Source organism: Homo sapiens, chromosome 5 (genome assembly GCF_000001405.40).
Source record: "Homo sapiens chromosome 5, GRCh38.p14 Primary Assembly".
Taxonomy (NCBI): domain Eukaryota; kingdom Metazoa; phylum Chordata; class Mammalia; order Primates; family Hominidae; genus Homo; species Homo sapiens.
Window position 1 is genome coordinate 23,411,069 of NC_000005.10, and position 72,089 is coordinate 23,483,157.

General features: G+C 36.1%; 1 long non-coding RNA gene across 1 annotated transcript, besides 1 other annotated feature; it reads right to left on the minus strand.

The window, feature by feature from the left end:
* Window positions 1-27,982: 27,982 nt before the first annotated feature.
* Window positions 27,983-46,198, minus strand: LOC124901171 (uncharacterized). Its single transcript, XR_007059122.1, has 2 exons — window positions 46,113-46,198; window positions 27,983-29,001 (listed from the first exon to the last, which is right to left on the minus strand). It is a non-coding gene; the product is annotated as an uncharacterized LOC124901171 (long non-coding RNA).
* Window positions 54,705-55,904: an enhancer, noted in NCBI's record as "CDK7 strongly-dependent group 2 enhancer chr5:23465882-23467081 (GRCh37/hg19 assembly coordinates)". NCBI's record gives its function as "activates an origin of replication core promoter dependent on BRD2, BRD4, P300/CBP, MED14 and CDK7 cofactors, with strong dependence on CDK7, by STARR-seq in HCT116 cells {active_cell/tissue: HCT116}" and the evidence as "EXISTENCE:reporter gene assay evidence [ECO:0000049][PMID:35650434]".

Below are 72,089 nucleotides of genomic sequence, written 5' to 3' on the forward strand. Positions count from 1 at the left end.
ACAAATTAGGCTAAAAACAGGGGGTAAAGAAATAATCAAATCATGTATCGCCTGAGAGCACAGGGGGAGGGACAATGATCGGGATATAAACCCAGGCATTCGAGCCCAATCGGGGTACCCCTTTGGGCCCCCTCCTATTTTATGGGAGCTCTGTTTTCACTCTATTAAATGTTGCAGCTGTACGCTCTTCCCCTCCGTGTTTGTTCTGGCTGGAGCTGAGCTTTTGCTCACCGTCCACCACTGCTGATCGCCGTCGTCGCAGACCCATCACTGACTTCCACCCCTCCGGATCCAGCAGGGTGTCCCCTGAGCTTCTGATCCAGGGAGGCGCCCATTGCTGCTCCGGATAGGGCTAGGGGATCGCCATTGTTCCTGCGCAGCTAAGTGCCCAGGTTAGTCCTAATTGAGCCGAACACTAGACGCTGGGTTCCACAGTTCTCTTCAGTGACCCACGGCTTCTAATAGAGCTATAACACTCACCGCACGGCCCAAGGTTCCATTCCTTGGAATCCCTGAGGCCAAGAACCCCAGGTCAGAGAGCAAGAGGCTTGCCACCATCTTGGGAGCTCTGGGAGCAGAGACCCGCAGGTAACAATACAACCTACCAAAAAGCCCTGCCACCATAGGTCAGTTTCATTTTCTTTTTTTGCATAGTAAATAATTCAATATTTAGAAACGAAATTTCTAAGCACAGTTACTTTAGTTAAATATTCTAATGATCTCCTAGCATTTATGTCTTTGCAAGCAACTCACATTTGATAGTTAGTAACCTCTGGATTAAGATATAAACATCTTAACAGCAAGCTACTGACAGCAACAATTTCAGAAGAATTGATGGCTCCCTCCTTTGACCAAAAAGAAGCAGGAATAAGGTTTTGTAGCTAAGTCCACAAGGCACTGACCCTGGCAATTTTTTCCCAGGCTCAGGGAGGTAAAAATGCTATGTGTTTCATTTTTAAAACAATTCTTCTTGAATTGGAGTGTTGGCTTCATGGTAAATGATGTGGCAAGATCAAAATCACTTCTAAGTGCACAAACAGGAAAGTGACTTTTTAATTTGAATAGTCATCTGTATCCAGAAACATTGCTTAATCAAACACTAACATTCCTCTCCTATAGTATCATATATATGTATACAGAGAAAGAGGGAGGGGAAGAGACAGAAAGAGAGTAAAAGCGCCTAAGGAGACATAAGGGTTGCTCGCTTGCTCTCTCTCTCTCTCCACACACACACACACACACACACACACACATTCATACACACTCATTTTGCAGCCTTTGATGATTAGTAAGGGGAAGAGAAAGAAAAACTACCAGTGAAGAAAGGACTTTTCTTTCCCCAGTTACAGATCTGTCTATCAGAAAAAGAGAACAGATCTGTTCACATTGATAACCTCCCTGTCACTCCTTCTATCTTTTCATGTCAATGTGGATTCTTATGGGCCGATTAGTGTCCCTCAGAAACATATGTTGAAGTCCTCACCATCTCAGATTGTTACCTTATTAGGAAATCGGGATTTTTGCAGTTAATAAAGTTAAGAAGAGGTAATTAGAGATTGGTTCTAATCTAATATGACCGTGTGAAGAAGGTTCACTAATAATTGGTCCCAAAGGAGAACTCACAGCTTGGGGGATGGCAAAGATTATCATTAAGGCAACCACTGAGAATAGGAGTCCAAACACCTCCACCACATTCTGGCTGCACTTTTATCAATTGCCTGAGTCTGGTGAGACAGAACACACTCACACACAACAAGTTAAACGAAGCACATTTATTTCTTACAGAGACAGCAGGGGACAAAGGAAGCCTAGAATCCACTGTAAGTCATTCCTTTAGGCTCAAGAAAGAAGCCCCCCAAGGAAGCAGAGGGATTCTCCATTGCACCATAGCTGAGGAACCCTGAAAGTAGCCCACCCCAGATTACATACCTCAGGGTCCACGGAAGTCACTGGGCATTGCTCGGAAGAACATCTTCCTTCCAGAGGAGAGAGAATCAAAACGTAGCCTCCCCCAGGCAGTTCCTCCTTATCTCAGGATATTGTACTCCCAGTGCATTCTACAATTATTCTGAGAATTACAGGCAGGAATTAAACAGGGGAGAAACTGGTCAGCCAAGGCCATCCAGGGACCATCCAGCGACAGGCATCCTTCTAAGAAGATAAAGACTCCTTGTAATGACAGAGGCACATAGGAGAGATGCCATGTGACAACAGAGGCTTAGATTGAAATGTTGCAGCTGCAAGCCAAAAGATGCAGAGGTTACTGGCAAACCACTCTAAACTAGGCAGTGGCAAGGAAGGAATTGTCCTCTACAAATTTCAGAAGGAATAAGGCCCTGCCAATATCTTGACTGATTTTGGACTATTGATATCTATAACTGTGAAACAATATATTTCTCTTCTTATACCTACTCCTCTCCTCCACATTTGTACTGTTTAGCTATGGTAGCCCTAGGAAACTAATACACTCATTGATGGAGACTTGTTTAATATTGGATAGGATTACAGATCCCAAAACATTAGGAACAGCATTTGCTGTCCCCTGCAGTTTCATCCCACCATGTATTTAGCTAAAGAGACAGAAACCGGGCCGGGCGCGGTGGCTCACGCCTGTAATCCCAGCACTTTGGGAGGCCGAGGCGGGCGGATCACGAGGTCAGGAGATCGAGACCATCCCGGCTAAAACAGTGAAACCCCGTCTCTACTAAAAATACAAAAAATTAGCCGGGCGTAGTGGCGGGCGCCTGTAGTCCCAGCTACTTGGGAGGCTGAGGCAGGAGAATGGCGTGAACCCGGGAGGCGGAGCTTGCAGTGAGCCGAGATCCCGCCACTGCACTCCAGCCTGGGCGACAGAGCGAGACTCCGTCTCAAAAAAAAAAAAAAAAAAAAAAAGAGACAGAAACCGCTTCTTGAAACTGAGACTATGAGCTCTTTTAAGTTGGAGTTCTTTTTTCCTAATTAATTTTTAAGAGAGACGTCAAGCTTTGAGAGCAGTGTGTGTGTGTCTATAAGGATCTTTGCCTGCCGGTGGGTTTGCTAGTGACTTCCTATCATTGATAAAATACTACTTACTTTCATACATGGAGTGTAAATGAAAAAGATTAATTAAATGTAAACCAATCCACAGTGATCCAAATTACTAAGTGATTGAATTACCAGGTAGTGGATTAATATATGGTGACATATAGTATTAGTTATTTCCAAGCAATTTTGTGGTTTTATACATTATAGCAAACTTAAAATTTTGTAAGTGTTTCTCTTCTAGTCTGCACTCATTCATTTAGTGTTTTTTGTTGTTGTTGTTGCTTGTGTTACACTCTAACATTCTGTTGTAGAGTGCCACTGTTACTCATTTTTCAGTCATTATCAGTTAGTATGGGGTTCAGCAATATTAGATTTCCAAATTTTTTAGTAAAAGCATCAATCAAGGAATGAATGAATACATAGAAAATAAGCACATTGCGTTTGTGTGTATTAGGCTTGGTTATCATCATCACATAAAAAAATGTAGTAAGTCAGGTGCGGTGGCTCACGCTTGTAATCCCAGCACTTTGGGAGGCTGAGGCGGGCAGATCACAAGGTCAGGAGTTCAAGACCAGCCTAGCCAATATGGTGAAACCCTGTCTGTACTAAAAATACAAAAATTCGCCAGGCGTGGTGGTGGGTGCCTGTAGTGCCAGCTACTCGGGAGGCTGAGGCAGGAGAATCGATTGAACCTGGGAGGTGGAGCTTGCAGTGAGCCAAGATCACGCCACTGCACTACAGCCTGGGCAACAGAGTAAGACTGTCTCAAAAAAAAAAAAAAAAAAAAAAAGTAGTAGTGTTTGCTTGTTGACAAGATACTGACCAAAGGTTGGGCTTGTATAGATAGAGCTGGGTTTTGGTTGACATTTAAAAGCATGTATCAAACATTGGCAGAAAATTAATTTACTTCTAATTTCCATAATTATTTTATTAATTATCCTCCATGTACTAATCATAGCTATTTTATCTATATTTGACACCCTTGTCTAAGACTTTATTGATCAAAGTAGCTGTGAATTCCAGCTGTAGACTTTACATAGAAATGCCTGGTAGGTGCACAGAATCTAGCTTTGTCATGATGTATCAACATGATGGACCCAGAAGACAAAATAAATGCTGCTTACATACAAATCCAAGAGTCCTTTTTCCTCTACCCCAGGGGCAGGTAGCTATAACCACTACCCCCACCATCACACAGCCCCGGATTTTCATGTTCCATCTTTGGAAGGAAGTAAAGAGGGGAGAGAATATTTGCTGAACACATTTATTTAAAAGAAAATAAACTACCAGAAACAGGTTGCCTAAACCAGACAAAGCTTGTCAATTTTAAGGCTTCTTTACTCCATGCTATCCAGCAAGGTTAGGATTCATGAGAAAAAAAAAATAGTGAAAAAAAAAAAGTAAACCTGATTTTCCATTGCACAATTGTATAACAAGCTGTCAAGTTTTCCACCTGGGGTTCAAACTGAAGCTTCTTTACAGGGTTAACTGCACACATCATCTTCTCTCCCTTAACTATCATCCACTCTTCAGTACTCCACACTGACTGTACCACTCAAACTTTTCTTTATTACTGCCACCAGTGACTTGCATTTGCCAAATCTAGTAGACACTTACTAGTCTTCCTTTATCCCGATTTCACTGTAGCATTTGTCCAAGATTATTCTTTTTGAAAATACTTTTCTCTTGACTTCTCTGACGCTATGTTTTCATATTTTGTTTCTTTTACTTCTCAGGCCATTCCTTCTCATTCTCTTTGTTTCTAATTCTTCCACTTCATCTTGCTTAAGTATCACCACCTCAGACCTTGACTTCTTTCTTTCCTCACCCTCTCTCTAGGTGATTTCATTCATTCCCAGGCCTTCATGGGTCTCTCCAAGCCATGACTCTCTGTTTTTAGGCTATGTTTCTTTCCTGCTCTCCAGATACATAATTCAAACTGATTACTTAATCTTTCCATTCAGCTAGTTCACAGAAAGTAGCATGTCAGTATTTAAACACAACATAATATGCCCAAATATAACATATCCAAACTGAAAATCTTAATCTAGCCCTATTCACAATTCAATTATTCCTATTAGGTTTTCTACATTAATAGATTGTCCTTCCTTCAGTCACTCAAGCTGAAGACATTGAAACATTGTTCAACAGCTGCTTCTGCTTAAACCACTAGATCCAATCCATCATGAAGTCTTGTAAATTATAGCTCAAAGCCGTCTATTTCCCTTCAGCCCTGTGACAATCAAATGAATCCAAGCCAACATCTGCCACAGGGGTTACTGTAAGAATTCCCAAATTGGTATTTTCACATCTACTGTTTACTCTGGAGAAGAATAAAACACAAACTTTCCCATACAGCAGCCAGATTGACATATTTAAAAAAAATCTAAATTGGTTTATTGCTCTCTTTTATGATTAGAGTAAAATCTAAACTCTGTAAATTCTTTATTACTACTCACAAGATGCCTAAGGTCTAGTACAATTCAATTTCTTATATTTCTTATCTATGATCTTGCCACACTGTCCTTTTTTTATTCCTTTATCTAATTTTGACCCCCCCGCAAAGCACTCTTTTCACCTGAAATAATAAACCCTGCTTATCAATCACGTTTACCTATTTTAAATATTAAAAAACACAAAATATACATACAAATAAAAGTGAATAATTGACCACCACTCAACCTAAAAGAGAGCCATTGAAGCCTTTGAAAATGCTTCCCAATTTACACCACTGGCTATACTGTTTCCTGCAGAAAACAACTATCATGTTAGTAATCCTCTTGCATATCATTATATCCTTATCACAAATTTACAAGCCTCTAAAAAATGTCTTGCTTTCATTTGTCATTTTTATCAGGTTTTGTCTGCACTGATGAAGTCATACTTGCATACTCTCCTGTGGATTTTCTAAAAATTTCATAACAGGTTTATGCAATTTTCTTATATAGTATTGGAGTTAATTTGTTTTCCTGATGTATAAACTTGGTTAAACAAATAGCAAAATGTATTTATTCATTCTATTGTTGATCTGTAAAGGAGTTATTCCTAGCATTTTATTTGTAAATATTAATACTAAGACAATTTCTGTTCATGGACTGGTGGGCGTGCACACACATGGATTTCTCTTTGGCAAATACCTAGAAGAGAAATCCTGAGATCATAGAGTATATATATATTTAAAGCACGGAGAATTTACAATATTTGATCATTTATTATCCTAAAATATTTGAAGTAATTTTAAGTGTTTTTATTTATTTTATTTATTTATTTTTTACAGATGGAGTCTCACTCTGTCGCCCAGGCTGGAGTGCAGTGGTGCGATCTCAGCTCACTGCAACCTCCGCCTCCTGGGTTCAAGGGATCCTCCTGCCTCAGCCTCCTGAGTAGCTGGGACTACAAGCGCCTGCCACCATGCCAGGCTAATTTTTGTATTTTTAGTAGAGACGGGGTTTACTCATATTGGCCAGTCTGGTCTTGAACTCCTGACCTTGTGATCTGCCTGCCTCAGCCTCCCAAAGTTCTAGAATTACAGGCGTGATCCACCGCACCCAGATGATTTTAAGTCATTTTATACAGTTCAACTTTATACCTAGTTAACTTGAATGAACAAGTTAAAATCAATTTTAACATAAATATAATAACATATTCTAATTATTTTCTCCTATTCTTTGGCTTGTCTAGTCATGACACATTTTTAGGAAATGTTAATGTCCTCAAATATATCATTATTTACATTTTCATGTGTGTTTTAAAATACTTCTTTAGCACTAGGTCATAAAGTATTATTTTACAATTTAAAATTTTTAATGTTGACATCCCCATTTCGCTCTTTAATTTGTGTATGTGAGATGGAATGAATTTTTGAAATCCATTTTTATTTTTTGATACAAGATAACACATTTTTCCAACATTATTTATGGAATATTCTCTCTTTTTCACTGATCTCTCATATAGCAAGATATTATGTATATCAACTGCTGCTTCAAAATCTTTATTGTATCCACACAAAACTACTTCGATGAGTGATGTTTATAAGATGTCAAAATGTCTGCTAGATACAGTCTCCCAACCATATTTTTCTTTTTCATGCATACAATGTTTAATCTATATGAATAAATATAAAAAATATAATTCATTTGTATAAAATATATCTTAGATGTGGTATATATACATAATTACATAATATATATCATATATAATGTTATAAATGTATATAGAATATGATATATTATATATTATATTCTGCCATATATACACATATAATATATATTCTATACATACAAATTATATATTTTATATTTATTTATGTTATATATTATATAATTCTTTATATATAATGTTATATATAATTGCAATTGCTTCATATCTTAAGTTTTTGCTGTGAATATTATGTTAATCCTTGCTATTTTTTCTAAGTGATAGGACCATACCTTGAAAGTTGTTATAATTTTCTTATTGTCCTTGATAGTCTTGAATTTCACTAAAATGTTTTCCAGTGACAATTTTTCATATTTTTCTTATTTGGCATCTTATGTGCTTTTGTTTCAAGATAATTTATCTCTGTTATTTATTTAAATATTTCCATTTTATTTTTTTTAGATCTTTGAATTTTTTACCCCGTTATTAATTTTTCTACATCTATTCTACTTAATTTTAATTTGTTTTTAATTTATTGAAACCTTTTCTACAAAGAACTTACATTTGTTTTTCTAACCCATAATTTAGTATTCAGATACATTTGCTTCACTATTTTTGCCATCTTGTAAACAAATTTCAACTATACATAATTTTATATATAAACAAGCCCATTTGTAAAATGACTTATATATTTTGCTTTAAATTGATGATATATTTTCATTATTTTATCATCGATGCCTATAATGGAACACTTCTACATCTAGTGGTATCTGTAATCAAATTTTTCCTTTTGATCATTGTTGTTCCTGTTGTTTTGTTTAATATTTTGTTTGTTTTAAATTAGTTTGCCTCCTCAGATGTCTTGTTATTTGAGTATGCAACTACAAAGTGATACCAAAACCCTAGACATCAGAAGAAAACTCTGACTCATTTTCATTTGCTAAAAGGCTAGCAAATATTCCTTGAGACAGAACATTCTCTCCAGCTCCTCAGGTTAAATGGCTTGGTGGGTGAGCTCTGAACTACTCCTGGGGGTTGAAAAGAGAAAGTGCATGGGAGTGAATGCCCCAGGGTAGTTAATCACCGAACTGTTTACTCAACACTTGAACAGAGCAAGACTGCTGAGTTACTGGTCTGGAATAAAAGCTTTTGCTAGTGTTGCTGATTTATGCAATTTGGTGTGAGCATGTGTTTTTCCAGGGAGATGTATTCTTTTATTCTAATTTGTCAAAAAATTCTTCCTGGATACCTCTGCTCCAGATTAAATCAACATCTTTCAGAACCAACAAATTCCCAATGCTGTGTTGCCACAATTTTTGCTATTGTTGTTTAACAATAAATTCAAATTTGTAAATTCCCAATGCTGTGTTGGCCATTTAGGGCCAAGCCATGTGGCAAAACCTATGGGAAGAAGATGACCTCCTCTGACCAAATGTTATGTTTAATAGTTGATTTCATTTGAGAGGAACTGTAACCTTGTAAATTTACCATCTTGCAGAAATTTAAAAATCTCAGCTTTGTGTTACTGTTATGATGATCGTGTCAGTCTTGTACTTTAAGTTAGTATATTTCCATTTCTTGTGAAAAATAGAAATTATAATAAGGTCTGTAGAATGACCACTTTTTTTCTTTCATATGCCCCTCATTTTAGCTAGTGCTTAAGTGCTAGATAGTGGGCTATTTAATTAATTAATTATTGATTGAGGAAAAACAACCCTTGGGGTATTATCTATTCATATTTATATAAAATAAATGCTGCATTTAAATATTTTATTATGCATTTTCTCCAGTTACTGACTGGAGAACAATCTGTTCTTAAAAGCGAGACAATCTCTGATGAATGCTAGAGATCTGGTGTAGCAGGATGAACCACAGACAAAACCTCTCAGACACTGAGTTGTAGAAGGAAGGGCTTTATTCAGCTGGGAGCATCGGCAAGCTACTGCCTTAAAATCCGAGCTCCCCGAGTGCACAATTTCTGTCCCTTTTAAGGGCTCACAACACTAAAGATTTCACATGAAAGGGTCGTGATTGATTTGAGCAAGCAAAGGGTACATGACAGGGGCTCATGCACTGGTGGTCAGAGAGAAACAGAACAGGGCAGGGAGTTTCACAATGTTCTTCTATACAGTGTCTGGAATCTCTGAATAACATCAGTTTCTAGGTTAGGAGTTGATTTTTAACTACTGGGTGTAGGCCAGGCAGTCCCAGGCCTGGTTTTGGGCCTCGTGCGGGGCTGCCTGTCTTTGATTTCACTTCCTTGTTTTTTTCTTAAAACAGGTACTGAGTATAAAACAATATAAAACAATATGAGAGGGTCTCTCTCTTCCCTCATTGGCATACATTGTTATTAGCTTTTTGTATTTTTTAATAATGATTTTACAAATAGTTAAATGTAAACTATTGTATATGTTTATAGTCACTACTGGACAGTGAGCCTATTAAAGTCAGTGTTCTTCTCTATTAAACAAATGTGGAAATTAATATCTAATGTTTACTCAAACTTTTTCATGTTCCACCTACATTTATACTTGAGATGATACCAACTCTAGCTGCCTTCAAAGAAAGCATGTTCTGCCAGGGTAGAGAACTATGAAAACAAAGCCCATAAATAACAAATGTTGAGAACTGAAGATCACTTCAATGGAAACAAATTTAACTGCAGATAACAGAAAGGTCTGCCTAGGTAGAACATTTTTAGGAAGATTTAACTGAACCTAAATATTTAGCTAGTCAAACAGCACTATAGGGAGAAAAATCTACTTACATATTAAGAAGCACATTAGGCATAAATTGAAAATTAAATTAGAATCAAAAGCTAAACTGGAAAGATCCAAAATTATACATGATAGTTTCCAAAACTCTATTCTGTTTCAGCCTACAGCATGGTGTTATGTGATTACTTTTTTTTTTTTTAGTATTATTAGAACCAAATACTACATTAAGTAAATGATATAAAAGCAAATCTAGATTTAAAAAATAAATCACAAAAGGTCCTAATTAAAAATGTATTTCCTAGAGAACCACATTTTGGAAGAGGATTCTTTAGTGAAATAGAGTAGCATGCCAGATTTATTTCTATGCTTCAAAAATATAACCACCAAAAATCAAACTACTTATACTCAGTTTTAGGGCCTTAAGAAAAATAATTATTATAACTGCAAAATTACATATGGAGTTACTGTCAGGTCTCTGAGCCCAAGCTAAGCCATCATATCCCCTGTGACCTGCCCATATACATCCAGATGGCCTGAAGCAACTGAAGCATCACAAAAGAAGTGAAAACGGCCAGTTCCTGCCTTAACTGATGATGTTACCTTGTGAAATTCCTTCTCCTGGCTCAGAAGCTCCCCCACTGAGCACCTTGTGACTCCTGCCCCTGCCGGCCACAAAACAACCCGTTTGATTGTAATTTTCCACTGCCTACCCAAATCCTATAAAACGGCCCCACCCTTATCTCCCTTCGCTGACTCTCTTTTTGGACTCAGCCCACCTGCACCCAGGTGATTGAAAAGCTTTATTGCTCACACAAAGCCTGTTTGGTGGTCTCTTCACATGGACGCGTATGACAGTTACAAAATAAAATACATATTTAAATAGAAATGTATGTCTAATAGCTAACAGTTCTCTGTTCTCTCTGATATCTGGCTTTTTTTTTTTTTTTGCCTTTTAAATAACTGGTTGGGGCAGGAGAGAGGTACAGATCAGAAAAGCACACTCTGACATCAGTCTCTGCCATCACTCCAGCTTTTCTCTCAATGAGAACTATCACAGACATTAGAAGACAAGCGTTATATTGCTTTGCTTGAAGGCTGAACAGAAGGTGAAGGACTGAAAACACTGCTCTTGCTTCTGGGAAGAAAATGTCCCACAAAACTCCTGCTTTTATGAAGCATAGCCTCTATTAAAGAGATACAAATAATTAAATCAGAAAATAAATATATAATAAGTCTGGAAGCCAAAGGGTTTAGGAAGAAGGATAATCAAGGGCAAGGGGAAAGAAAGTGATGAGGGAATGAAGTGCGATTTAAGATGGGGTGGTTAGAGAGAGCCTCTCTGCTACTGTTATGTTGGACAAAGGCAAAAAAATAAAATGACGGAACAATGCATAATGGCAGAAACAATTCCAGGCAGTGGGAGCAGCAAGAGAATACTCCAAAGCAGGGATGCTGTTGGTGCATTGAGGAATATTATTAAAGCCGGTATAACTGGAGCAAAAGAATGGAGCAAGAGAGCTATATGAGAAGAGTACAGTCAGGAGGAGTGTGTGCTTGTGGGTACAAGTAGAAGGTATCACATAGGGCCATGAGCCCTAAAAAACATCCAAAGGATCACCTGTGAGACAGGAAACAGAGGAGTGTGTTTGTATTATTTATAGTTTATAAAATAATAATTAGCATGACTGTCAGAAAGAGAATTGGCTATTGCTGGGATGAGGCAGCAGATAATAAATCCTGTTCCACCTCTGAGATGGAGAAGCTGGCATCTATCAAGACTCACTCCTCTCTCCATCAGCAGCTGCAAGTAAGTAGGTGGTTGGCATAAGGGCAAGGTGACCACACCCTGATCGAGTGGCTGTGGGCAGTCATATGGACTGTGTGGAATGATGCTGGTGAAATACCTGAAAGTCACAGTTGTATGCAGATTTGGTGCAAGTCATCCAGGAGATGGGTATGCAACAGGCTGTATTTGACCTGAATACCCGGAGCCAGCTGATGGACGTTTCACCTCCCATATGAAGGATCTCATGTTGGGCTCTGTGCGCCCGAGCACTTTTGTCTCTCCAGTTACTGTCCTCTCCCGTATGTAGGGCACCACATATGTAAAGTGACCACTGATATGGTGGCTCTCAGGGAAGCAGAAGGCTGTTGGCAGGACCAAGGGGTCTATGCCTTAAAGAAGGGGAAGATGCCTTGCCTGCAGGGCCACCCCACCATGGGTAAAAAGGGAGCCCCAACGAGTGACATGCTCACAGATGTGGATAGATTTGGTTTTGGCTGGGGTTGACTAAGAAAATCAATAAGCAGCCCAATGAAGTACTCTTCACTTTATGGAGACAGCTGTCTGTGGACCAGAAATTTCAGAAAATGCCCAGGGGGGAGAAAGACATTGCTGTGTGACCTGGTCCTGCCTGGATGCTTCAACTCAAAGACTACTTGCTGCAGCCAGGAGGAAATGTAGAGCCTTTTCTACTTGATTAGGGAAGTGGCTGAGGTGCCCGGGTTTGGGGGACACCAGATGACCGGAGGCAACATGTGGACTTAGCAATCCACTAGTCCCTGCACCCAAATAATTTTCTGGGCAAAGCTGCATACATAGACAGTTATGAAAGCTGGTCAATGAAAGTGAAACCTGTATTTTTGAACCTTGGCATAGGCTGTTTGGCTTCATGCTTCCATACTGTGTATGTCTCTTCCATACCTGAATACATTCTGGGAGTTGGATATTTTACATGGCTTGGCAGCTGTGCCATCTGTCACGGATTTGATGGACCATTTGACTACAGAATTGGGATGGTGCCGCTATGTGGTAGATTTGGCCAATGCATTCTTCTCAATCGACATTGCTCTAGAGAGCCAGGAATGGTTTGCCTTCATGGGAGGGCAACAATGGATTTTCACAGTGTTGCTGCGGGGCTGTGTGCATAGTTTCACCACGTGTTGTGGTCTTGCTAATGATATTATGCTAACTTCTGATTCTCTTGCCGATTTAGAAGTGGCAGTGCTCCTTTTGCCTAGAATTAAGATGATGCAGCTGAGACATCCTTCCTGACAGCCAAGCAGGCTATTCAGCAGGGCCAAGCCTTACAGGTAGTTGACCAGGGGCACCTGTTTGAGCTGGATGTGCACACGACCACAGATGGTTTTGGTTGGGGCCTGTGGCAGTGCATGAAGCACTCGAGAATGCCAGTTGGCTTTTTGTCCCAACTGTGGGAGTGAGAAGAGCTCTGGTATTCACCAATAGAGAAGCAGTTAGTAACTTCATATGCTGCCCTTTAGGCTCATAAGAGCATGGCAAGATGGGCTACAGTCATTATGAGGATGACTTACCCAATAGTGGGGTGGATACATCCATAGGTAATGAACCCCTGGATTCGGACAGCACAGACATCCACTTTAGCAAAGTGGGGCGATTACTGAGAACAGTGGAGTATGCTGAGTTCAAGTCCTTTAGCACCAGAGTTGCAAGAAGTTTGGGACCTGTAGTCCTAATGCAAGAGAAGGCCATTGGGCCTGAGGCATCCTTAGAGCCTGAGCCATCGCCATTTAAGAAAGGGTGTCCCTCCATTCCTGATGGGGCATGGTACACAGATGGGTCCAGCCAAGGTCCTACTGCTGCCTGAACCACTGTTGCAGTCCAACCTAGTACTGACACCATATGGTTTGAAACCAGGTGTGGACAAAGTAGCCAATTGGCTAAATTTAGAGCAGTATGGATGGTGATCACCAAGGAGGTTAACTTGGAAGTTACAGAATTGACTAGTTAGTCACTGGCCCATATAGGGCCAACCCATGTGGCAAAACCTATGGGAAGAAGGATGACCTCCTCCAACCAGCTATGGGAATGCACTGTAACCTGTTGCTTCCTGCCCCAATGTCCCTAAGGGCAGGGGAACAAAAAACCTGGCTTAATGTATAAAGTAACATTGGGGTAATGTAACCATGGGGTGGTTGCCCACATGTGTTGGACCTGTGTGTCAGGGGCCTGTGTGCCAAGCCTCTGTATCAGACCTGTGTGCCAAGACCTATAAGTCAAGCCTGTGTATCAGGCTGGTGTTCCCAGAGCTTATGTGTCAGGCTTATGTGTTAAGTCTGTGTGTCAGGCCTGTGTGTATGTATCAGGCCTGTGTGCCCAGAGCCTATTTGTTAGGCTTACGTTTCCAGCCTTTGTTGGACCTGTGTGCCCAAAAGCTATGTATAAGGCCTATATGTCAGACCTGTGTGTCCAAGGCCTATGTCTCCCTCAGCCTAGGAAGTGGAGTGTAAGGAAAATGGATGTACTGCCGTCCAGAATAGGCCAAGGCAGACATCTGGTCCAGCATGACTCAGGAAGTTTGGAGCACAGGTACACAATGCCACATATTAGGTAACCACACCACACGAGGTGCATTAAGTAACCACTCACGTGCACTCGTGCTTGGCTCAGAGTCACTATTGTCTGTAAAAGGTGTAATTACCCTGCTAATGCTGTACATACAGTTTGCATGTGTCCATGGATTGCTTGTGCCCATGGCTTGTTTGCACCCACAGCTTGCTGCCATTCATGGCTCCCTTGCACCCACAGAGAGAGTAAAAGCCATGTTGAAACTGTTTACGATTCCTAGAGTGTTTTTCCAGCTATCTGCCACTTGCCCAGAGACCCCCCTTGGACCTCAGTGACAACCTGACATAAGGAATTGGCTCATATAATTATGGAGGCTGACAGATCCCAAGATCTGCAGTCAGCAAGGTGGAGACCCAACTGAGCCAATGGCATAAGTTTCAGTCCGAAAGCCATTAGAACTGAGACCTAGAGGGAAGATTCAATGCTTCAGTTCACACCTGAGAGCAGGAAAAACATAATGTCTCAGCTGAAAGGCAGTCAGGCAGGAGGAGTTCCTTCTTACTCCCGGAAGGATCAGTTTTTTTGTTTTATTCAGACATTCAACTGAATTGATGAAGCCCATCGGTCCATTAAGGAGGCCAATATACTTCCCTCACTCTATAGATTCAAATGTTAACTTCACTCCGAAACACCCTTAAAGACACATCCAGAAAATTGAGTGTAGGACCAAATGGCACCTTGTAGCCCAGTCAAGTTGACAAACACAATTAACCATCATAATGAGTGTATCATAAAATGACTTATTTTCCTCCAAAAATTAATTTTTTGATTTGCAGCCAAGAGGTCAGTAGAAGAGATGTGATAACAATTAACAACAGGCAAGATCAATCTTGTAGTGATAAATTAGCTAACTATAAAAAATATGCTGATAACATGCATTTAGCATTACTCATTTCATTATAGAAAAAATAGTCATAAAGGTCCACATCTTTTCCTAGGGAACAAAAATATTAAGGAGTTTTTGGTAGCAAGGCTTTAAGATAGCCCCATGTGATTCTTACCTCCTGGTACTCATGACCTTGTGCAGTATCCCGCATTACATCTGGGACTGTCTGTGTGACCAGTGGAACACAACAGAAGTGATTGCATATCACTTCTGAGACCAGGTCATATAAGCTATTAGGTCTTCTCTCATTCAACAACTGTGAGTGAAAACAGAGGAGCTTTTAATAAATGGTTTGTAGTAACAGGGTGACATTTGAGGAGGCTGCTTAAGGGGAAACTGTGACTTAAAATACCAAGAAACAAATAGATTAAAGTTCCCCTTGGAAATCCAGACACCTGAAGAGATTTGAGAGAAAGTCCTAATTGTAGCTAGAATCAGATCGGTGAGTTTCATCTCTACCCAATCAATACAGTTCACAGCTATAACTAAATATTTCTTCTCTTACAGTGCTCTAGTTCCTACTTGGTATAAATATTTGTCTGTGAAGTGCAATGATTTAAATGTGTCCCCTAAATGTTATGTGTTGGAAATTTAATCCCCAAGGCAACAGTTTTGAGAGGTAACACGTTTGGGAGTTGATTAGCCCATGAGGCCACTGCCCACATGAAAAGATTAATCGTGTTATTGTGGGAGTTGAGTTCCTAATGAATGAATTTGGGCGCCTTCCTCTTTTGTTCTCATCTCACCTGCAAAAATTCTTGTGTTTCTGCCTTCCACCATGGAATGATATAGTAAGAAGCCCCTAGCCAGATATGGGCACCTCGATCTTGGACTTCTCAGCCTCCAGAACCGCACAAAATAACTTTCTGTTCTTTATAAATTAACCAATCTCAGCTATTCGGTTGTAGCAGCAAAAAACAGATTAAGACAAGGAGAAAGTTCTTTCTTCTCTTGCTGCTGATGCAATTCCAGCACTGCTCAGCTTAAGAGGCAAGAATGAGCCTGTCCTTCCTACCTGTTTTGTTTTCCAAAGTTGGGAATGTCCATCAACTGACTCCTTACCTTTACATTTTTGCCCTTTTTGGCAATTGTGATGGATATGAGTGTGGAGGACTAGCATGTGCAAGATTTTTCTTCTTGCCTGGATGCCTTAATGTATTTACCTTAAAATTTTGGAAGAAAATAAAGATTGAAACCAGATTAAAAGCACATGTTTATAAATAATTTAGGCATACATACACAAATACTGTGAACAATGAATGGGTTTTCAAACAACTTAATTTTGCAAAGGAGATGGTAAGAAGTTGAAAAGCCTTTATGTATATACAAGCCGCATTTCCTCTTTCCCAAGCTCTTGTTATCTGTTTCTGTGCGTTTTCACTGACTGTTAAAGGCAACATGTTTTTCCCTCTCTGTCTGGGTATTCTGTATCTGTGTGCCATCTGCCCTGTCTGACATTATTTCTGGATAAATATACTCTTTGTTTTAGTGAGTTCCCTACCTTATTTCAGTGGTAGAGTCCAGTTCTGCTTGGGCTCCATGATTTAAAAAGCCTGCCTTATGCAGTGTTATGATACTTCTTCTCTAACATCAATCTGCATTCTGCCATCCACAGCCCAGGGAAACTGCAGTAGAGTAATTAGCAGTATCCGAATTACAATTTTACCAAGAAGGCACAAAGGGGCAAGAGCCGAGGGCAACAAGAGGATGATTAAGTTTTATCAGTAGTTTTTAAACTTTCCTTTTCTACTGTTCATAAATACATTTAGATTATCAAGGACATTTACTTAAAAGAAATACAAATCAGTTCTTATCTTACCAATTAAAACAATTTTTTAAAAATTTTGATCTTTGAAGATGTCATTTTTTCTTTAGTAAGCAGTAAAGCTTTGTACCCAGAAATGTTCCTCATCAATGCAATTTGATAACATCCAGTGAATTAAGACACCAAAGTACTTAGCATGATTAAACTGCTGATAAATGTGTATTCTTGAATTCATCAAGAAGCATTGTCATATGATATTATAGATTTTTTTTTTCTCAACTTCATGTGGACTGTTTTGGTTACTTTTTTGTTTTAATTCTGTTAAAAGGCAGCTAACTAAATATTGAACTTAAAATGAGAATCATTTTTTTCCAAACAAATTTAAGTAAATAACTTGTATTAATTTACTTTGCTTATGAGAGAACTACTCAAGACAAAAGTAGATAGTAGTCTTGAATTTATAAGTAATTCAACTTTCTTTTATCCAGAATGCACTCTCTTTGGAAGGTGTTGCATTTAGTTGACTTGCTTTTGTTACATACGTGTCATACATTTGCTATTTTTGTTATTTTTGCTCCAATATATATTAAAATTTTTTTTAATTTAAATCCATTTATAGGATTTACAATGAAACTCTAGAGTATTTTAACCTTTTTGTCCTGCTGGAGAAAAAAATAGTACATTATGTGTTTTCTTATATACCCACAAACCAGTGGGTTCAGAAATATTCAATTATACCTGTGAAGAGAAAATAGAAAAAAAAAAGGGAAATATGTGTAGTAAAAATTTGGATGAGCAGACTTTTAAAAACAGCATATTAAATTGGAGAAGAACAACTAAAATGACTGAGTCCCAGACTATTTAGTTTAGCTATTTGCATGCAAAAGTAATAGAGCATTAACAAACTATTGTGCAATCTGGTGTAATTGCTCTACCCATGCAACCCTCATATACCGTGGATATACTTGTGTACAAAATAGCTATGATACCAGCATAACAGAGAAATAAAACTTTAAAGCTTGGTTTTATGTGGTAGGGAAGAGGAATCAAAGATATTATAGAACTCAGGTAGGGTTTTTACTGTCTTGTCTTCTTTTGGGAGCTACCAGCTGCTACACTCACACAAATAGATTAGTTGAAAAATATATTAAAATGTACAAATTATATCTCTACGGTGAAATTAATGACTACTTCATTCACCATAAAAGATAATTTTACAAAGGAAATACTGCATCATTAAAGTTAGCATTTATGAAACCCAAATGTGCACAATAAAATGACAGCAGCTTGCTCAAAACAGTGTTATATCCTGCTAAAGTGTTTATCTTTTAAAAGAAAGAGCAACGATACAATTCCACTCTTCTAAGGAGGACACAAAGGGTCCTGCTAAATTCACTTATCTTGTTTTAGGGTACAAGGATTTTAGTGATCTTTAAAATCTTAAAACAGAGCACATTTTTATTTTATTGTTGTATTGTGTGATACCAAAATTATTCATTAAAGGATTGTTAATGATATGGTAGATATACTAAAATAGTTTAATTGTTAGACAAATTGGGATAATTACATACAGATGATTTAATTAATGAGATATTAAAATACACTGATACATTTACAAAATTGTGAAGTCTCACTGAGTTCAGAACTAGACTTGAATCACTATTCTATTTCAAAACTAATTAAATCAGCTGTAGTGAACCATCTCCAAGTCAATGCTTTCAACATTGAAGGCATTTCTGTCACAAAGTATAGCAGTTTTAAAGCCACTTTGCCAAGAATATTGGAATGGTAAATGAGGATAATCTTTCGCTTCCTATCAGTGCTCTAAATACAAGGAAAATTGCGGCGTCATACCTACTTATGATTATAATAAACTTCTGCATAGGGCCAAGTGATTCTTCCATTGGTTTCAGAGAGCCAGCACCGATTCTTACATGTCCTCTTGCCAGTGCATTAGTCATATAAATAACAAGGATAAATAGTGCTTTTTATATACTTATGTTTTCCTTTCTATTGTGGGGGATGATGAAATTTAAATTTATCAAGGATTTTGACTCTTAAGAAAAGGAGATAGTACCCAACTATCAGTAGATTGAGTAATGTGAAACATATTTGATTACCAATTCAAAGAAGAAACATGAAGATTGCAATACAAAAAAGTGATTACACTTTGATGTGCTGTTTGTCTGTAAATGTTCTAGGTTATGCTTAATATCATAACCTAACTTTTGCTGTGCAGAATAACTTCTTTCTATTATTAATACGATGAAGAAGCTATGCATGCATTGAATGCACTTTTCTTGGAAATATGTACCAAATGATACAGGTATTATGGGTGCAGAAGCAGGAATTAAGGAAACCTGATAATTTAATGAGGAAGGTGACTGTAGTCAGATGAGAACTCACTATATCTGAAAAGTTTCATTGCTGATGAACTATGGCAAAATGGCTTCTTGGTATATACCGAGACACGTAGTGGTAGGCTTTATTTCCATTACACTTCATTTCATTTCTTTCTTTCTTTTTTTTTTTTTTTTGAGACAGAGTCTTGCTCTGTTGCCCAGCTTGGAGTGCAGTGGTGCGATCTTGGCTCACTGCAACCTGTGCCTCCTGGGTTCAAGAAATTCTCCTGCCTTAGCTTCCCAAGTAGCTAGGATTACAGGTGTGTGCCACCATGTCCAGCTAATTTTTTAACTGTAGTAGAGACTAAAATGAGGTTTCACCATCTTACCAAGGCTGATATCAAACTCCTGGCCTAAAGCATCCACCCACCTCTGCCTCCCAAAGTGCTGGGATTACAGGGTGAGTCACTGTGCTCAGCCTGCTTCATCTCTTTAAAAAACAGATTTTATAGAGCTTACAAAACTACATGCAGTCGCCATGAAATAAAATAGTTACAAAATTAGTAAAGAAAAAATTAAAAATGAGTAAAAAGAAAGCAGAGGTTCATGTGCATGGAGCAATATACATTTTAAATGTATACTCTGTTAATGAAAGCATGTGTCAAAATCAGATCTGATCATTCTGGTGAGTATCCAAAGAAAAAATAAAAAATAAGGCTTTTACAAATTTAGCACAGTATGTTTTTTCATGTGAAGTGCTGAATGAAAACAGTAAAATGCTTCTCTTAATGTGCAAGACTAGTTTCAAATAGCAATGCGATACAAATTGAAGGTACAATACTGTTAAGCCAATGACCAAAAAAAAAGTTTAATATCATACTTCAGTGTCTAATGGCTGGCATAATTCAACTTTAAGATGAAATATCTACAAAAGGATTATAATTAATATTTTGGAAGTAATTATTATTGCCACCCCTTTCAACTCTTGCTCCTTAGAAACCTTTCATAGTCATTGACATTAGATAGTTCTGTTATATCCTTGGAAAATACATTTGTTATTGAAAAATTTGGGTTAAGAATTAAGAACATTTATCTATAGAAACTTAAGTATGAAAGGTATTGTTAAGTGGCAGATAAAATTGATGTAATGTAACTTAACTGACTAGTTTTCTAAGTTCCTCTATGACTTTAGAACTATCTTGGCTGGGCTGGGCACGGTGGCTCAAGCCTGTAATCCTAGCACTTTGGAAGGCCGAGGCAGGAGGATCACTTGAGGTCGGGAGTTCAAAACCAGCCTGGTGTGGTGGCACGCGCCTGTAATCCCAGCTACTTAGGAGGCTGAGGCAGGAGAATTGCTTGAACCCGGGAGGTGGAAGTTGCAGTGAGTGGAGATCTCACCAACGCACTCCAGCCTGGGAGACAGAATGAGACTCTGTCTCACATCAACAACAAAAAAATTATCGTGGCTGGCAGACTAGGAGGTGTAGCACTATTAATGCAACTTCTCCAAAATGACTACTAGTGCAGCGAGGACTTCATATTGATTTACCCCATCAAATAATTATACATCTTAAATGATAGAAGCTTTAAGGCATTAATAAAATGCTATGAGGTTTTATGGGTTTTATCACATTTTATTACAGCATAACTGTATATTGTAACAGATGTCTTCAGCATTTAAAATTTTTATATTTTGTATTAATCTTCATATTTATAATATTTTACTAAGTGAAATGTTTGTAATAATGAGTCTTTTAAAATTTCATATCAATTACCTTTATACCTTAGTAAGTTGTTTTGAAATTTCATATCAATTATCATTATACATTAGAAAGTTATACATTTATTGCATACTACTCTGTTTTTTATGAAATATGTCATTATTTTATATTTTCACCTTACAGAAAAGTTGCAAGATTAGTACAAGAATCTCCAAGATACTCTTACCTAAATTTACTAGCTGCTTATATTTTTGTCTCACTTGTTTTATCATCCCCTCTCTCTCTCTGTGTTTTGTTCTATTTATCTATTTATTTATACATATACGTATATTATTTTTCTTCTTAAATCATTTGAGAGTAAGTTGGAGATAGTGTTACCCTTAACCCCTAAATACTTCAGTGTGCTCAGCCTAAGAGTAAGCTTATTATCTTAAATAGCTACAGTATAGTTAACAAAATCAGAAACTAAAAAATTATCTGTACTCAATATTCAAATTTCAACAATTTGTCAATAAACAGTCATTTGTAGATATTTTTCTCCAGCCGGAATCCAAATATATTGTTTCCAAGTTTCTCTAGTCTCTTTAAGTTTTGTATAACTACATATACAAATATATATGAACTTATTACATGTACATTCTTTAAAGGTTTTGCATTTTCATGTAAGTCAGACTATTTTCTATATATGAAAACTTTATAAGAATATTGTTTTTGCCAAACACTCTGAGATAAAAATATGTGAACTTTTCATTTATGTAATAAAATCTGGCAAATATTATAGAGGAAACAGTAATGACTAAATCATTATTCTTATCTTTGACACAGTTCAGATTCTACTAATAATATTTGCATACATCAAGTGTTAAACACTAGGCTAAGTGGTCTTTGATATATTGTCTCACCCTTTGAATAACGTAAATAAGCAACCTGGTATACAGTGAGGATACAAATTAGTAACTTGAAGTGTGTATAGTTGATAGCTATTGAAACTGAAATTTGAATTCAGGTTTTTAGAATTCCAATTAAGCAAATGTGTGTAATATATAATATATAATATAAAATAACAAGGGTCAGAAATAAATCCAGATGAAGTTCCAGGAGTGAGAGATCACACCAATTTTTAATATGAGAAATGAATGAGAATTTAGGCTTTGAATGTAGTTGTGCATAAGTATACATAAATACACATGCTCATCAGAAGCAATAGTTCAGAATGTGATTCATTCCATCCCTCAATCATGTGCTGACTTTAATGGTTATATATCTGTGTCTCATTAAGAAAATGTTCATTTTTCTTGAAAGAATAATTTCTAATATCTACTTCCAGAAAAATCATGTGTGTGTTGGTGGGGATGCTACTCACAAATTTGGGATAGATTTATTCCTTAAGTAAGAGGGGTATATTTCTTTTCTTTTGCTGCAAAACAAATTTCCACAGATTTAATAACTTCAAACAACACCCATTCATTAGCTCACAGTCCTGCAGGTCACAAGTCTGGGTGACCTCAACTGAATTCTATGTTGGGGTTATCACAAAGCTGAAATTATGGTGTTGATCAGGCTAAACTTTTATCTAGAGACATTGGAAAAGAATCCACTTCCAGATTCTTTCAGATCAATGGCAGAATCCAGTTCTATGCAGTTGGAGATCTAAAGGTTCCACTTTCCTTGTTGGCTCTCTGCCAGCAGTGACCACCTGTACTTCTCACGTCACCTTCTCTGTCTTCAAAGTCCACAACCATGTGTTTTGTCTTTCTCACACTTTAATCTTTCTGAATTCCTCTTCTGCTACCAGCTGGCAACTCTGCTTTTCAAATGCGCGTGTGATTACATTGGACCATGGTCATTACCCGATCATAAGTGTCAACTGATTAGTACACTTAATTACATTCTCTAAGTCCCTGTGGCCTTGTATGTTAACATATTCAATAGCGTGATTTTCGTTATATTGGCATTCCCAATAATAATGATAAAAAATGTGGTGGGGGCCATTTTTTGAATTTTGCTTACCTCATAGAAGATAGTAAAATACGTCCGAGACATATCTGAATTTAGCCCTATTTTGTCACATCAGCACTACCACTTTCAGAGTGACCCTGAATATTTGGGATGAGTATCCTTGTAATCTGCACATTTAAGGTCTTTTTTTCAGTAAGAATTCTACTTGACATCACTGTAATTTTTGATGTTATTGATAAACTATATAAATTTCTTCTCTCTTGGTTTTCACAAAACCATTATTTTTTTGCTAGCTTAATTATACCTTTGGCCACTTATGAGTCTATTTTTCTTTGTTGTTGCTTCTGATGTATTTTGTTTTGTTTTGTTTTTTCTTTACCAGCTGTGAAATATCCACCAAGCTTTGGATTACAATGTTTTCTCATAATATATTTTATTCCTATTGAATATTTACTCTCATGGATTCCATTATCTATTTGCAAATATATTTCCAATACTGATTCCCACTTTGCTATGTAGTCTTCCACTTGTATTTGTTGATCACAAATAAATAGCACGTAAAAGCCAGGCGCGGTGGCTCATGCCTGTAATCCCAGCACTTTGGGAGGCCGAGGCGGGCGGATCACGAGGTCAGAAGATCCTGACTAACAGGGTGAAACCCTGTCTCTACTAAAAATACAAAAAATTAGCCAGGCGTGGTGGCGGGTGCCTGTAGTTCCAGCTACTTGGGAGGCTGAGGCAGGAGAGTGGCGTGAACCCAGGAGGCGGAGCTTGCAGTGAGCCGAGATCACGCCACTGCATTCCAGCCTGGGCGACAGAGCAAGACTCTGTCTCAAAAAAAAAAAAAAAAAAAAAAAAAAGCACATAAAATGTGATATTCTTCTAATGCAACAGAAAATAGACTTTCAGCACTGAGAGAAAATAGAAAAATTTTGCTCATACTCATTACATTAAGTATTCTTGGCAAATTAAAAAAATACATCAAACAGTATATTGTTAAATTGCAAAATATCTATACTAAATAATCAAAGGGTTATATCAATATTTTTATAATTCATGTCACAGTGGTACTTAAACTTTTATATTGTATTTTAAGTTATTTTGAAGCTGGCACAATAGATTCTCTGGGTTTATAAGACTACTGGACCTGGACCTGGAGAACATTGGTCAATGACACGTCTCAGATGAAACGCTCTCCAAGAAGCTTCTTTTAGCCCAAGAGAGCAACCTTGCCCAAAGTCATGCCAGTTTTTAGGCAACTGCCCATATCCAATGACTGGAGAATGAAAAGATATAAACTCCCAGCATATTTGCCTTAAGACAGAACAATTATGATGGGTAATTCATACTCCACAGCTGCCTGTGATGAGCTGTGGTCTTGGCTTCAAATGCAGTCGTGTGCCATGTAACCAAGTTTCAGTAAATGACTGACTGCATGTAGGATGGTGGTCCCCTAAGATTATAATGGAGCTGAAAAATTCCTATCACCTAGTAGCATCATAGTCCTTGTAACATCACAGTGCAATGAATTACTCTTATGTTTGTGGTGATGTTGCTGTACAAAAAACCTACTGAACTGCCAGGCATATAAAAGTATATAGTACTTACAATTATGTACAATACTTAATAGTTGATATGATAAGAACTAACTATACTATTGGTTTATGTATTTAATATACTATACATTTCATTGTTATTTTAGGGTATAAATAAGTTAACTATAAAACAGCCTCAGGCAGGTCCTTCAGGAAGTATTTCAGAAGATATTTTTATCATAGGAGATAATCATTACATGCTTGTTATTGTGACTGAAGACCTTTTAGTGGGGCAAGATATGGAGGTAAAAGGCAGTAATATTGAAGAGCCTGACCCAGTGTAGGGCAAGGTTAATGTGTGTGTGTTTCTTAGTTTCTAACAAAAAAATTAAAAGGAAAAAATAAACTAAAAATTTTTAAAAATAGAAAAATGCTTGTAGAATAAGGATATAAAGAAAATATTTTGTACAGCTATACAATGTGTTTATGTTTTAAGCTACATGTTACTAAAAAGAGTCAAAAAGTTAAAAACTTTAAAAGCTTATGATGTAAAAACATAGCAGTAAGATAATGTTAATTTATTATTGAAGAAATATTTCTTGATATACCCTGAGTGTACACTGTTAATGACATCTACCATAGAATTTCAGGCCTTCATATCTACCTGCCACTCTCTTATGCACTAAACTAGAGCAACTGGCAGTCCTGCAAGCTACATTCACAGTAAGTGCCCTGTACAGGTGTATGTTTTTCTATCTGTTATACTATGATTTTTACTGTACCTTTTCTATGTTGAGATACACAAATACTCACCACTGTGCTACAATTACCTACAGTCTTCAGTACAGTAACATACCATACAGGTTTGTAGCCTAGAAGCAATATGCTATACCGTATATGCCAGGTGTGTTGTAAGCTATATTGTCTAGGTTGTATAAGTACAATCTATTATGTTCACACAATGACAAAATTGCCTAACGATACATTTCTCAGGTTTCCCTATTGTTAAATATTGCTTGAGTGTACATCGCTGCTTTGCTTTGAGTAACCACTCCTGCTGACCAATATTACTTTTTACACTAACTCATAGGTGTTCAGAGCTTCCTTTTATTATTTTTGTTATGCAGTACATGTTTTAATAATTATTGAATAATATACTAGAGCATTTATCTGACCATCTCATGACACCTGCCAGAAAACAAGCTAAAAAGCAACACAGAAAAATTCCTTCGATGCAATTCCTTGTAATTCAGTTGTTTTAATTACCACAATCCTCATAAATAAAGCTTCTAACTCACTTTGTAAAAGATTGTATAATTTATGGTTTTATTTTTAAAATGCTTTGACATCAAACATCTCTAAATCATGCAGTCATTTAATGTAGTGGTAACCTATATCAAGTACTATGTCTCTAAAATTTAAGTTTGTATTTTTCTCAAAAGAATGGAGTCTCTAATGCAAGCTATTTGACAGAACCACCATCTGCCTGCCCTGAGCTTTAACATCTAGAGGAAGGTATCATCCACTGGGGAAATTTCCACATGCATTTCAGTTGAAAAGCTAAGACTTCCTCACCTTTTCTTGCCCTTTGTGCTTGGAGAAATGGAGTACCACTCAACACTGCTGGCCAAAGATACAGCTGGCCAGTTTTGACCTCCTGGATTCTGGCCAACAGCTGTTCAATCTGTGCTCTGCACTCAAGGGACTTGAAGTTGAAGCATCATCCCCTGTATTGCCAATTCCACCCTAATTATCTCAATGCTCCATAACCAAAGACTTCTTTTTTTTCCCCCACCAGAATAAATTGGTTAGCATTTTCTCTATCAAATCCATACTATTTATTAGTATAGCTACATGAATGACCTAGACTCTAATACTTACGAATTCAGTAAGTGTATTATCAGTAGGTTGTATTTTTTTGACTGAAGCACAACCTGAAAACTTTTTAGTAAATAAAAACAATAATAGTAAGTCATAGTTAGCAAATGATTTTTGAAACTTTAAAAAAATTGATTATTAAGTGGGATTAAAGGGACGAGATATCGACTTTCAATTTTATCGTTTACAATAATTTTTTATTTACAATTTTTATTAGAATAATCTCAAAAACTCTGGGAGAATTATTTTATATAAGAAAACTTGAGCTTTTTGGCAGGGAATGGACCACATAAAGGGATTAGTTAATTGGAGAATCCTAGTGCATTTACTCAGCTGTCCAGTTGCTATTTATGAGTTGAAGAAAGAAAAGTGTATTTGAAAACACCTTTGCAAAAATTATGACACTGAAAAAATCAAACATAGGAAAATTACGACAGTGAATGAAATCTGACCTAACTGACCCCATCTTGCTTTTAACCTACAAGCTGCTCTTGTTCATTCTTGGGTGTAGGTTGAGCTTACCATAGTAGGAATTTACCTTATAGTTTAACTTTGAAACTAAGATGATAGCCCCTTCCTGAAATGAACCCTCTCTTTGCTGGGGACCCGACCACCTTTGTAAGGCTAACAAGTTAGCCACAAGATTAAAAATGATGGATCAGGAGTCATGCAGCCAGAGGCCACAAGATTCCTAACCTCCTCAACTGCTCCTGTGGATACCATCACTATTGTAAAACCTAAGATTGTTGTTAGAGACATTCATCAGGCCCTGCATTCTGATGGACCAGCTGGCACCACCCAGATCGGTAAACTGGTTCAATTAGTTCTGTGATCCCACCCAGGAACCGAAAGCAGAAAGAAAAACCCACTTTGACCCCCAGTGAATGTATCCCCTACGCTAACAATTAACATTCCCCATTCCCTAGCCCTCTGCCCATCAAATTATCCTTGAAAAACCCTAACCTCTGAGCCTTTGAGGAGACTGATGTGAGTGATAGCTCTAGTTCTCCTGCATGGCTGTCCTTGCATCTATTAAATTCTTTATTTTCTGCAATACTACAGTCTCAGTCAATTGATTTTTGTGCAGTGTGCAGGAAGAACCCCTTGGGTGATTACATATTTGTACAATTATATTTTTAAATACATACAGCAACTCATATTTCCCACAGTGTTTCTGTTTCTTAAATTATTTTTACCATGTTTGCCCTTTAAATTTTCTCTCAAAAACGTATGTGTAACTTTTCCACGAGACATAAAACATTAATATATAACCTTTTTGATTACTTTCCAGTAGTGCCAATAAAAATGCACACGTCTTGCTTACTCTTGCCCACTGTCCCCATGTGATCAGCATTAGTGAGCCACATTATGAAGTAGGATAATGATTACAGAATCACAAGTGTATTGAACCTCTTATTTTGAATAAATAGACCCTATAATTTATCTAAAATTTAGACCTATAATGTCTAAATTTATAATATTTTAACCCGAATACACTATTGCCCTATCAGATATGCTAGCAGAGGAAATAGTCCATTGTTATTTTCTGTTTATTGATTAGAATAGAGTGATGATTTGGTTATGTGCTGTGTTCAGATATAGCAAAGTTTCTCAGTAAACAGATCTGGAGATGAAAATTTGCACATAATAATTTTATTAAGGAGAGTTCTCAGGATTAATACCTATTGAGAAATAAAAAAAATTAAGATTGAGAAAAAGAACTTGAACTGTGAAACAGTCTCAAGGAGGCCTTGGCCAATCTCTTGGGCAGCTCTGCTAAAATGGTTCTTTAGAATTCTGCTTTGATATAGGGGCACAAGCATTTATACTATCATATCAATAGCCATTTGATAAGGAGTGTCCTAGAGAAAGAAGGTTTCTTCTGGTAAGGCAGCTCCCTTTGCCCAAGGACAATTCATAAGTCTCAAGGCTCAGGAGAAAGACATCAGGCAGCAATACTCTCAGGGGGCGGACAAATGAAAGCCTCAGAACTGAAGGGTGTATCTTGGAGGCACAAAAGAGCATCCATTATAGTCCAACCTTTTGCTTTCTTCAGCTCCACATACTTTATGTAATACATTTTAGAAACTCTTCATTCAAGATTTGCACTGGTCATATTTCTTGGGGTAAATTGCAACAGGAAGTTTAGTGGAAAAAACTTCAACATCACCACTGTAGCTGGTCTTGAAGACATAATTTGCTTCTCTCTCTCTCTTTTTTTTTCTTTTTTAAAAACCAGTTCTAGATTCCCGTCAATTTTAACAAGGATCTTCACTGGCTTAGGGTCTTATTCGTAAGTTGACCAAGAAGTTATTCACTCCCAAGGGGGTTTGAACTCCAGGTCTTCATGCTTCCCTCAGTCTACTGTACATGAGCATTAAACAATAAAATTGGGTAAGAAAATGCCAAGAGATATCTCAGGGAGGACATGAGTATCAAGCATGTTGTTTTCTGACCTCACTGCATAACATTTCTATCTCTTTATGATGATCAAGATAATTACTACTACTAAGATTGTGACACCTTCTCTTGATTATTGGTATTTTGACAACAAGTCCTGAAGTATACCTACAACAGCCAAGGATTGAAGTTTAAAGGGACTCTTGCTGTGTACTCTGGTGAAAGTCTTCTTCCACAGGAACCCAGATCTCTGAGGAAAAAAAAAAAGAAATAAGTAAAAACCTCTTAAATGGGTAGCTGGAAATAAAAATAAGTTCAGTTACTTACTGAGAACCACTCTCAGCTATCAAATCCATATATCTCAACTTTTTTATCCTAGCACCATATGAGAGCTATTGATTTAGGGGATATATTGCGTTTTGAAATACAGTGTTCTACCTTACCAGAGTATTATCCTTAAACAGGCACATCAGTTGTGCTTTTCATGGACTGTTACATTTATATTTCTCTCTCTGATTAACAGCTTCTGGGTGGGGTGCATATGTGTGTATGTGTGTGTGCGTATGTGTGTATAACAGAAGTAGTTGATGCCACAGTAAACTACACTGATACACTGTTTTGCTCTAAAGTAGGTTCTGAGGCTGTGCTAGTCCTATATCAACTTGTAATTCCTTGAATGATAATGCTTATTGAGACCCTGAAGGCAGGAACTGAACCTGGGATAGGTTTTGATGTTTTCACCTCTGGTGTCAAAGGACTCCACTGTAATTAACTTGCTACTATAGAGTACATGTGGTCTCTTCATGTATGAGGGCATATCATGGGTTCTGAATTGGACTTTTATGTTTGAATATTGGACATTCTGAAGCCATAGTAGCTAGGTCAGCCTTAGTGAGTTGGAATCTATGTCACTAGGTTCATTCATGACCACCCTTGCCACTATAACAACCTTATTATTATGCACTTATCCTTTCAGGACTAAAGGGGCCATTGAGACTTTCTTACATCAAATGGCTGAGTCATTGTTTCTGTCTGGTTGTTTAGTGCATTGTCAATGGCACATGCCTCTTGTTGGGTATTATCATATACTACAAAGATCATATATCATGTCCACTCCTGTAGGTTAATTGACATGTGGTTCCCCAGACATTCTTGTTCTTAGTCTCATTTTTTTTTTGCAGACTTTCCAAAAACCTGCTAAGCTATTTGCCACACCCCATGATTCTGCATACATTCTGTCACTAGTCTGCTTCTCTTTCCATATAACGTGAATGACCAAAGATTTGCTCATTAGGAGAATTTCTCCTCTCCCAACTTTCAGGACAAACTATGAGTGGACCTCTGATGAAACTGCAGCAAGGTTTTATTAGGTTCTAACCAATATCGAGTCTAATCCACCCAAAGTCTGACAAAGTTAGAAGTTACCAAAACTAATTCAAGAAAAAATAGAAAACCTGAATAAAACTTACATCCGTAAAAAAGTTTGAAATTAAAAATCTTTCCCAAAGCATAATCAACCTCTCAAGAAAAGAACAACAGCAACAACAACAACAACAACAAAACATAAGGCCAGCCCAGATGGCTTCTCTGGTAAATTTCATCAAATATTTAAAGAAGAAAAAATACCATATCTACTCAAACGCTTCTAGAGAACAGAAGAGAAGGGGACAGTGTTAATCACATTTCCAAGAGGTTAGTGTATTCCAAAACCAAACAAAAAATCACAAGAAAAGTAATTCATAGTGCAATAACCTTATAAACATAAATGCGTAAAATCTTAAGATATTAGCCAATTATATTCAGCATAATATAAGAATGATATACTATACTGGCCGGGCGTGTAGCTCATGCCTGTAATCCCAGCACTTTCGGGGGCCGAGGTGGGCGGATCACCAGGTCAGGAGATTGAGACCATCCTAGCTAACATGGTGAAATCTCGTCTCTACTAAAAATACAAAAAAATTAGCTGGGCATGGTGGCATGTGCCTGTAGTCCCAGCTACTCAGGCGGCTGAGGCAGGAGAATCACTTGAACCCAGGAGGGGGAGGTTGCAGTGAGCTGAGATCGTGCCGCTGCACTCCAGCCTGGTGACAGAGCAAGACTCTGTCAAAAAAAAAAAAAAGAAAGAAACAAATAAAGAATTATATACTATACCAAATGGGGTTAATTCAAGAACTGAACAGGTAATTTAATGTCTATAAATTTATTAGTATGGTGTATTAAGAGAGTGAAGCACAAAAATACACATAATCATCTTAAAAGACACAAAAAAATGATAATTGAAGAAAATCTAACACTGCTTCATAGTAAAAACTCTCAAAGTTAAGAAATAGAAGTGAACTTTCTCAACTAGATAAAGGACACATACCACAAACAAACAAAAAAATGACAATTAATATCATGTTTAGTTGTGAAAGGCTGAAAACCCCTTTTCCTATTATAGAGAAAAAGTAAAAAATGTCTACTCCTACCATTCTATTAAATGTCATGCTAAGAGTCTAGCCAGTGTTATATGGCAAAAATAAAATGATAAAAATGAAATTAAATAACAAGCATGCATAGTAATAAGGAGAAGTAAGATAGTTATTTTTTGCAAATGACATAATCCTATAGATAGAAAATCCTAAGGAATACATACACTCAGAAAGAAAACAAAGAAATACAGTTTGCAAAAATCACAGGATACAAAATTAATGTACAATAATGCATTTTGGAATTCTAGCAATAAGAGACATAAAAATAAAATCTCAGAAAAAAGCTTTATTCACATTTACATTAGAAGCTACAATAAAAATATATTTAAAACAACAATTAAAAACTACAAAATATTGCTGAAAGTACAGAAGACCTAAGCAAATGATGAGGTATCTCATGTTCATGGAATGACTCAGAATTGTTAAGATGAGAACTCTTCTCAAATTGTTCTGTAGATTACATGAACTTCCTATCAAAATCTCAGCATGTTATTTTATAATAGAAAATGACAAGGTGATTTTAAAAATTATGTGGAAATGTAAAAGATTGAGCCTAGCCAAAACCACTTTGAAAAAAAAATTGGAGGACTTATACCACCTTAAGTCTGAATACACTGTACAATTTGAATAATAAAGGTAGCGTGTTATTACCAAAATTATAATCAAATAGGTCCATGAGTATAACTGAGAGTCCAGAAATAAAGGCTTACCTTTTCAGTCAATTGATTTTCTACGAAGATGCCAAGTTAATTTAAGGGCAAAAAAAAAAAAAAATAGACATTACAAAAAATTTGTGCTGGGAAAATTAGATGTCTATAAACAAATAAGCAAAAAATACAAACAATACAGAAACCAAAGCAAAACTTACATTAAAAAAAACTCAAAATTAATCATAGAGCTAGATGTCAATGATAAAACTATAAAAAATACATAAGAGAACATAGGTGAAAAAATCCTATGGCTTTTGGTTAAGTAGAATTTTCATATATGTCAACAAAAACAAGATCCATGAAAGGAAAATGTTGATAAATCATACACATGGATATGGTTTGGCTCTGTCGCCACTGAAATCTTATCTGGAATTGTAATCCCCAGGTGTTAAGGGAGGGACCTGGTGAGAGGTGACTGAATCATGGGGGAGGTTCACCCATGCTGTTCTCGTGATAGGGAGTTCTCGTGATAGGGAGTTCTCAGGAGATCTGATGGTTTAAAAGTGGCAGTTTTTCCTGCTCTCTCTCTTTCTCCTGCTGCCTTGTGAAGACAGTAGTTGCTTCCCCTTTGCCTTCCGCCATGACTGGAAGTTTCCTGAGGTCTCCCAGCCATGCAGAACTGTGAGTTCATTTAATCTCTTTCCTTTATAAATTACCCTGTCTCAGTAGCATCTTTTTCTTTTTTCTTTTCTTTTTTCTTTTTTTTTTTTTGAAACCGAGTCTTGCCTTGTCGCCCAGGCTAGAGTGCAGTGGCGCGATCTTGGCTCACTGAAACTTCCTCCTCCCAGGTTCAAACGATTCTCCTGCCTCAGCCTCGTGAGTAACTGGGACTACAGGCGCCCGCCACCACGCCCAGATGTTTTTGTATTTTTAGTAGAGAGGGGGTTTCACAATGTTGGTCAGGCTGGTCTTCAACCCCTGACCTCAAGCAATCCACTCCCCTCGGCCTCCCAAAGTGCTGGGATAACAGGCATGAGCCACTGCGCTCAGCCTCAGTAGTATCTTTATAGCAGTGTGAAAATGGACTAAAACACATATCAAAAGTAAAAATTTAAGATAATAAAAATGCAAGCCATGTCCTGGGAAATTATCTTTACAAAGTATATATCTGACAAAAGATTTGTATCCAGAATACATAAAAGACTCAAAGATCAACAATAAGAAAATCAACAACCAAATGAAAAACTGGCCAAAGATTTCAACAAGCACTTCACCAGAGTAGATCTACGGATGACTATTAAATATGCATGTGCAAAGTTCCTCAACGTCATTAGTCATTTGAAAAATGTAGACCCAGAGTTCGATACCAGCATTTATACATATACACACACGCACTAAGATAGCTACAAGTTTTTAAAAAGACAAATATGTGAAGAAAGCGTATCCTGTACAATTCGATTCTTATAAACTATACTTAGGCCAGGCGTGGTGGCTCAGGCCTGTAACCCCAGGACTTTGGGAGGCCGAGGTGGGCGGATCACGGTGTCAGTTCAAGACTAGCCTGGCCAACATAGTGAAACCCCTTCTCTATTAAAAATACAAAAAATTAGCTGGGTGTGGTGGCATGGGTTTGTAATCCCAGCTACTCGGGAGGCTGAGGCAGGAGAATCACTTGAACCTAGGAGGCGGAGGTTGCAGTGAGCCGAGATTGTGCCACTGCACTCCAGCCTGGGCGACAGTGCAAGACTCCGTCACAAAAATAAATAAATAAAATAAACTATGTGTTTTAGACAATGAAACATAGTTATAGTGGTTGAAAGCAGATCATTAGTTTTCTGGAGGAATCTGGAACGGAGTAAGAAGGAAGTAATAAAAGGGTAGGAGGAAAAGTTTGTAGGTGGTTGCTATGTTTATTATTTTGATGGGAATAATTGTTTCACCTGTATATACATGTGTAAAAAAATGTCAAGTTGTGGCCAGGCGGGTGGCTCACGCCTGTAATTCCAGCTACTCAGGAGGCTGAGGCAGGAGAATCGCTTGAACTCAGGAGGCGGAGGTTGCAGTGAACTGAGATGGCGTCACTACACTCCAGCCTGGGCAACAGAGTGAGACTCCTTCTCAAAAAAAAAAAAAAAATCAAGCTGTAATTTTAAATATATGTGTTACATTGTATGTCAAATATAACTACTACAGCTTTCAATAAAAATAAGATATTTTATATATTGCATTTTCATTTCACTGAATCAATGTTGCTATTTATTGCAGCATGTACAATAATTTTTTAATAAAAAAGGAAAATATATGCTATTAAATTTGTCATCTATCTTCACTGAAGAATTAGAAGAATGTTTAAACTGTGAAATCTATGGAAGAGCACATGAAATTTAAAATCTGATCAATAAGTTTGTTCAAATGATTGTTTCATTGTCACTATTGAAAATTAAAAAATTGCTTTCATTTTCCTCAAGCTCTTGGGACTAGATATAGAATTACTTCTAGAATATATATTAGTGAGCAATTTCTTCTGATTTTTATTCTTTTAGGCAAAAATATGTTCACTGATATTAAATTTATTATTCTGTATCATGAATATCAGATGAAGCATGAAAATGAACATGAATAGACAAGCCAAGTTTCTTTTGAATGTTGAATAAGAGTGTGTTAATAATAATGTAACTACCTTTCCACTTGCATTATTTGCTGATACATATATCAGGTTGCAAATGGTTATAAACAGAGAATTTGGTAGGAAAGGCATTTAAAGAATTGGTACAGAAATGTGTCATGTGATTTTCATTGAAAATAGAACAAATATGATGCAATCTAGGGGTGATTAGTTGTTCTTACATTCCAATTGTGTGCTTCAAAAGTAATTGTAGCACAGAGCAGTGTGTTACAAATACTGGCTATGAAAAGGAAATTATTAGCTACATTTATTATTACTCTCCAGCCAAATAAAAACAAGATGTCACACAAGAGATCTGAGAATCCTGCTGTCACTGAAGACGTTCAAATGGAACAACAAAATACAACTATTACATGCTTGCAGATAATTCTCAACCAAACTTAAAGACAACCAATGTTAACTTGCAAGGAAAGTAGATTTGTTTTTAACTTGAAAAACCATCTCAATAATATACCAAATAAACATTCTTTGAGTGTACAAGGGTTTTCTACATGATACTTGATATAAAGGTCTTTCTTATGCAGATAATATGTTGAAATTAATGTTTTTTGTACATTAATTTCAATGGAAAATAATATTCAGTTAGAAATTTAGTAGAATTTTGTGATTTATCTTGCAAGTTTAGTGCATTTCTTTATGGTGACATTTTCAGATTCAAGATTATAAGAACATATTTTTTTCTCAAGTAAATTTGCTTAGCAACATATGTTTGAGACATAATAAGAAATTTATGTGTGTGCGTATGTGTAGGTGTGCTCTTGTTATCTATTGCTCCGTAACAAACAATCTATATCTTGTATCTTAAAACAATAACTGTTTATTTTGCTTAGCAATCTGTCATCTGTGCAAGGCTTAATGGGGATAGCTCATCTCTCCTCCACATGTTGTGACCATAGCCGGCAAGTTTGTGATAGCTTTTGGTTTCTCTCCATGTGGACTTCTCATGGGAAGCTTGGCCTTCTTACAGCATCATGGCTGGATTCCAAGAACGAATTCCTTAGACTTAGAAAGTTGAAACTGCTGGGTTGTTTGTTTGTTTTGCTTTTTTAATGTCTGGACAGGAAATTGGCACAGCACAGTGTCGCTTCTCCCGTATTCTATTGGCCAAGCGGCCATAGAGGCCTAGACTGACGGGGAAGATATAAACCCCTCTCTCAATGTGAAGAGTGGAGAAGAACCTTAGGGCCATATTTAGAAACTTCTGCAATGTGATTGTAACCATCTCAAGCCTGTTTCTGATAATATCGTAAAAGCACCTTCATCAAGTATTGTACACTGCTTTTGATTGCTTCAAGGGTAGAACCCTAACACCTTACCCACTACAAGTCCTGAAGCTGAGGGTGTAAGGATTTAATTTGATTATGTTGGGGCACAGAAAATGATACCTCAAAATACAATGCTTTGGCATTTTGAGTGTTAGAATTAAAGAAAATTAAAAGGTCTCAGAAATATGCCTCAGAACCAAAGTCTCTCTAAGACCTTCCCCTTCCCATCTCTGATCCTTTCTTTCCTGAAGCACATGGAGGAATTCTTTCTGAAAAAATAAATTTCTTATCTGACTAAAAAAAGCCTGTCTCTAAAAGAAATGCAATTGTCTTAAGACCCTTTTCCTAGTAATCTCATCAAATAATCAGGAAAGAATTACCACAGCGAAGAGAAGAAGCTAGGAGTCCTCACCATGACCAGACAGACTTTTCATCTCTTCCTCGAAGGGCTGCTCCAAGGGTTTACTTGAGGGCCTTTATTTTCACAATAAGATGACCTTTGTTCAAAGCAAAGTTCTGCCACTCACCTTCCTGCCACCTCCCCCAGACCTCAGGGAAATTTTGTGCCAGGTCATTATTCTTTGAGCTCATTCTTTTTTCCCTAAAATACATTTACTTCTATACCTCTCCTGTTCCCTTGTCCTAAGAAGAAGAACCGATAAACATCTGGACCTCATTGGGTTATTGGGTAATTATACTCATGTAATTCCTCCATGTTATGTTTGGTAAATATATTTTGCATATTTTTTCTCCTATTAATCTGCCTATTGCCACTTCATTTTTGGTGAGTCTTCATAGAACAAAGGGGAAGCTGTCTGTCTTTGACCCTACTGTTATCAGAAATAAATGTAATCTTATAAGTTGATGCCTCTGTATGGGCAAAGCTAGCCAAATTTTGTTTTTTCCTCCATCATACTCAGATGAATGTGAATTTCTATTTATTATTATGTATTTTCAATATAATGGATCAGAAGAACAATCTAGAAGTTGATAGACTTAAGGATATTAACTTTGCCCCATTTAATATTAAGCTATAAAAAGTGTTAAATTGAATTTAGCCTAAAGTTGCTTCCTTATATATTTTAAGATTGACATAAAGATTTCTTTGTAAAAGCAAACTATAGCCAATCTGAATGTACAAACAACCTGTACCCTACTCTTGTAGCAATTACCAAGTTTCAGGCAATTAAAGGAAGCCAACTGTTTAAACCAAGTTCAAATAAGGCAAACGCCAAGTTGTAACCAATCGAGCTGTTTCTGTATCTCATTTCCATTTATTTACATCATTTTTCTTTTTTTATCCATAAATCCTCTTTGACTCAGCATCAGTGGTACTGGAAAGGGGTCCTGATCCAGACCCCAAAAGAGGGTTATTGGATCTCATGCAAGAAAAAATTTGGAGGAGAATCCATAAAGTGAAAGCAAGTTTATTAAGAAATTAAAGGAATAAAAGATTGGCTGCTCCATAGGCAGAGCAGTAGCTTGGGCTGCTGGACTAAGGATATTTATACTTAGTTCTTGATTATATGTTAAACAAGGGGTAAATTACTCATGAGTTTTCTGGGAAAGGGGTAGGCAATTCCTGGAACTGTGGGTTCCTCCCCTTTTTAAACCATACTGTGTAGCTTCCTGACCTTGTCATGGCGTTTGTAAACTGTCATGGTGCTGGTGGGAGTGTCTTTTCGCATGCTGATGCATTATAATTAGCATATAATGGGCAGTAAGGATGACCAGAAGTGACTTTCCTTGCCATCATGGTTTTGGTGGGATTTACCTGGCTTCTTTAGTGCAATCTGTCTTATCAGCAAGGTCTTTATGATGTGTATTTTGTGCTGACCTCCTATCTCATCCTGTAACTTAGAATGCCTATCCTCCTGGAAGTGCAGCCCAGTAGGTCTCAGCCTTATTTCACCCAGGCCTTATTCAAGATGGTGTCATTCTGGTTCAAATGCTTATGACACCAGTGCCAGAGTAGCTTTGACTCTCTTCTGGTTGAAGGGCTACCCAATTTGCAAATCATTCTTTATGCAATTAAATTGTTAAATTAAATTTGTCTAAAGTGTTTCTTCTAACAAAAGTAACAGCTAGCTTTTTGATACTAAACTTGTAATGATAATTCATTGTTTTTGCTAAAATTTTAGGTTTGCATTTACATTCTATGCAAAGAAGCTGCTAATTTTAGACATCTTTGCTTTATCTTTTTCCAAAAAGTTTGTTAAACATTATTGTGCAGATGTCACTATATTAGAAATGTACACAACTATTTGGTGCCTTATTGATACCATGAGAGCCTTCTTTTGTTTATTTACTTACACTGAACAACCTAACCACTCATATAGAGACTAATATGAAGGAAGAAGTCATATATAGATTCCTTCATGATAGCAAAGCCCAGACAGTAAATTGAGCTCTACCCCAGATTAAATATAAATTTCTTCCCTTCATTAAAGTTCTCATAGAGATATCTTAATCAAAGTAAAATTTTTCTCCATTTTTGGAATGTCCTAAATAAAAATAATGCAAAGTACAGCATCTTTATTCTTTTTATTAAACCTTCTTAATCTCTACAGATTGAACTCAGCCATTACTCTACGAGGAAGAGAAAGAGTGACTCAAGTTTCCTTCTTAAACTACTACAGATTTGACAGTCAAATCTCCTTCAGGGATTCAGAAACTGAATAAAGTTAGTTGGAATTGCTGCATATGTTGCCAATTAAACCTTTTCATGTCCCAGTCCTCTAAAGTTACAAAGAATAAATAGGACAGCTAAGAGTATCATCTTATTTGAGACAATTTTTTAAAATATTTAGTAATATAGCATGTACCAACTCTCCTTGCTGCCAGTCATATATATTTTCCATGTATGTATGCCAGTCATAATTAATGTCCAAGTATGTGTGTACTGTGTGTGTGAGAGTGTATATGTCCGTGTGTATACATAATTTCCATATGGATATATAGATATATAGGTTTCCATATCATTTCCAAGTCGTAAGACTATGTCATTCGGTTTGGTGTGTACCAGTTGTGCACTCAAAAATGGTTGGGAGGAGATGCAACTAACCACTTTAAATTTGTTAGAGAATTCTGAAAGGATCAGGAGAGAGCTAGGAGACAGTAACCTTGGTACTGCATGTCAGTAATGGGCAGTGATTCATAAGAAGTTAATAGTAGCTCTCTAGGGCAAAGACTTTGAAGTTGGGTGAAACAAAAATAGGAAGTGCAGTCACTGAAAATGGCAGAGCAGGTAGTTCCAAGAACTTGTCCCATCGCAGAAACAACATGCACACACACACAAAAAGCAAAAATCAAAAACTGTCAATCAACTTTGTTGAAACTGAAAAATAGTCAAAGGTTCAAAGGTTTAGAGCAAGCAAGTGCTGAATCAAGAATCAGTGGATTTAGAAAATAAGTTTTGCAGCAGTTTAGCTTTCCTTTGTCCCTGCCCCCAACCCCAGCTTGGCAGTAGCCTTAAATACAGCGATCTGTGTTTCCAGTCCGTGGTTCCAGAGGGAGCAGAGCAGACCTTGTTCTCAAAGAATTGCATATTTGTTTTGACCAGTTTTGGGGCTACCGGAAAGACAGAAGCAAGAAGCTCGTCTTTGTTTCACCTAATTTGGAAGTCTCTCAGAGCAGAAAACTAGCTACTAGGCAGAGGGCATCACTCAAAAATAGTGAAAGGGAAATGAACAATTTGCTGCTGCCTGGGGCAAATGGTTACTACGGAGCCAAATGAGATATGCTGAAAACGTGGGATGAGGATGAGAGACTCTTAGAATTAGGGAGTTATAAAGCACTCTTCTGTACTAAAAATTTAGTAAACCACAGAAAGCCTAGGAAAGCATACATGCTTAGAAAAGACCTAGGCTTTCATTTGTGGCAGATCTTTAGGCTCAATGCAAGCAGGAAGCAAAGGCTAAGACAGATATGTAGAGGCCCTGGCTGAAAGCTGAAAACGTATCCCAACACTGTTTTTTAAATCATCATTATTATTATTGTCTCCGATGTTCAAAGAAATCTCTGAGCAAACACTATTTGTCCACAAGCTAAAGAAACAGATTTTAGAGACCGTATGTGAGGAATACGGTCATTTTAACAGTTATAAAAATAACTAAACAAGCAAACAACTACATCCCAGGCCAAGGGTAAAAACAACAACAAAACACTGAACAAGGGGATCATTTTGATTTCCAGAGTTAGCACATTACACTGTTTAGAAAGTCCTCTTTCTTAACAAGAACAACAAAATGCAAAGTGTTTGAAGAAACAAGATAAAATGATCCTTTCACAGGATAAATTAATAGAAAACGTCCCTGCAGAAGCAGACTTTGGGCTTACTAGATAAAGACTTCAAATCAACTGTTTCCTTAAAAAAGTTAAACAAAAAAAATGCCTGCTCTTCAAAAGTTACACATAGACTTACCACATGACCCATCACTTCTATGTATCACTCCTATGAATCACTCCTATGTATCAACCCAAAAGAATCAAAAACAGGTATTCAAAGAAGTACTTGTACAAAGATATTTATGGCAGCATTATTTACAATAGCAAAATAGTGGAAGTAACTCATGTCCATCATTAGAAGAATAATAATTTGGCATATACATACAATGAAATTCAACTACAAAAAGGAATGAAGTTCTGATACTTGATACAGCATGGGTGAACAATGAAAATATGCTAACAAAATAAGTAAAAAAGGTCACTTGTATGTGAACCCCCAAAATTTAAGACAGGTCTCAGTTAATTTACACACTTTATTTTGCCAAGGCTGAAGACGTGCGCCCATGACATAGCCTCAGGAGGTCCTGATGACATGTGCCCAAGGTGGTCAGAACACAGTTTGATTTTATACATTTTAGGGAGACATGAGACATCAATTAAGATGGGACAACTTGAAGCAAAGGCTGGAAGACTTGAAGTAGGGAGGAGGCTTCCAGGTGTAGATAAGAGAAAAATGGTTGCCTTCTTTTGAGTTTCTGATTATCCACTGCAAAGGAGGCAATCAGATATGCATTGATCTCAGTGAGCAGAGGGGTGACTTTGAATAGAACGGGAGGCAGGTTTGCCCTAAGCAGTTCCCAGCTTTACTTTTCCTTTTAACTTAGTGATTTTGGGGCCCCAAGATTTATTTTCCTTTCACAATTCCTTTGACATGAGGTATCCAGAGTAATTAATCTTTAGACAGATTGGTAGTCCTCAGAGCTTGAGTGAAGAGGAAGAAAGTGGGAATGAGTGCTTAATAAGTAGATTTTCTTTTTAGGTGATAAAAACGTTTTTGGAGTATTAAAAGTGCTAGTTGCACACCATTCTGAAAATAATAAGTGCCACTAAATTGTGTTCTTTCATAGGTTTTGTTATATTAATTTCACTTTAGTGACAGAAATATTTAAGAAAAAAGTGATTGGGAGATTTCTGCTACCAAAGAAGAGTACTGTAGGAAGATGAAGGCCAATATTTGTTTCAAGAACCAGAAAACTATTTCACATAAATGACAAGAATTGTGGGTTTTTTTGTGGTATCCAAGATCTGTAGAAATGATCATGACTTGTTGAACTAAAATTAAAAAGAAAAAGAAACTTTCTGGATTGAGCTAATTGTTATTGGCTAGTTTTTCCAACCTGGGGACGCTGGTCACACCTGGGCAGGAGCTAAAGGTCTAGCTTAGTTGAGGCAGAGGTCCGTTGCCAGGGGACAGATGCCAGCAAAGCTCTAAGTGTTAGAGGAGGGCTGGAGAAAAAAACTAAAATCTCAAGGGCTTTCAAGCATACTACCAAGATTATCAGTGGTAGTTTCCTGAGTTCTGGAGCACAGAGAAGACTTAAGAGTGGCCAATCTTTCAAACTGGCAGAATAAAATCTCCAGTAGTCATTAGATGCCCAGAAAACAAAGACATGCTAAGAGTGGTGCTTCCAACGTATTCACTGTTGTATCCCTTGTAAAATATTTGCTGGAATTTGCAGCAGTGTGTGGTGACAAGTGGAGAAATGGCCTGGGAATATCACAGGGTATCACTGAATCTTCCTTCATGGCTGAGGTGAGGGTGCCTTCATACTCACAGTCAAAAGTCTAGGTGGGTACCACTCTAGAAAGAACAGCAAACCAGAAAATTCTTACTAAGCCTGCAATCCATTCCAATCCAGCTCCATATTTGATGGGATTGGAATGATAACTAGATTGTATTGCCTAACAGTTAAGGTCCTAGACATTGTAGTGTGAACAATAGGGGGAGAAAAACATAAGAATTGGAAAAGAAGGGTAAAAACTGTTATTAATCACAGAGTATGTGATGGTACACTATGTAAAATTCAAAATAATTTAAAGACAAATGTTAGAATCCGAAAGTGAATTTTCTAGGGTTGCTGGCGTAATGACCATATGACAAAATGCACATTTCTAAGTAAAGAATGGCTGAAATATTAAAACAAAAATTAGAAAATATTCTTAAGTGGATTATAGTGAAAATAATGTACTGAAATAAATGGCATAAAGCTAAAGAAGTGCTTATGGAAAAATTCATGGCCATAAAAGCTATATATTTTCAAAAAACATAGGCTAAAATTAAATTACTTAAGATTTCACCATAAGAAACTAAGCAAAAAACAGCAAAACATGTTTATAGAAAGTAGAAGAAAATAAATAATAAAGATAAGAACAGACCAATTAAATTGAATACAAATTGAAAAGATATATTTATAGCAGCATCAAAAATATAACATGCTGAGAAATAAATCCAAGAAAACATATTTAGGGCTCTATCTTGAGAACTATAAAACTCAACAAATATAAGAATACTTAAAGAAATTGAGTATATATCACACAAATAGATGGAAAGACTTGATATTTTAAAGATGGAAATGATCTATAAATTAGAGTACAGTATATGCAATCATTATCAAAATGCCAGAAATATACAGTTTGTATGTCTGTGTGTAAATTGATGAGCTGATTCCTAAATTTGTATGGTGTTTTAGAAGGCAAACATTTTCATGGCAGCCTCAAAGTAGAACAAAGCAGAAAGACTCACAATAACAAATATCAAACTGAGTAATGGAAAAGAATTGAAAGTCTATAAATAGATCAATATACATGTGTTTACCTGATTTATCAAAAAGACAACACTCTGTTACAGTGGGGAAAAGCCAATCTTTTTGGTACATTGTGTTAGGTATATTGGCTATGAATGTGGACAAACACATTTCTGATTGTCTAGCAGTTCTACTCCTGAGTGAATGCTGAATAGAAATGGAAGCATATTTATACATACACACAGCACATGCACACCCACACATACACACAACATTGTCTAAATGTATTTATCGCAGCTTCATTCATGATAAACAAAGAAAAGAAAGCTACTCAAATGCTTATTTATAGCATGTAGATAGAGCTACATTTATAGAATCTGACACTAAGCATTAATGAAAATAATGTAAAACCACATGGAGAATGAATCTTATAAAAACAATATTGAGAGGAAAAACACCCAGACAGAAGACTACTGACCCTCTGATTTCATTCACAGAAAGGACAAAGGCAGGCAAAATCAATCTGGGCTGTTAGAGGTCAGGAAAATCGTTACCCCTGGAAGGTAGAATGTGGGAAAGGGCACAAGGTGAACCAACTGTTGTGGGTTATGTTCTATTTCTTGATCTCAATGCTAGTTTCCCAGGTGTGCTCAGTGTGTTAAAATTCACTGGTCTGTTCATTGAGGATATATGCACTTTTTTGTATGTATATTATACTTCCGTAAAAGGTTATACAAATAAAAATGATTGGTCAATTTTCCTGCAAGTAGATTTCTCGATACTTTCAAATTTTCCTTCTGTATGTGCAGAAACCCAATTGGAGAAAAACACATATTATTTTTTTACTAAAAGTTCTCAAATGGAGTGATTTTGTACCAAAGGGAACATATGGTCATGTTTAAGTCAGTTTTTGATTGTCTCTACTAGAGGGGTATGAGGGAGGGAAATATTGGTAACTCTTGAGTAGAGGCCAGGAATGTGGTTCAGCATCCTGAAATGCACAGAACAACCCCCACAAAAAAAGAATTATTTGACCCAGAATGTCAATACACAAAGGTTGAGTAACCTTGACTTAAATGAGATGGACTTTACTAAATGCATGTTAAGTAAAGCAATGAAGTTTTCTTTAACTCTATTCTATTGCTGATGGTAATTCCCAGGATGCTATCTTTTAAGACACCCTGTATGTCACATGCTTTTTGCCATATGCTTCTTGACAAAATCTTGCTTCTCCTCAGCTTTTAATTCCCTGATTATTAATTAACCTTCACGACAGCAAGTTAATTGCAAATATGCACTAATACTATATTTTTTCCTTCTTCTTCTTACCCAACTTTATCTGCAGAAGATATTCTTTCCTTAGGCTGAAAAGAAAGCCAAATTAAGAAGGAAAACAAGTAAAATTTTGGTTAAGATAAGATAAATAGACATGTAGGCTATTTTTAGCTTCCAACCACCTGGATGACCAAAATCTCTTAAAACTCTTCTCAGTTCTACTCTCCTAGTTCCATCTCCATGAGAGAAAAAACAAAAACAAACAAACAAAAAACTTAAAAGTTTCAGGCAAGATTTTCCTGAATCTAGCAAAATTTTTTCTTTTTGAAGTTTGTGAGAAGTATTTTTGTATTAAAAATTTAAATTATTTGAGGACATTTCCAGGAAAAATGTCTAAATATCAGTCAAAACTAGGCACTTCCCCGCTCAGTTTTAAGTATTAAGAAAGCTCTTCTAGTCACAAAACTATCTATCTTTTTAATTTCACCTATCACAGTCTCGGATTCTCCTCACTCAGCCTACTAAGGCTATGCAGTAGATTACAATAGATTACAAGTTGTGGTGATTTTTAGTGCTATTTGATGTCAATTAACTTAAAAGACCAGAGATTCTTACAAATCACTTTCCTTTTTACCACGTCATAAATTCCTGGAGATGATTTTATGAAAGAAAGTATAATCCAGTATGAATAAAAGTACACATTTATTACTTGTTATGAAAATATTCTAAACTACAATTATAAACTCACTTGTATGCTGTTTGGTTTGGAGAATAAGCAGAAGATTTATGAGACACACAACATCAGCAAAGGGATTATGGAGAGAGGAAGAGCAAATGTTCATTCCCCCCTTAGGTTGTCCACCAAACTACCTGGAACCAGGAATGCAGTGACATGAGTGACATATATATGAGAAGTGATTTCAATCACTTCTCAAGCTGGCACAGGCCATTGTTCTACATAGTAACCATTTTCTATAATTTTTCTGATGCAGTTAATTTTTGATGTTTTTCTAATAGGATTGTGGTAAATAGTTTGCAAAACCACTTGCAATTGGTAATTTCCAGGCTGTGGGGAGAGATGTGGTACTTACACCTATGAGGCATAGCTTAGATAGAGAAGGGCCTCCGAAATCAGTTCTCACTGGACATGGAAGAGCCTGTTGGGAAACATGGGGCAGCCACTGGGGCTGACTAAAGTACTGGGAGCCTGCTTCCCTGGAAGATGCAACTGACATGGTGATGGACCTGGCAGGTGGGGAAGGCACTTGAGATAAAGGAAAAGCACTGGTGTGACCACCAGATCTCCCAGCACAACCTCCAACAAAATTTGCAGCTTGACAGTCTGTGGAAACATCTTACTGAATTAGATCTTGAGTTGTAGGATTCTTTTCAGAGGTTCACAACCAATTTCGAGCACTTCCAGGACACTGAGTAATTGATTTAAAAAGCTGAGGTTCTGTGGCATATAAGTGGACCACTCACAAAGTTATACCTACAATTAGATGTCCTAGCAAGGTAGCTGGAAGAAAGATAAGCAAACCTTGTTGACTGGCAACAATACTTCACAGCGAAATGTTCTTAGTCTTTCTCAAACCATTCAATTCCTCCAAGGGAGCACTAATCATCTGCAGAGCCAGCTGGAGGAATTGAAGGCATTTGACATTACCACAAGAAACCAGAAGAAACATTGCTAGTAGAAACTGGTGCACAACTACTCAGATCTATGCCACGTATCTGCCTATTCATATTTCTGCCCTATTCATATTTCTCTTTATAAATAATGAGAAAACATCTCTGTAAATAAGATTAGTTGCAGAGGTCACTGGGAATTGTTGAGAAGTTTCAGTGAAAAACTTGGAAGAAAATTACAGCCAGAAAAAGTCAAAAGGTTTTTTTGGTGTCAAGACTTGTTTAGTCTACTGGTATGACATGACCAAAGTCAGGAAGATTGCTGATTTTGCTCTCTGAGAGAAGAATTACCTCTGGGTTTATTTTCTGTTCATGGTGCCTCACAAGGAACAACTCTGTGTCACAAAAGTAGGCAGTGGCGTGAATGGTAATGACAATTGGACAGGTGATGTCCTGGACTTTGGGTAATATTCTCTTCTTATTGTATGAGGTCACAGAGAAGAATACTGCTATGCTCACAAAGTGATACTGAATTCCCTTATCTTTGTAAGCAGGCAAGCTGTTTGGGAATTTTTCTTCATTTCGCTATTAATTGCCTTTTGCTCTGAGAAGAAGCCATTAGATAGGATATTTTTACTCCTTATTCTTTTAGTATTTATGAAAGGCAGAGACAACATTTTTCCATTCTCACCATTAACAGGCTGATTTTCTGGTCCCAGGTGATAACAAACACCTGATTAATTACCACCTTCATCAGTATAAACTGCATTTGCCATGTAAGAATGAAGATTTATTCATTGAGTCATGCCCTGCCTTGAAACCACAGCTAGTGCCATATTTATTTACAATAATCACTCTACTCAGTCCCCTGTGTGACTTTCCTTTAGTTATAAGAAAAAGTAAATATTTATTAAAAAATATGTAAAAATATATCACTTATTCTGAGAATGAAAAGTCATTCAGGACCTATTTTGTTAGTAGAAAAGTAATTACGTGTTTTGCCATTAAGAGTAATGACAAACCCACAATAACTTTTGCATCAACCTAATAAACCAACTTGAGGACCTACCTGATTCTTCCTTCTCTCTCTTTCACTAAGCAGTTCTGTTTCTCTAGATGACTTTACTATCGTATTCACTCATTTAGAACAAGCAATTCGTCTTACTTTCTAGTTAAAGAAAAAGTTTATCTCATCAGCTGAGCTAATTACCATGATCCTTCCCAAACAGACCAATTATTCCAGACCTTGTGGTTTTCTAGGCCCCATTGTTTATCTTGGTCTAGTCAGTAACCAAGCCTGATCTGCTTCTTGAGACCTTGGCATTTGGGGAAAGAACCTTTTCTCAGAAAACTTTAGATATGGTAAACTCCACCTGTGATATGTTCAGTCAGCTAGGACACAAAGAAGCATCCTGTGTCCAAATGTAGCTGAAGATCTGTGTGTGTGTGACACAAATATCCACAGCTGAATGAATTTTTTAAAGTGCAATTCACCAACCAAGGTCTAAGTGTGAAATTAGCATACATTTATATCAATGAATTTTAATAAAAGTGCTTGTATACAAGAGATGTAAGCTGGTAACTTCCTTCATAAGCTTAATTATTCTATAATTACTTTGGTGGGAAAGTAAAGTATTTTCTCTGTGTTGTAAAAGAGGATTCTCACTTCCTCAGGTTTCAGCTTTTTCTAGGGAGCCTTTATTATATAATTTGAGATCGGGCTATAGCTATGACATACTCATTCTAAGTATTGGCATCCAAAAAGGAAGAGAAAGGCAAATATTAGTTATTTCTTAAGAAAGATTCCTGGAAGCTGCCATAGGACACCTATATTATATCCTACTGAGTGAAACTGGGACATTTGGGGACACTTAGCTTCAAGAAAGGCTGGGAAATGTAATATTTATTCTGAGTGATCTGATGACAACCTGAAACTCTAGATTTTTGTAAAGTTAGGAAAAGGCTATAAAGAATATTGAGGGATAATGATCACTCCATCACAAGAGTCAATGTTACATGAATAGTTACCATTAATAATATCTGTAGTAGTAAAAGTATAAATAACAGTGACATTAATTTTATAATTTTCCTCAAAAATATAGGTGAATGAAAGTATATTTTAGAAACTGAAAGTTGATGAAATTGTGAGAGGCTTACCAGGCTTGTGGCTTTTGCACTTGGAAATTCCTTTTTTTTTTTTTCTTTTGGCAACTCTACAGGATGGACCCCATTAAAGAAAATTTCTCTGTGTTTACACAAAAATTCTACAAAAATGATGGTCTTTTATGTCGGTCCTTGTACATTGATATTGCTTTTATTAGTCTGTTCTGCTAAAAAAGAACTACCTGAGACTGCTTAATTTATAAAGAAAAGAGGTTTCATTGACTTACTGTTCTGTAAGGATCTGCTTTTGGGGATCTCTCAGGAAACTTACAATCATGGCGGATGGTGAAGGGGAAGCAAGCACATACCCACATAGCTGTCAGTTGAGAGAGAGAGAGAGTGAAAAGGGAGATGCTAAACATTTTCAAACAACCAGATCTCCTGAGACCTCTATCACGAGATCGCTGGAGAGGTATGGTGTTAAACCATTAGAAACCACCCCTATGATTCAATCACCTCCTCCCAGGCCCCACCTCCAACAATGGGGATTTCAATTCAACATGAAACTTAGGTGGGGACACAGAGCCAAACCATATCACTGCTGAACACAAATTAATGACCATACCCAACCTCCCAGTAGCTGTGCTGAAGTTCAAGGAACAAGTAAAATTTGAAAATGGTATTCTACTGGTATGACTTTACTCCTCATAGCAACATCTTCTACAGATTATTCTGATTTCAGTAATTTATAAGGTATTTCAATACTGTTAATCACGCTTAAAAAATAGATTTCTCCAAAAAGAACACATTCTTTAGAGCAGTGCATTTTTTGAGACTACTGGAAAAGGTTGTGTTTATGTACTCGCATCAGGGTACAAAAATGTAACAAATCCTATAGAATAAAATAATCATCTACACCTATTATTTGTTATATTTCTTAGCTTAATTAAAAAATGAGTACTAGTCAGAAGTAGCCTGTATTTATTCAGTGATTTATCTAAAATTAAGTTTATTGTCATTATAGTTACAGTTTCATTAACAGGAAGAAAAATCTTATCCTCTGTTCTTTGTGTGAGGAAAGAATACGTTTAACGTAATTGTCTTGGGTAGAGGAGGCAGTCAGTTGGGAGTGTTTAGCCGCATTATACATGATGCCTCTATGAATTATTTTAAGGATGAATTAGAACACTGGCATGGAAAATATAGTCATCAATAAAAGTTTTCAAAGCTCATGATTGATTTTCTCTCTTTTTGTGTATATGTTTATTGTGTGAAAATAATAGCCTATAACAATTTTAATATTTTTTCTGGCCAAATTATAGACATGGAGTGGTTTTGATTGGTGTAGGGTGTCAGGAACAATTTTGGAGAAATTTGAGCTAAAATACTGAAATAGTGGAAATATAAATTAAATAATGGCCAAGGAGACTATTCAAGAAAAACATGTATAGAGATTGCTTTTCTCATTTGCCTTTGGTTTATTGGTTTGTGTCTTAGTTTATGAAGTGGTGTTATTTGTATAGGTGTTTTTCTGCATGCATGCATGCATGCATGCTTGGTGGGAGTTTGTGTTTAAATAGAAAAATATATCTGCAGATTTTGAACTGAACACTTAAGAATGAATGAAAATCCTGTGTCTACTTTCTTTGGAATGGGATGCAACATTTGAATAGTTGCCACAGAGGGTCAAGGTCAAGGAGCCAGTTTCATAGGGATTTAATTATTTGTTTAGTTAAACAATTTCAAAAGGATCTTGTAAGGAAAAATATTAAGGGATTTTAAGGTACATTTGAAAGAACAAATATGTTGGGGCGTCTCTCTAACTGCCATTTTCTTACCTAAAATGTGTGAAAACATTTTCCTTATCAATGTATCAGTTGATAGACATTTGGGTTGTTGTCACTTTGGCTATTGTGAATAATGCTGTAGCATGTCTACAATAGTCAAACTCATCAAAACAGAAAATAGAATTTTAGCTTCTGGGGCTGAGAGGAGAGAAAGAATGGGAGTTGTTATAGTGGACATAGAGTTTCAGTTTTGCAAGAGGGAAAAGTTCTAGAGCTCTTTTGCACGACAATGTTAATATAGTTACCATTACTGAACTGTACACTCAAAAATAGTTCAGAAGGTAAAGTTTATGTTATGTGGTCTTTGTCATGATTTTTCAAACAGTAAAAAATTATTTCATGCTTCATATATGTTGAAAATCAAAATTTGAAGAGCATTCTTAAACAGTTGAGATTAAGATTAATGCTATTACTATGACAATCTAATTTCAGACACAGCAATTCCCTCTTTAGTTGCTTGAATAAGAAAAAGATCTGACACTGATGTACTGTTGAGGCAGGGGAGGATGAAGTAGAACTCAGCAGTTTGAATAGATTTTTCATGTTTTGAGTGAAAGGCTCCAATTTGTTCTTTAATCTTCGTAGTAACATACTGTCATCTTAATGAAAATCTGATCTCCATATTGATGCATTGTTCAGTAACTGTTTCTTCAGTTGGAGACTTATATTGAGTGGAGAGAAATGTAAGTTAAAAAAAATCACAAGAGTACATACATCTTATTAATATTTTTAGTTAAAGTGCATGTGTTTGTGTGTGTGTGTGTGTGTGTTTATATTTTAATTTCCAACCCCTACTAATTTGAACCTCTATCTAGAGGAATAGTGATCTCTCTGGGTTTGAGATTTTGAGTGCATATATTTTGAAGAGCATCTTTTAAGACAGATTAACTGAATGAGCTAATCCAGTTAGAACAGTTTGTATTGGTTTTGTAGTGTCCTCCCATATTAAAGTAATGCCAAATGACATGACAAGGACTATGACCTTCCTCAGAGACTGGAGTTAATCATTTGTAATTCATTGAGCTGTAGAAACAATCACATAAGAGATTGCATAATATGTACATTGGGAAAAAAGTAGGGAAACAGGATAACATCATAAGTTATGGAAATAACATAAATTGTTACTAAATATTTTCCATATTAAGCATTTGATGAAGCACAGCGAAAAATTAGGCACTTAATAAAAGCATTGCTAACAGTGGCATGGCAATTATGTGTTCACATTAACTTTCAAACACTTTAGACCTATTATAAATTAGTTTTTGATTTGACCTATATTTAAAGTGTAAAACATATTTCGATTAAAGACAAATTGTATAAAATTTAATGTAATTATTTACTTCTAAGAACATCAGGTGACAAGACGTGACTGAGATTATTTTATTCTTATTGCAGGGGATGGGAAGCATGAGAGGATATCTACCAAATCAATTAAATCTGGTTTTTGGCAAATAGCAGGATGCAGACTGGGTAGAATTTGAGCAAAATGTAATGTTACTTTCTAGTAGATTATTCCTCATGATCCAGTATTCAATAACTTTTGTGATTTTTTTTTTTCTCGCTCTGTCACCCAGGCTGCAGTGCGGTGGCGCGATCTCGGTTCACTGCAAGCTCCGCCTACCGAGTTCATGCCATTCTCCTGCCTCAGCCTCCCGAGTAGCTGCGACTACAGGGGCCCGCCACGAAGCCCAGCTAATTTTTTTTTGTATTCTTAGTAGGAACGGGGTTTCACCGTGTTAGCCAGGATGGTCTTGATCTCCTGACCTCGTGATCCTGCCGTCTCGGCCTCCCGAAGTGCTGGGATTACAGGCGTGAGCCACCGCGCCTGGCCCGATTTGTTTGAGAGACATAAACAAAATTTTGTTATGACTAAGATCTCTGTCTGTTTACAGAGATCTGGACAGTATCAAGAGGACTCACAAGAACGTTGAAATATCCAGGGCATATAAAAAATGTGAAGCTTTTTATACCACCCTTAGGCCTGCAGAGGCAGGAAGCAAACATCTTGTTACTAGATCGTGAAGTAAGGTAAGTAATGATATAGATCCTGAGGTGGTCTATGAAGATGGGAGAATTGGAGAGGAGATGGTTCTAATAGTTCTTGCCTTTGTCTCTGATCTGTAACTCTGATTGACTGAACCCAAGACGAAGCCAGAGATCAAGCACATTTGGGCTGATGCTCTCTGGCGGAGTCAAGGTATCTTTCGAGGTAGAGCAGAGTAGAGAAAGTTGAACATAACCTAGAGAAAGCAATTGAAAATTAACTCCCAAATACAATGCTACATTATGTTCTTCTAGAATATAAAGACAACATGTTACATAATGACATTTTTCATCAATATATCTCATTGAAACAGAATGTCTAATTAAGATGAGAACATATGCTTTTAAATTCACTTAGAGATCATTCTGAGTAAGTACAGCATTTTGCAGCTTCATTACTATAGTGACTAACAAATGAAAATTGAAGATTTTAAGAGGCAAGAAAATAAATGATCAACATTATAAGTGTTACATTTAAACAACCTGTGGCAGCACTATAGTGCTGGAGTGGTCAATAAACTGTATGAAGTTTAAGATTCAAATACTGTTTGTGTAAGAAAGGGAAGGCTGTATGCTTTTATTATCAATGTATGTGTGGCAGGAAGAGTAAAAGGTAATATTTGAAAAAAATAATTTTGAAACTATATCCCAAATTTCATATTATAGAATTTATATATCTCTAAGATTTTCTTAATAACTGGAGAGTGGCTGGGCACGGTGGCTCACACCTGTAATCCCAGCACTCTGGGAGGTCGAGGCAGGGGATCACCTCAGGTCATGAGTTCAAGACCAGCCTGACCAACATGGAGAAAACCCATCTCTACTAAAAATACAAAATTAGCGGGGCATGGTGGTGCATGCCTGTAATCCCAGCTACTCGGGAGGCTGTGGCAAGAGAATTGCTTGAACCCGGGAGGCGGAGTTTGTGGTGAGCTGAGATCGCGCCATTGCACTCCAGCCTGGGCAACAAGAGTGAAATACCATCTCAAAAAAATAAATAAAATAAAAATATATAAATAAATAACTGGAAAGTGTTTGATTTTTAACATTTAAACCCAATTAAATTTCCAATTTAGAAGCCTGAGAGTTGTAAAAAAGCATAGTTATTAAAATAATTACAGAAAATTGAGCATAATATTTTTTATTTTCCAATCCCCTAAAACTAATAATTGATTTTTCTCAAATACTTGGCTTTACATTATTAAAATAAATTATATTGAATTGCCTTGACACATAGATAAATAAATTATAATGTTTCTAAATTATGTTACTTTCTTATAAAGTATTCCTGATAAAATACCTAATAACTTTCATGATTTATTTGAGATATAAACAAAATTTTGTTATGACTAAGATCAGAAGAAAAGTAAAGATTCTTATAGTTGACCCAAATAATTGCATAAATTACTAAAAAAAGCATTAAAAGCTGAAGTAACAATTCATGCTAAACTCCAATCACTTTTTGACTGTGATAAAAGTGATTGTTAACATCTGTACAGTTCATATAAAAGACATCAATACTTGTAGCCAACGATTAAAGGTATTGAAGTGATAAGAAAAGGACTATAGATCATGCTGCTATAAAGACACATGCACACGTATGTTTACTGCAGCACTCTTCACAATAGCAAAGAATTGGAACCAACCCAAATGTCCAACAATGATAGACTGGATTAAGAAAATGTGGCACATATACACCATGGAATACTATGCAGCCATAAAAAATGATGAGTTCATGTCCTTTGTAGGGACATGGATGAAATTGGAAATCATCATTCTCAGTAAACTATTGCAAGGACAAAAAACCAAACACCACATGTTCTCACTCATAGGTGGGAATTGAACAATGAGAACACACGGACACAGGAAGGGGAACATCACACTCTGGGGACTGTTGTGGAATGGAGGGAGAGGGGAGGGGGGAGGGGGAAGGGATGACGACTTAATGGGTGCAGCACACCAGCATGGCACATGTATACATATGTAACTAACCTACACATTGTGCACATGTACCCTAAAACTTAAAGTATAATAATAATAAAATTTTTAAAAAAAGAAATTAAACTCCTCATCTCTTTTACCTGTAATATCTAGAGTTGTTTTCAGTTAAAATATGTCATCCAGGGATAAAGCTAATTATAGCCTTTTTATGCATGCTTTTGGCATCACTGTTATTGTCAGTTTTTTTACTTATATGTACAATATTTATTGATATACAAATATTCTTTATTTGCAAATTAAATACAAAAAGTAACTTTAAATGCATCCTGCACCTCCCTCCCATGGCACTAAATTGCTCAAGCAATAATTAGTAAAATACATAGTAGCACTTTTTTAAAGTGGGAATATAAAAAAATTTCTAACTTGAAAGAAGTAGAAAAAGGGCAGAAAGCATTCACCAGGTTAGGAAAAACACCAAGAAAAATAAAAATAACGTGAAGAAGTAGCAAATATTAATCCCTGGAAAAAATAAGCATGTGGAAATTATACAAAAATATCAGTAATTGCAATGAAAATAAAGGAATATATGTTGCCTATTAAAATGGTAGATATGTTTGACAAATAAATACATCCTATTAGCAGATGTCAGAGTTGGGATCCAAACCCATCCCACTGGTTCCCAGAGCTGGAGCTTGTCACACTACAGCACCCTGATTGGACAGTCTCCACACTCTGGTCAACTCATCAGAGAGCTGAAAAAAGAAGGCACAGTATCACTTTGTTTGACTTCAGCTAGGAATGGACACATCAGAAGACTAACATTTTGTGTCACTCTCAGCATGTCTACAGATAAGAACAAAAAGTGTCATCAGAATTTATTTTGAGTTTGCAGATAAATTTTAGCATGTAGAATTTTGCAAATACAAAATCTGTGAATACATATGGATCAACAGAGTTTCATATTTAACAAAGAAACAGTAATTAAAAAGTGGAAACCATGAATGTATGTGCACCTAACTCCAGAGGCAAAATATGAAATTAGAAAAACACAGCAAAATACTAGGAGTTGCCAGGTGTGGTGGCTCACACCTTGTAATCCAGCACTTTGGGAGGCCAAGGCAGGAAGATCATTTGAGATCAGGAGTTCAAGACCAGCCTGGCCAACATGGTGAAACCTAATCTCTACTAAAAATACAAAAAAATAGCCAGGTGAGGTGACAGCTGCTAGTAATCCCAACTACTCAGGAGGGAGTAGAATTGTTTGAACCCGGGAGGCAGATGTTGCAGTGAGCCAAGATCTCACTACTGTACTCCAGCCTGGGCAACACAGCAAGACTCAAAAACAAACAAACAAACAAACAAAAAACCAGAAGGTTACAAATTTGCAGATATGTTGAAAAAACTCTTATTTAAAAGAAAGTTAGCAGTTAGGCAGTTATGAAATCATTAGGAATGCAGAAAATTTCTATGCACCAGATTAAAACATTGAGCTAATACTTCATAGATAATTTTAATTTACATACACTGGAGACTATCCCAAAATATACATTTTTTTAAAAAAGACCAATTTTAAAGCAACATAATGAAACCACCTTTGCAAATATTATGACAGTGAAAGAGTCTAGCATGGCTTACTCCATATCGCTTCTAGCCTCGCAAGATGGCTTTCCTCTCACATTCCTGGGCATTAAGCCAAGCTAACCATGGCAGGAATTTAGATTATAGTTTCCCTTTGAAGCAAGGATGATAGTAGGCCCTCCCTAAACTGACTCACTCCTTGTTCAGGGACTGAAACTGCCTTTGTAAGACTAATGAAAGGCCACATGTTAGGATTACTGGGCAGGTAGAGCAGAATGCATGCACAGCTTGCCTTTACATAATTGCTTACCACACCATAGGTCAAAAACTTTGTAACTTCCCCACTTGTTCCTATGGATAATATCACCATTGTGAAACCCAAGGTTGGTATTTTGCAATTTTTTTTGAACTGATTACACACTGACTCTGCCTGGACCTGTGATTTATGACTCAATCCTGGACCTGGGATTCATAATTCAATCAATCTCCTGACCTTCACCCACAGTCTGATTCAGGGCATAAGCACTGTTTTCCACACCCTTATGATTTCATCCTCAACCAATCAGTAGCACCCATTCCCTAGCCCCTTGTCTGACAAATTATCCATTAAAAAACCTAACCTCTGAATTCTTGGGGAGGCTAATTTGAATAACAAACTCTGTCTTTCACTTGGCTAGTGCTGTGTTAATTAAACTCTCTTTGCTGCAAAAACCTGCTGTTCTCAGTGCATTAGCTTTTCTGGGCAGTGGGCAAGATAAACCAGTTGGGCTATTACAATAACATAAAGTAAATGGTATTTTTTGTATAATTTAAGATAATTACAAGTAATATTATTATCTATCATTTGTTCATATATAAAGCTGTTGTGCATATCTATCAAATTTGTGATAGTGGTTGTCTCAGTGTGATTGAAGGCAAATGCTACTAGAAATAGGTGGTCAAAAAGTGTATCAACTTTAACATCAATATTCTCTTTCATTAAACAAATGAAACTAACAGAAGTTTTATTAAAAATATTTAAAAGAAAACCCTATTACCTCTCTTGTAAGCCCAATGATTCCTGCCCTAGTGTAATCCCGTTCCCTGGCAAGTAGGAGAGACCTGAGTATTATAATTGACTAAAATTAGTCAAGTAGAATACTTAACTAATTAAGGATATTAATTCCATCTGCAAAATCTCTTTACATATAAGATAAAAAATAGTGGAATTGATATCCCATTATATTCTCAGGTCTCTCCTACTTCCCCCCAAAAAGGAATATCATCCAGAGTAGATATCACCTCCTAATGAGTTGAATCCTTTAAAGTGTAGAGCCTGGAAGGAACAGAAGTGCTCTTCTGCTGGTATTAAAGAAACAAGTCATCAGTTTCTAACCAAGGAACTGAGTACTGCCAACAACCTTGTGAACTTAAAAGAGTATCTTGAGCCTAAGATAAAACCTCAGCCCCAGCTGACACCCTGAATACATCCTTGTGAGATCCTAAGCACAGGACTATGGAACTTGCAAGATAGTAAATGTGACGTGCATCCATGTAAAGAGACCACCAAACAGGCTTTGTGTGAGCAACAAGGCTCTTTATTTCACGTGGGTGCAGGTGGGCTGAGTCCGAAAAAGGGGTCAGTAAAGGGTGCTGGGACTATCATTAGTTCTTACAGGTTTGGGATAGACATACAAAGTACAATCTCAAGGGCAGGGAGAATATTGCAAAATACCGTCTTAAGGGTGGGGGAGAATAGGAGAATATTATTACAAAGTACCTTCTTAATGGGGCTGGGGGAGAATATTACAAAGTACCTTCTTAAGGCAGGGGAGAATATATTGTATCAGTTAGGGTGGGGCAGGAACAAATCGCATTGGTGGAATGTCATCAGTTAAGGGTATTTTCACTTCTTTTGTGGATCTTCAGTTGCTTCAGGCCATCTGGATGTATACATGCAGGTCACAAGGGATATGATGGCTTAGCTTGGGCTCAGAGGCCTGACAGTAAATACATGTTGCTTTCAGCTCTTAAGTTTGTGGTGATTTGTGAAGCATCAAGACAGCACTAATGCAACTACTAATGTACCAATGTCTTTCAGTGGAGAAATCCCCCTGGAATGTTGTGATACAGTTTGCTTTTAATATGTTACATGGCCTTAGGCAAAAGATTTAACTTCTCTAGGCATAAAGAGGTGTTTTCGTGCTAAGTATATCCAAATCCCTTAAAGTTGTAGAGATTTATCCTTCGCTGTAAGAGCTAACAAAAAAAAAAAAAAAGAAAGACACAGAGAGAGAGAGAGAACTATTGCCAAGTTTAAAAGAGGTGAGCACTTTCCAAGTATTGATTAGTAGATTAATTCATTTACTTATTGGAACATTAATCATTCAAAAAATTTAGAGAGTAGTCAATTAATTTACTCATTCTGTGCTTTAGCAAATATTGTTTGAAAATTTACCACAGAGGCTAGATGATAAAGATACATTAATAAATAAAGTCACTCCCATTTTTATTGTGATTACTTAACAGTAAATAATACATTAGACGAGCAATAAACCAAACTGCAGGAAACCTGAGAAGGCTTTCTTCATGAAATGGGAGCTAAACCCACACTGATTGAATAACATTTACAAAGTCAAAAACAGAGGCGTTGAAGAGAACTAGGGATGCTCCAGGCCGAGAGAACATGGTATGCAAAGATCTGAAGCTGTGGATGAACTTGATAAGATTAAGGAATTACAAACTTTTCTTTGAGTTGATCAAACAAGTCAAAGAAAATAATGTGAGAGAGGAAAAATAAACTAAGAGCAGATTATAAAAGGCCTGGTAAACTTTTCAAAAAATATGTGGTTGTTGCCGTAAGCAGTAGTAATGTTTTTAGATGTGACCTCAGTCAGTTCAGGCTGGTATAACAAAAAAACCATAAACTTGAAGGTGCCTCACAAACAATAGAAAATTATTTTTCACAATTTTGAAGGTTGGAAATCTGAGATTAGGGGGCCACAATGGTCAAGTTCAGTTGAGTGCCCTCTCCTGGATTGCAGACTGACAAATTCTCATTGAATTCTCACATGGCAGGAGAGGAGGTGTTCAGGGGAGAAGAGAGAGCTCTTATTCCTCCTTGTATGGGGCACTAGTCCCGTTCATGAGGATTCTCCCCTCATGACCTAATCACCTAATCACGTCCCAAAGGCCACATCTTCTAATGTCAGCATATTGTGGATTGAAATGTTAGCCTATGAGTTTTCAGGGGACACGGACATTCAATCCATAAGAGATGTTATTCTGACACGTGCTGGTTTTTTTAGTTTGATTTAATGAAGTTTGAACTGTCTCAGACAGTTTGAACTGTGTTACACAGACATAAATATGTGTTACACAAGACATAAATATGTCTTGTATGTCTCAGAAAGAAGTCAGTGGTAATGGAGAAGAAAGAGTGCATTAAACAAATATTTAGAAGAAAAATATATGGAAAACAGTAACAGATTTGATAGTTACTGAATAATCAAGGCAACTGCAATAAAAAAGAAAAAGTTAGAAAATATTAAGTGAATATATAGAGTTTTTTTTTTCAGTTAGAAAATGCTGAATTTGAAGTACCATTAGAACATTTAAGTCAGAGTTTTCAAAAGTCTTACACAGGGAACACCATCTGTCAACAATGTACTTAATAGTTTCCATCAAGGGGCTGAAGATTGAACCACGGAGAACCTTTAGCAATGCTAGGGTTCCAAGAACAGCAAAAGCTAGAACTTAGAATTTTATGTTCATAACAATTAAAGATTGGCCTCTGACTTTCGTGCCCGGATATTAAATTCAACACCAAGGATCTGGGTTAAATAGAGTCAAATACTTTATTTTGTCATTATAGGGACAAGACTTTTCAGAATCATTGTGCAGACCTAGGACTTATGTTTTGATGAGCTACTCAAGGAGAAAGTGGCCTCTGTATCTTGAATAAACTAGAAAATAAATGAGTATAGTGAAACATGTGGCAACAAAATTTGTGTATGATAATTGTATCAGATCAGTAATGTCTGCTTATATGTTACTCCATGCTAACCTGTCTGTAAATATAATGGGTTAAAACAGTGATTTAATGCTGCTCACAATATGTCAGGAATTTAGGATGGGCTCATTTCATCATTCATCTGTTATCTACCTGGCATCACATGGGGTGTGTACCCGTCAGGGTTCTGAAGCAGGCAGAGGGTGGTTGATGTTAGAGATCTGACATCAAAAATTGCTTCTTTATTGACATATCTAGTCTCTTGGCTAATATTTCTGTCCACACAATATCTGATATTCCATCTATCCTCCATGTCCTTGTGCTTCTCACATCATGGTGGACACAGGTTATTCACATTTCTTTTATATTTTATTGTAAATATTGATGGTGTACAGCATGATGCTTTAATATACATACCCATAGTGAAATTATTACTATAGTCAAGCGAATTAACATATCCATCTCTTCACAATTACCACCATTTATTTTGGTGGTAGCACACCTGAAATCTACTCTCCTAGGAATTCATTGGTACACAATGCACTATTCTTAACTACAGCCATCATGCTGTACCTTCGATTACTCAACTTATTCATCATACGTAACTGCAATTTTGGATCCTTTGACCTGTGTCTCCTCATTTCCTCCTTCTCTTTACTCCTGGTGTCTTAGTCTGTTCTGTATTTCTGTAACAGAATACCTGACAATAGGTAATTTATAAAGACCAGAAATTTATTGGTTTGCAACTCTGGAGACTGGAAAGTCCAAGATTGAGGGCTTGCATCTGACAGGGCCTTCTTGCTACATTATAACATTGCTGATGGTACACATAGCAAGAGATGGAGAAAGGGGGCTGCATTTATCCTTCATAAGGACCTTACTCTTGAGATAAAAAATTCAGTTCTGCAACAATGGTATTAATCTGTTAATGAGGACAAAGACTCTGTGATCTAATCACCCCTAAAATCCCACCTCTTAACAGCATTGAGGATTAAGTTTCCTACACATGAACTTTAAGGGACATATTCATAGAATGTCACTTATTAACCATGGTTCCACTCTCTGTCTGTTTCTATGGATTGGATACTTTTAGATACCATATAAGTGAGATCATGTAGTTTTTGTCTTTCTGTACCTGTGTTATTTCAATTAACATAATGTTCTCTAGGTTGATCTGTGTTGTTGCAAATGACAGCATTTCTTTCTTTGTAAAGGCTGACTAGTATCCCATTATATATATATACACACACACACACATATATATATACATATATACACACACATATATACACACACACACACACACACACCACATTTTCTTTCTGTATTTATTAGTTGATGTACACTTAGGTTGATTCTGTATCTTGGCTATTGTGAATAATGTTGCAATGAACATGGGAACTTAGAAATCTCCACAAAGTACTGATCTCATTTCCTTTGAATGTATACCCAGAAAAGGGATTACTGGTTCACATGTTAGTTTTATTTTTTATTTTGTAAGAAACCTTCATATTATTTTTCGTGAGTGTACAAGGGTACCCTTTTCCCCACACTCTTGCCAACATTAATTTATAGGGCTTTTTAAAAGTAATAGCCATGCTAACAGATGTAACACGACATCTCATGTACTTTTGTTTGCATTTCTTTGGTGATTTGTAATGTTGAACAGATTTTCATCTGTCTGTTGGCCATTTTTATGCCTTCTTTAAAAAAAGTCTATTCTGGTTTTTTGCACAATTTTTGAGGTTTTTATTGCTTTAAAACATTAATAAAAAATTGGAGAATACACAAATAAATGGAAAGGTCTCTTATATTCATGGGTTAAAAAGATTAATATTCTTGAAAGTCCATACTACCCAAAGCAATCTCTATCAAAATTCCAATGACAGTTTTTAATTTAAATAAATTTAAAAGTTACATGGAGCCACAAAAGACCCTGAGTAGCCAATACTATTTTAAGAAAAAAGAAAAAAGTTGGAGTTATCACACTTTCTGATTTCAGGTTATATTACACAGTTACAGTAATCAATATAATATTACACAGTTACAGTAATCAATATAATATGGCACTGACATAAAAAAAAGACACTAGAAAAAATGGAACAGAATAATAGCCCCCAAATAAACATAAGCTTATTATACAGTCTACTAATTTACAACAAAGGCCCAAGGAAACACGATATGGAAATAATAGTCTCTTCAGTAAATGGTGCTGGGAAAACTGAATATTCACCCACAAAAGAATAAAATTGAATACATATCTTACACCAAGCACAAAAAATGAACTCAAAATAATTAAAGTCCTAAACATAAGACTTGGAATATATTCCTAGAAGAAAACATAGGGAAAAAGCTCCTCAATGTTGATCTGGGAGACGATTTCTTTGACTACTACACCCAAAGCATAAGCAACAAAACAAAAAAAATAAAACCAGTGATAATACAACAAGATAACTTTGCAAGTCAAAGGAAACAGTCAAAACAAAAAGTCTACAGATTGCCAGAAAATATTTGTAAACCACGTATCCAATTAGGGGAAAACTTTAAAGAATCTAGTCATATTTCTATGGAGGCTACTTTCTCAAAAACTGGCTTTGAGAGGGTGAAAGGGAAAAAGACTAATTCACAGAAGTTTAATAAATAAATATAAATTGAATACATAAGTATATATGTAATTTAATATATTAAAAGTAAATATATCTAATTTCAGAAGGAGTGTGAGAGTCAAATCATTTTCTTTTCTTTTCTTTTTTTTTTTTTTTAGATGGAATCTCACACTGTTGCCCGGGCTGGAGTGCAGTGGTGCGATCTTTGCTCACTGCAACCTCTGCCTCCAGGGTTTAAGCGATTTTCCTGCCTCAGCCTCCTGAGTAGCTGGGACTACAGGCATGCGCCACCACACCTGGCTAATTATGCGTTTTTAGTAGATCTAAAGTAGAGACAGAGTTTCATCATGTTGGCCAGGATGGTCTAGATCTCCTGACCTTGTGTCCACCCGCCTTGGACTCCCAAAGTGCTGGGATTACAGGCGTGAGCTACCATGCCCAGCCTGAGTCTAATCATTTTCAATAATTAATAGCAGAGAATACAAATGATAGAAACCCTCAAAAAACAGAGATACTTTGCTATGAAAAGATCATCATATAAAAGTAGTATCAGTTTCCAAAACAGTGTTAAAATTAAAAACAGAGAGTATAATTTGTAAACACCTGGACTAGAGATACAGGATTGTTTTAAAAGGTAGAGCCAGATAAGTGAATTCTGAGGCACGTTCACATTGATTAATTCATCACCATACACATGCATCATTCCTCTTCTTGTCTCTAATTATGTGTATTTCTCCATGGGAATTGCCCAACCTTAATTTAACTGACTTCTGTTAGCCACAAAAATAAATGACAGTGCCTATCAACTGATGGCCTGAAGCCAGTGTATATGCCAATATGTACTGTACAATCTATCCTTAGGTTGCCATATTACATCTACTGTTTGTCTTTGGTGCTCCTTCCTAAGCTCATTTTTATTTTGTATTTGACTTTGATTTTGGCACAGATGGCAAGACTGAAATTTCTATTCTTGATCAGTCACAAATGGTAAATTGTTATTTACTTCAGATGAGTAATTTCACTTATTTAATAGATAACAGAAAGTTACTCAATTTATTTTAAAAAGTGACAATTTCTTAGCTGTGTTAAGAACACTTCATTGATGTGAGAAAAATTTATGTGTGCAGTGAAAACCATTATTTCCCTAAGGTTATCTAGATGAAAGCTGCCTTATCATTCACTCAAAACAGTGTCTTTCCAAAGTGCTACTGCAAACACTTCAGGTATTAAATAAATTGTTAACCATTGTTCTGTAGTTGATTTCTAGATACTCTTGTCTGTAGTGACAGAATATATGCTATCATCTATATGAAATTCTGCTGAGAGATCACTAATAATATTTCATTGCATTATTCTCCTTTGCATTATTGCATCTTGTTACCTGTGGCCATAAACACATGCACACATTCTTACAGTCTATTGCAAACTGTAAAGCAAAACGTTTCAAAAATATGCAGGTGCTTTGTAATCTAAGTGCTTCATCAATGATGAAAGTAAGTAACCAAGAGCAAGCTGAGATCTTTCAATTCTCAGAAGCTTCTCAGTTTTATGGTGAAATGAAAGTGGAATCATAAGAAGAGGTTGTAATATATGCAACCAACTCATTCTATTTACATATTTTTCAGCTCTGCTAACAGATGATCAAGTGTAAATACATAGTGAATTTTCTGCTTCTTTTCCTTCAGCAAGAACTATATACATAAATTTTCTAAACTAAAAATGAAAATGTCAGTATGCATTTGCTTAAGATAAATATACCTTCTTCAGAATGCACTGATGACTTGTTATTTCCATAATCCAAAATGGGTTTTATTATATCCTAACCTCTTTAGGCAATATACATTTATTGAGGTTTTCATTAGAAGATATTCTACACCTAGAGACTGAGTATTAAGTCAAACCTAGCATTAAATAAGCTAGTCTTTTAAGGGGGCTGGAATTACTAAATCTTATGAACATCCACACAAATATCAACACTATTTTTTTGTCCTTATACTTACTGCATATTCATTATCATGCTTATTCTCATCTACTATCAGAATGACACATTGTGTGTGTGGGTATATATGTAATTCTTACCTGCATATCCATCTAATTTTCATGAGAGCAGAGACTGTTATAACCTTTCTTTATGAAGTTTTTTTTTTTTTAATTTGATGTAAACATTGTCTTGAAGACCCAATGACAAAGTGAATTTAAAGTGGTAGTATATAGTCCCAGCTACTCAGGAGGCTGAGGTGAGACATTCATTTGGGCCTAGCAGGTGGAATCTGCAGTGAGCCATGATTGTGCTGCCATACTCCAGCCTGGGTGGCAGAGTGAGACCCTGTGTCAAAATAATAAAATAAAGTCATAGTAAATTTAGTGTAATTGATGGATTATAGCTCTTTCTTTTGGTAGACCATAGTCATATCCATTTGGCTTAACCTAATTTTAGCTGTAGCTGGTCAATTCCATAACATTTCTGCCTTATATTGATAATGTCACCTGGAATACACACTATATGTCTCATTTTCAGTCACAGGGCTTTCTTTGAAACAATGCAAGCCTACTGAGGCACAACTTGAAACTATGTAAGACTTAATATTTTTAGCGATAAGCCTCAATTGATATGTGCTGTAGTAGATGGGTAAATGCTCTAGTCTTCTGTTCTTTGTATGAACAAATATGAAGGACATAAGCATGTTTCTCGGTCATTGCTAGAGAATAGAGTCTCATGAATTAAATAGCAGTAACATTGATGTTGAGCAATTATATTGCTTTTTTTCTGCTTGCCTCTTTTCTAAGATTGCCTTTCAAATGGTCTTTTGGCATCCTCATTTCTTGTTTTACTTTTTGCTTTGAATGCTGTGTCAGTATGGAAACAAAATCATTGAAGAAAATCAATACGATTTGTTTTTTAGATCTGGAACCTATTTTTAACTTTAAGCATTGCAAGGAAAGTTCACAACTTCTGATTTATTTGCATAATTGTGATTTGTATGCAGATTTCTACAAAATGTACAGTTATTTTAATTGCAGTATTTTACTGTACATCTATAGATATACTTTTAAATCCTTAAAATAGTTACTTATTTACTATACTCATTTATATACTATTGTATTTGTTGCTTAAGAGAAGTAAATCAGCATGCCAACTGGAGGAAAGGGCATTGAAAAATTTCAACTTTATGACTTGTTAGAAAAATTGGAAACTACGTATTTCTCTTTTAAATTTAGAAAATGTATAGAGATGTACCTGGAATTAGTCTTTATATTTTTATTAAACTTAAATAGTATAAAATATGAATAGGCTAAAAAGGGCTTCAGTATTATCAAATAATTTCAGAGCTAACATTTTGTATCATGATGCAGACAAGATAACCAAATAATATGGCTAGGCAACTCTGACAGATGTAACAGGGAAATTGAGTCTGAGGGAATGTACATGCACATGCGCACACACACATACATGCACGTTTTGAGAAACTTCATGGTGGATGAAGTGAGTTATGATGCCGGCCTCATCAGGTAGACAGAAGTCTTTCTTTCTTTCTCTTCTCATGGAAATTACATTTTTAATTTTTTGAGTAATCACTGTATTGTTTTCCATAGTGGCTATACCAAGTTTACATTCCCACCTACAGTGTACAAGGGATCCCTTTTCTCCACATTTTCATCAACATTAAATATTGAGCAGCAGAAAAAAAAGGGAAAATGTGAAGGCAACTTAGTAAGGCACTGGAGATTTTGGTGGACATTATAAAAACTAAGAGAGAGAGATTTAAGGGGAGGATGATATAATCATCTACTCAGAAATCCCAACATGATTAACTTACAAAATATTGAAATAAATGACAAGCTCAGCAATTATTTCAGATACAAAATTAATTATAAAAAGTCAGCAGTGATGTTTTCATCTCAGCAAAACCTACTAGAAAATGTAATATAAATTAATATATATTTATAGTAGCAAAGAAGGTCTATAAATTAGCTGAAAGTTAATGGTAAGTAATGCATAGGCTTCATACAAAAAATATAAACGTCTATGAAAGATATAACAGAACATATGAAAAATCAAACGTACAATATGAACACAGACAAAATGACCTAGCACTTTAAAGGTATTAAAATCTGTTTGTAGTGTTAACCAAAAAATGACTGGAGCAGGTGTCTTAATTGATAGAGGTTGATTTAAGCAAAGTTCGAGGCATTTCTTTCCAAGCAATTTGTGAGGGAGCCCATCTGGGGAGTTATGTGGCCTTCTGTGTTGTGGGAACATGGCTTATGGATGGGGCTGTGACACAGGGTTGTAAAATTACAGCTATTTGGGAAGAAAAGGAAGGCAGTGTTGCATGACTCAGTTCCCAAGCTTAACTTTCCCTTTGGCATAGTGAGTTTGGGGTCCCAAGATTATATTTTCTGTCACAGCATCAGTCCATAAACAATATACATGTCACCAAAATTAACCCTGGGAACTTGGTACAAAATTATATTTGAGGAAATGTCTATGAATAGTTAAGTCAATTTTGAAATAGAGCAAAAATTGTGGACTCTGTATATAAGATATTAAGAAATACTATAAAAGTATATCAATGAAAAACAATGTGGTATTGGCACAGGAAAAGAAAAATAGACCAACAGAACAGAATAGAGAATACCAAAGAAAACTACGCATATGTGAGAATCTAACATAAAATTAAAAGTGCACAAATTAATAAGAGTGAATTATTTAAGAGATGTCATTATCAAAAATGGTTCTCAGTAAAGAGAAAAGTAGGTTGGATTTTACACCTCAAATGAAGGTTGGGTTACTAGTGTAATAATAATTAAATATGACAGGTAACATGGTTTGGCTGTGTCCCCACCCAAATCTCATTTCAAATTAATGTGTCCCATAATTCCCATGTGTCATAGGAGGAATCCAGAGGGAGCTAATTGAATCACAGAGGTGGTTTCCCCTACACTGTTCTCATGGTAGTGAATAAGTCGCACAATAGCTGATGATTTTATAAAGGGTTTCTACTTTTGCTTGGCTCTCATTCTCTCTTTGCCTGCCTCCGTGTAAGACATGCCTTTCACCTTCCGCCATGATTGTGAGGCCTCTTCAGTTTTGTGGAAACATGAGACCGTTAAATCTCTTTTTTGTTATAAATTACCCAGTCTTGGGTATGTCTTTATCAGCAGCATGAAAACAAACTAATACAACAGATAAAATAAATTTTGGACAGCATTTTTAAAAAAAATACAAGACGCAAAAAGTGTGAAATAGAAGGTATATATATTGATATACTCAATTAAATCAAAATTTAGGGTTTCTGTGCCAGAACGAGGGAAATGATCTTATGACATTATGAAAAAATTATCAAACTCATTAGCAATGAAAGATCATGATTATAAACAGCACTAAATAATTTTTAAAAATCAGATTGTCCACAATATGCTTGTGAGAATGTAGGGCAATGCAAATTCATGTGTACTGCTGATGCACATTCTTAATCCAGTCATTGTTTCTTAGTCCATGTTTTACTCTATTTATCAGCAGTTTTTTGTTAGACTGTGTCCAAGACAACACACACTTACTTTTCTTTCAGTCTCAATGGCTATTTTGTTTGCTGGCAAACTTCATCCTTTTCATTTGGGATTACCTCAATGTTCAATCTTTGGACCTCCTATATTCTTTATCTAGGTACTTTGCCTCTGTAATCTCATCTAATCCTTTGCTTTAAGTACTGTCTTTTTACTAATGGCTCACATATTTAAATGATCTGTGGGATCTCTTCCTGAATTCAGGATATATATATTCACTTTCTAATTTTAGATCTCTATGTGTATGGCTAGTAGAGATTTACAACTGTTCAGTTTATGATGTTTTGATTTTATGATGGTGTGAAAGTGATACATGTTCAGTAGAACTTGTACTATGGGTACCCATAACCATTCTGTTTTTTGCTTTTAGTACAGTATTCAATAAATTACATGAGCTACTCAACACTTTATTAGAAAATAGGTTTGTGGTAGATAATATTGTCTAACTGTAGACTAATAGACGTGTTCTGAGTATGTTTAATTTAGGCTAGGCTAGGCTATAGTGTTCGTTAGGTTAGGTGTGTTAAATGTATTTTCCACTTATGATATTTTCAACTTACGATAGACTTTTTGAGAAATAATCCCATCATAAATGAAGGGGCATCTGCAGTAATCTCAAAGTTAGCATACCCAAAAGTTAACTTCTTCAACCCTCTTCACACACTCTGCAATATATGCACTATTCATTGGTCTTTCTTTAGTTACTGCTCAAAAATATTCGAGTCATATTTTTCTGATACCCCACATTACATCTTTCGAAGATTCTCTTGGATCAAATTTTGAAATATATTTAGAATTTAATCACTTTCCATTTTCTACTAAAATCATACTTTCCATGCTACAATGATTTTATTCCTCTACTATTAAAATGGCCTCCTATTGCATTCTCCTATATCCACCATCTTCATTGTACAACATATTCTCAACACAGCAGCTTTATTGATGTTGTTGATAGAAGAGTCAGAAGATGTAACTTTTCTGCTCGAACTCCACCAGTGACTCTTCATGTCTTTCTAAGTAAAAGCCTACAAGGCTCCACACATTCTTCCACCTTCTCCAGTATTCTTGTATTTCACTTCTACATTGGGTCACTCTGCTTCAGCCACATCAGCTTATATCTGTCATTTGAACATTAAGCTATATTTCCACCACAGGGCTTTTGAAATGTCTGTTCCATGTGCCAGGAATGTTCCCTTCCATATATCAGCATGAATCCATCAAGTCTCCGGTCAAACTATAGGAGGCATAATATGAACACCCTTCCTCTTATATTCCAGGACTTCCAAAACCTTCTCTACTACTTTTATGGCTCTTGTAACATTATAATAAATATTGAAACTTAATTATGTTTAATGTTTTTATACACTTATTAATATGTGAGTCTTCCTAAAGCAGTTTCTTTCTTTTTAAGAATATTTGTTCCAGAAGTATTCCTAGCACTAATAATTATGCCTGGAACATAGTAGGGTACTTATAAATATTTAGTGTATGAATGGAATGTGGGTTGATGTTTCATTTATTCTAATAAAATAAAATGTATTTTTGCCATTTGATCCAGATGTATTGATCTCTAATACATATCCTAGAAAATTCTCATAAGGAGAAATACAGGATTATTTTATTGTAACATATTTTGCAAGACAAGGAATTGGAGATAATTGTAAGATTTACAAACTATCTCTTCCTCTCTCTCTCTTTTTTAATATCTAAATAGATACATAGGTAGATAGATGAGATAGAGATACATAGATAGAGATAGATTGGACAGATAGAGGAAAGCATATCACATGGGTGACTCACAAAATTAGTAAAAGAGTAGGGTTGGGATGATGGACTATTGCTGTAGATTATTTTTATTTTAAAGAGAATACTACATAATTTGCAAAGATACTGTCAAGTTCAGTATTTATAGCATGAAGATTGAGTAAATGTTGGAAACATAAGAACAAAAATAAAAATACAAAATAAAACAAGAGGAGGACCTCATATGAACAAGTAATCAGAATAGGCTATGAATGGATAAATTAGATTGGTATATAAGGAAATAATGAAATAGAATAGCACACTCCCTCGGCTGGAGTGCAGTGAAGCCATCATACCTCACTGTAGTATCAAACTTCTGGGCTCAAGTGATCCTCCCACCTCTGCCTCCCAAGAAGCTAAGACTACAGGCATGTGACACAATGCCCATCTAATTTTTTAATTTTTTAATTAGTTTTTTTTTTTTTTGTAGAGTTGTTGTCTTACTTTGCCATCCCGGCTGTTCTGAAACTCTTGACTTCAAATGATCCTCAAGCCTTGGTCTGCCAAATTGCTAGGATTGCGGGCATGAGCCACCATGCCCAGCCTTGCTCCATAATTTTTTAGGACATATTTAAAGTATTTAAATCTGAATGATGAATAATAGTATTATCATTCTTCTTAAAATATGAAATATTTGAGAAATAAAATTTCTCAAAATATGAAAGTTTTGATGCATGCATAATACTAGTATCATATATTTAACAAATAACTTAAAAATCCTCATAAAGCATTCTAGAGAGAGAAAAACATCATGTTATAGTAGAAATGTTTTATGTGGGCCCTGGAGAGTTAAGTTTAAGAAACAACTAACAATTGTTTTAGAAAAGAATAAAAAATGGCAAATAAAATATAAAAGTTGAGCACAACAGCTTGGTCAAAGATTTTTAAAAATCCAGGCAATTCTAGGTACTGGAAAGAATATAGGAATATGGAAATGCTTGTTCCCTGCTGGTAAATTGTTATAACTATCTGGAGATCACTTTGAATTTAGCTTGTAAAATTAAAGATGCATGTAAATTAATTCTCTGCAATGAGTATCCTAGGTATAAGCTCTAGAGAAATCACTGCTCGTGTGCATTAATATGCATACAAGTATGTTTTTAGAGATGTCGTTTGTTATGACAGGTAGTAGAACCATACCAAATGTCTGTTGTCAGAAGAATAGATTCATATAATGAGGTGAATTCATAAAGTAGATTACTATGTAACAATGAAAATTAATGGATTGCAGCTGTTTTCTTCATCAAAGATATATCTACAATATAATTTTGGGTTAAAAATATTAGTTGCAATACACTTTCTTGGTACACAGTACTGTGTACATACAGGATTATACAATTATGCAATGTTCCAAATATACAAACCATAATCCTATTTTACTATGATTTCATGCATATATGAAAATTCATAATAAAAGGCAAGGAGTAATGGCTCATAAATGTGTAAAAGAAAATAACTTTGGGGATGTCTTCATAAAGGTTTTTATCATGCTTTATGTAGTAAATTGGATGGTTTTTCCTTAAAAAATGTTGACCTCAGGTAATAATGAAATATGTTTCATTATAGTTAGTATATTTATTTTTATTGCCAACAGTATTGGAGAATATATTTATATAAAAATAAAATAATGTTTTTATAATTTAGAGTTGGCAGGCAATATACTGTATGTAAGAAAGTAAAATGTTAATTTGAAAATTAACTTCAAATAAATTCTAACAAAAATGTTGCTCTATTGTGAATTTGCTGATGGATCTTTCAAAACCTGTTGAGAGACAGTAGCAATACTGGTATTCTTTAAAGACATAAATAAGTATCCCTTAAAGATGTGAAGAAATCTTCAATATTTTTAATTTAGGTATTATTAGAAGAAGGCTTATTGGTTTGTTGTTTTTATTTTTCAGGAAGATAATTTGGAAAAATGAACACATTCATCAACCTGACCTAATTTGTTCATTATCTAATACAAGTGAAACATAAAATATTTACGTAATATTAACTGGATATTCTTTCTATTAAACTACGTACAAGTAAAAATGATGAAGTATTTTTATAGCACACTATGGGAACAATTTACCTAAAACTGGGTTTCAAAATTAAGTTCTGTAATGTTCTGGCAAATCACTTCTTCATAGCCATGGTTCTATATTCACGTTTATGTGTGGAATCGCTGGCAAATTTTAAAACTTTTACAACTTATATCATTACCTGCATATGTAGTTTGGGAAGCACTTTCCCCAATCTCTCCTACGTATGTAAGTTTGTACTTCTAACCTCATCATATCAAACGCCAAAAGCATTCCATTACACTTATAAAATACTTGTCCATTTGAATATTTTTAGTTATGGAGACAAGAAGATCTCAAATTTGTTGGTAAACAATTCTCCATAGTCTCTTGTATTTTTGCATGTCTTGTGAGTAGAGATAGTGCCTGCCTTTGGTCTAGACCATCATTTCAAGGATGTGTTTGGCATGAGCTGCCTTGAAATTAGAGATCGTGTCTCCACTAGAGGCAATAACAGGCTTACTTGTCAAATTAGCTTAATATCTCCTTTGGAGCCAAATTCAGGAAGGCTGACAGCCTGTGACAGTTAATTTTATATGTCAACTCAGCGGTGCCATGGGGTGTCCAGATACAGTCATGCACCATTTAATGATGGAGATACCTTCTGAGAAATGCATTGTTAGGCAATTCCATTGTTGTGTGAACATTATAGAGTATACTCACCAAACCTAGATGGTGCAGCCTACTGCACACCTGGCCTATATGGTATAGCCTATTGCTCCTGGGCTACAAATCTGAACAGCGTGTTACTGCAGTCAATACTGTAGGCAATTGTAACACATTTA